This window comes from Pelobates fuscus, chromosome 6, assembly GCF_036172605.1.
Source record: "Pelobates fuscus isolate aPelFus1 chromosome 6, aPelFus1.pri, whole genome shotgun sequence".
Taxonomy (NCBI): Eukaryota; Metazoa; Chordata; class Amphibia; order Anura; family Pelobatidae; genus Pelobates; species Pelobates fuscus.
This window is the reverse complement of record NC_086322.1, coordinates 275,433,973-275,506,061: the sequence shown is the minus strand read 5'-3', so window position 1 is coordinate 275,506,061 and position 72,089 is coordinate 275,433,973. Positions and strand designations below refer to the sequence as shown.

The window sequence follows — 72,089 nt, the reverse complement described above, 5'->3', positions numbered from 1 at the left end:
CCATCATGCTTAAAGCCCGGGAACGAGCTTTTTGGCCCTTCAGAGGAGCCCAAGTTGCGCTATTTAACGACCTGTCTCCTATCACCCTGGAGGCCCGGCGAGCACTCCGGCCTATTACATCGACACTGCGGGAGCACAACGTGACTTACAAATGGGGCTTCCCCTTCGCCCTGATGGCACGACATCAGAACCGGTGGGTCACTTTGAGATGGCCTGAGGAAGTCCCGCACTTTCTGGGGGAATTGGGCCTTCCGCCTCAGCCAGTCACCAACTGGATTTTGGGTCCGCTGGGGCCGCCACCGAGACCACAGAGAGAACCCAGACAACCCAGACAGCGATCGGCCGGAGCTTCCTATGCCCCCCGGACTGACAGACATAGAGATCCACAGACATAGAGGCTTGCGGCCCCTACCCTGCTCCTTTCCCCCCCGCCCCCCCGCCCCCCCCCCTTCCCCCCTCCCCCCCCCTTCCTCCCCCCCCCCCCTCCTTCCCCTCCTTCCCCTTTCCGCCTGCCCTTTCCCCCCCCCCCCCCGCTCCCCCGGCTCCCTATCCGGGTGCGTGCGGCGGCCCCCCCCCAGTACCCCCCCCCCGCCCGGACACGCACATGGTTCTGCAGGTATTTCGGACCCATTTGTTCACCCCAGTTGGCCCCTATCCGTTGGCCCCTATCCGGGAGCGCCCATTCTCATGCATGTGCACTCCCACCCCCCCGCTTGCCCCCCCTCTCTCTTTGACGCGGGGCGAGCTGGGGGAGGGGAACCGTGGTGAGGAAGCGTACTTAAAAATGTTAACACTGTTTTAAGGTTTGTTAGAATTATTTTGCTGTATTAAGTGTTACGTGGGTCACTACATGAGCACGTGGTTATTTTTTGGTGTTGCCTTCCATAGACTCATCCCTCCTCAGAGCCCGGGGATCTGACATATGTAAAATGTTTATCAGCCCACAATCTGATCGTTAGCAGTCCCGCAAGGGGCGGACCAATGGGATAGGTGGGGGGACCAGAAGGAGGGCCTCTATGCTGGGGCTGTACTTGGGGATACGGGATAGCTTTGGAACTTCCTGATTAGCCTGGACTCTTGTATTTATTGCCTAACCTGGTTAACGATTACTGTCCATGGGCTCCTTCATCGCTCGCCCAACTGGCCATTCACACTGCCCACTAACTCTCCATACGGGGGATAGGTTGAGGCGGGTGCTGACTATCCTCTCGTGGGTACTCCTTTGAGCGGAGCCTGAACCGTGCTTCCACATAAATACACTCGTGCTAAAGGTGGTGTGACCGCGCAACGGGTACTTTAACCTCCTGGGCTGGTACCGGGGTGAAGACCCATTGACGTCGGTTGCTGCACGAGACTACCCTCCTCCACCTTGGTGGGGGGTATAGATTTGGGATAGATCCCAGATTCTGTGAGGGTATCGACAATAGGGATACTTACCTCCTTTTAATTTCCTTATAGACGACTGTACCTGTACCTCAGGCCCCTGAACGAACCTGCTCCTACGATCACTTTACCTGTCTCTGCTCTTCTCTCTCCCTCCTCTTCGTCCCTCATACCTCCCCCTTCTCTCCTTTCTCCCTCTTTCCTCTCCTCTTCCCCCTCCCCCTCCCCTCCTGCATTGGATTGCCTGGCGTGTGGACTGGTTGCTTCTCACTGACCCACATCTCCGTCGACGCTGGGCACTATGACCTATCGCACAGCACCCCTGAAGGTTGTCACGCAAAACTGTAGGGGACTGAACATCCCCGAACGCAGGACACACTTGCTGAGGGAACTACAACGAAAGCGGGTGTCCATCGCCTTGTTACAAGAAACACATTTTAAGGAAGGGTCACAACCCAGATTACGCAACCGACACTATGCTACCAACTACTTTTGCAATCATCCCGCATCGCACAAGACCGGTGTAGCCATTCTACTGGCGACCAACCTGGGATTTGAAGAACTCGACCGTGTACAGGACTCAATGGGGAGATACCTCTTCCTTAAAGGGGTCATCGCGGACAAAATTTATACCATAGCCTCCATTTACGTACCTAATAAGAGACAAGCTCCTTTCCTCCGCAACGCTCTCCACCAGCTGGAGGACTTCTCCGATGGCATCCTAATAGTGGGAGGCGATTTTAACGCCCCACTGGACCCAACGTTGGATTCCTCCACAGGTCACAGTTGCATATCGCAGCGCCATATTAGGTCCATTAGACAATCACTAGAGGCACTCAGATTAGTGGACTGCTGGAGGACACTGCACCCCTCGACGAAGGATTATACCTACTTCTCGGCACTTCATAACCGATACTCACGTATCGATTATCTTTTCCTTACCCAAGAGGGATTATCCTGCTTGCTTGGAACTGACATCACCCCTGCCACCTGGTCGGACCATGGATCTGTTACCATGGAATTGGCCTCCCCACTCTACAAACCAACAAGATGGACCTGGAGACTCAATGAGGCCCTCTTACTGGATATGGATACGAAGGACCAACTACACCAAGCACTAGAGCAGTATTTTAGGGAAAATGACACAACGGATGTCTCCCCGATCTCGCTCTGGGAGGCACACAAGAGCGTGATCCGCGGGACCCTCATACGTATTGCCTCGCAAAAACGGAAGGCATTCCTGTCCGAGCTGACTGAGCTACACCGCAACATCTCGGTATTGGAGCGCAGTCATAAGAGATCCCAATTGAATGCGGTCTATGGAGAGCTGATGGAACATCGACGACAGCTTAAAGCCCTCCTCTTGAAGAGACACCTCAGGTCTGTACAACGCTCTAAGGGCTTCTACTACGCCCATGCCAACAAGGGTGGCAAGTACCTTGCACGACTCCTAAAAGGCCCTATGCCCCTTAGACAAATTCGACAAGTCCGCTTGACCTCCGGGGAGATATCTCCCTTCCCGGAAAAGATTGCGGAGGAATTCAGGCGGTTTTATGAAAAACTATATAACCTATATCCACCTAAAGGGGTAGCGGAGACTGAGATGCACCGCTCAATGATCCAGGAATACCTGTCTGAAATGGGCATTCGCAGACTGGAGCAGGACTCTGCAGCACTCTTGGGAGCTCCAATTGATGTCGCAGAAATAGCTGCGGCCTTGAAATCCTCTAAAACCGGTAAGGCTCCAGGACCAGACGGCTTCTCTGTGGGGTACTATAAAAACTTCTCCGACATACTTTTACCACGACTCACTGATGCCCTCAACGCAGTTGGAGAGGGGGGACACTTGGGGAGGGAATCCGTAGCTGCCACCATCTCCGTACTCCTGAAGCCTGGGAAGGATCCGTTACACTGCGGCAGTTACCGCCCAATCTCATTACTTAATGTGGATTCCAAACTGTTCACAAAAGTTCTGGCTACCCGTCTCAAATGCCTCCTACCCGAGCTGATTCACGAGGACCAGACAGGGTTCATTCCGGGTAGGGAAGCCAGAGACAGCACCATGAGAGTATTCGCCATCCAGCGTCATGCCAGGAGACATGGGACCCGTCTGATGCTTCTCTCCACGGACGCGGAGAAGGCGTTTGATCGGGTCAACTGGTCATACCTTATGGAGATGCTGAGATGGCAGGGGTGCGATGAAAGGCTCCTCTCCTGGATCTCTGCACTATATCTGGACCCTCGAGCAACTGTGAGAATCAATGGGGCTACGACGACAGACTTCGCGATCCGTAATGGAACCAGGCAGGGATGCCCGCTCTCCCCACTATTGTTCGCACTATACCTGGAACCCCTCCTACAGGCTATCAGGCAGAGCCCGGACATCAAGGGCTATGAGTGGGAAGGAGTGCACCATAAGGTGGCAGCCTACGCCGATGACCTCCTCTTTTTTGTCCGCAACCCCCGAACGACGTTACCTTGCCTCCTCACAGAACTAGACAGATTCGGACTCCTATCTGGATTTAAACTCAACATCCCTAAATGTGAAGCACTAAACATCTCACTCCCCACAGAGGAGGCCCGTTCTCTGGAATCGCAATTTGAGTTCCGCTGGTGCTCCAACAAAATGAAGTACCTAGGCGTTTGGGTGACTACAGACCCGGAGGATATGTTTAACTGCAACTTCACACCCCTCCTCAGGAAAGTCTTGATGGACCTCTCCAACTGGTCCTACCCGCATATTACGTGGCACGGCAGAGTTGCCGTACTCAAAATGAATGTCCTACCGAGGATCCTCTATCTCCTGCAAACAACACCTGTTGCCATCCCGGAGTCTTTCTTCTCGACCCTGAAATCGGGAGTGCTTAAATATGTCTGGCGAGGCGGCCGACCCCGACTTCGGCATGATATCCTGTGCCGACCCAGGGCTCAAGGTGGTCTAGCGCTCCCTGATTTTAAAAAATATTATCAGGCTGCGATAATGCAACGTGTTTCAGACTGGCATGTAACTTCGGCACCCAAACAATGGGTTACACTGGATAGGGGACTTATAGGCCCGACACTGGAAGCTCAGGTGTGGGGGAACCCCGGAAGACTTATCACCCCGACTCGCACGGAGGGTCTGGTATCTCAGACCTTGATTGGTTGGCGAACACTGAGAAAACTAGAACACATCTCCCCTACGCCTAGCCCAATGCTACCGATCACACATAATGCAGAGGTAGGAGGTGGACTCCCAGCGAGAGCATGGCCCTTCGTGAGTGAACGTACGTATATACCCATACATACAATCCTCGCTGATGGGAAACTTCGGGATCTCCCATCGCTGCTTGGAGACAGACCCTGGACCCTTCTCTCCCAGTTCCGTTACATGCAGTTGAAACACTTCATTGCCTCCATACCACACAACGTACGATTGCATAGGGACCTCACATGGTTCGAAAGAATCTGCGACCAAGGACTAGACCTGGCCCACGCAATCTCGACACTATATCAAAACCTATTAGTAGGAGGCACCCCCGCACCGTTGGCGTTTAAGAGGCAATGGGAAGGACAACTGGGGAAGGAACTTACCACCCAACATTGGGAATCCGCGTTGCTCTGGCAACATAAGAGCTCGATGAGCTCTTATTACCAAGAAATGAATTACAAGCTGATATCTTTGTGGTACCGGACACCGGCACTACTTCACCGTATCTTCCCATCTATCCCACCTGTGTGCTGGAGATGCCAGGTGGAACGCGGCACTGTACTGCACATCTGGTGGGAATGCAAATTCATTACCCCATATTGGACCATGGTCAGGGCCGAGGTGACGCTCATCCTGAGAGACATACCCGAATGGACGGCAGAACTGGCCCTGCTACACGCCTCTACACAGCCCATACCAGTATATAAAAAGTCGTTACTGCGGCACTTGCTCAACGCTGCTAAGGCCAACATCCCAGCACATTGGAAAACAACTACGGTACCGACTAAACACGAATGGATTCACCGGGTCGAAGATATTCAGGGGGCGGAGGAGGCACACGCCACCATCACTGGTCGGAGAGCCAGACACACAGACATGTGGATGCCCTGGTTTTACTATATTGCTCAGTATCGACATGTTGGAGACAATCAGAGTCGCACGGCACAGGCACCAATGCTCCCCCCCTCCTAATTCCCTTTCCTCTCTTCTTCTCCTTCCGATCGCAGGGTCTCAAGGGACCTGAGACAGACAATGGACAGACTATACTTATGCAGATAGGTAATGCCTCATGACAACGGACAGGATAGGAAACCATTGACTAGAAACCTACGAGTTAGGACTTGACATTGGACAGAAGACTCTAGGGGCAGACATCGCCCTCAATGACATTTAATGTACTGGACACTCCAGAATCTGACTACGCTATGACTCAATTCCCTAACATTCTGACATATGGACCGACAGGACTCCTACACGTGCACACACACCAATGAACACCGCCCATTACGGGAGGGATCAGGGACCCTTCGAACCATCCGGTGACTCCACACTATTGAGGCGGAGGTGCCCGGTGAACATGTTTTAGGCTCCGCCAGAGACGGGTATCGTGCGGGAGGGATCAGCACTCGCATCTTAGTTTTCTACCTTTTATTTTGAGCATTAGGCCACTTTAGATGGGGGTACTGGGTCATGGAGATTCATTGGGATGGGTCCCTCACATACCTCACCCAACAAGAGGTACTTCACCATCACTGATCAGATTATACCTCTCCCCCGGAGGTACCCCGGATTGCACCTGGGACCCTATCACCAATGATCCCACGTATGTGGAAGGCCTGCTGGTCTCATTGCCCACACGCTATCTCTCGGCCTTTACGGTCTCGACCCTGGATGGCACTAAACTCGAGACTCACTGATCTCTCCGCCCTAACACTGTTATATACCCTGAACTAACCTCGACTATCTGAGGTAATAACTGCCTATGTGACATATTTATCTCCTGTCCACCACAGGCTAGCGTCATCTGTGACCCATGTCTAGCCAGAAGTGCATCGGGACATGGGTAAATACTCCTGTACACACAAATGCTACATGTAGACACTTAATACTGGTCCCTGCCCCCTGCTTCCACAAATAAAGGGAAATAATCACGGAATTTGTCAGACGAGGTCCATAATTTGTCTATCTGATTTTGTGATGTTTAGCTGTACTTTAATTGTTTTACTCAAACTGCTCTGATACTAAAATAATCTATGCTGGCTTTATCTGATTTTGGAAATTTTACGTTTTTGGTCCGGCCTGCGAGCCAACTATGTTGATTATACCATTTCAATAAACAGATTTACAAAAAAAAAATATTCCCCATAGGGAAGCATTGAAATTCATTTTCAATGCTTTCCTATGGGGTGCGCCAATGCGTATGCGCGGCATTGCCGCGCATGCGCATTGGGACTCCTCGGCCAGTGGGCAGGATCAGTCTCGCCCACCGGCCGACGGAGGAAGAAGGAGGAGCAGCGGGGGAGGAGCAGGCAGCGACGTGGGACATGTCGCTGCCTGAGGTAAGTGACTGAAGGGGTTTTCACCCCTTCAGTAACCGGGGATTGGGGGTTGGGAGGGAGAGGGACCCTCCAGTGCCAGGAAAACGGATCGTTTTCCTGGCACTGGAGTTTCCCTTTAATTCCTTGCAACTTTGCCATAATTGCTGGGTGATTGTGGCAGTATATTGGGTGCCTTAATCTAGGCACTATCTCTCGGGAAAATCCTAGTCGGGTAAATATCTTGACCACGGCATCCTCCACTGTTTCGGCATAGTCTGAGTCAGAGAAGCGGGTCTTGTCTGCTGTTCCTTGGAGTGTAAAGGGCCCATGGTCTGGGCCTGGATGGGTGGTCACAGGAAAAACGGTCTCAGTAGCAGGGGTTGCAAATCCCGAGGAGCACCTCTGCAGGTAAATCTTTCATTATGCTGACCTACGGATACTTGGCTCCAGTGCCCCAATCAAGGTGTACCTGGGCAGTCAGGAGTCTGTGGATAGCCCCTCTGGCTGCTGTAGAACCATGCTCGGGTTAATGTAGTTGGGGGTCTGCCGGGTAGCGCTTATCGGGGTGTTGATGTTGGGTCGAGGGGGAAAACGAGTTCCACTCGGTTCGGTTCTCCAGCAGTGGTGGAACTCATCAGCCAGCCAGGAGGCTTCCTCCACTGTGAGGGGCTTTTGATCTTGGACCTCCAGAGCCGTGTGATCGAAGAACAGTATCAGCTGCAGGGTGTCCTCTATTGTCACCACTTGGCATCCTTGAATCGAGTTCTGGGCTGCCTGCTGCATTCGAAAAACCCACTACTTTTCGTAACTGAATTTCCTTCGGTACGCTTCAGGAGTTACTGCATACCTCGCTAAAAGTTTTTCTTTTACTTTTTCATAGTTCTGTATTTCACAGTCAGTTATTGCTCTGTATGCCTCTGCTGCTCTTTTCTGAACAACTTGCTGCTGAGGATAGTCCTTCCAGAGCACAGTCTTTTGAAGTCTTGGAGGTAACTACTGATGTCCTCCTCTCTGTCCAGAAACGTGTTAAAAGTCACATAATTCAGTTTCTTTGGGTCTCCTCCGGTTGATCCTGGTAGCGAGGCTGAGTCTCCGACCGTAGATCCATTTTGCTGCTCTCTAGCTTTCAGCACCTCAGTTGCAAGTGCCATCACCAGGATTACCACTTCCTGCAATGAGTTGGGACCCAATATGTTCAGCCTCCACCGCACATTCTTTTGGAATTCCTTTTCCTCTGACCTCCCTGTCGACGAGGGGCTGTATATCACTCGGCGATGAGAGTGGCTTTTGGTTTGTTGCTCGCTGCTTGCCCTGTGGCTTTCAACTGATCCTTCAATGCTTTTCTCTTTAGTACGGAGTACCGCTTGTCCATTCACTCTTTCTCTGTCCAGGACATCTGTTCAGTCGGGAGAGCATCCCATCGCTGCCACCGGTTATAGTGGAGCTCCAATACAAGTAGTATCTCCCCTGAAAAGTCTCTCCTGAGTCCCGCAAAGTATATAGTGATTATAGATTGCACCCAAACATCAGCCAAGACTTGATGAAGGGTGAAAATAGTGAACAAAACACAGGCGTACATACATAGACTCCCAGCATGTCTTCAGCGAAAACATAGGTCTGTGTCTGGGAGAGAATTGACACACACACCACTTTATTCAATTAACTCCCAGGCACACAGGCGCTAATACAATTATCACATGAAAAAACGGCATTGCAACACACACTGCTCAATTGAATTACCTCCCAGACACACAGGCGCTAATACAATTGTGGCTGTTTCTTCACAATCACGCCATCCCTTCATTTTAGGATTATATTTTACACTTTGAGAATGTAATGTAAATTGCATCCACTGATATTTGTTGATTTTAGTTTTTTATCTACTTACGAACCTGGCAACTTTGAATTTAAAGGTGCAATTTTAAAAGGGGCATTTTTAAATTCTATTCTAGAAATATGGATGGTCTGTTTTTATAAAGATAAGAAAGCATTTTCTACCAAATGTGGCTCTTAGATACAATTTAATATATATAGAATGGGGGGGAAATGTTACTTTATATATATATATATAACAAATACATTAATCTACACAAGCACATTGTATCCGTTTTGTTCTGTAGTGTGACAGCATGGTCCACAGCTGGTCCTGGGCAATTACTCATTCTGGAAGTAGGGCCCTCATTGAACCATTTGTGCAGCTGGCAGTACAATTCATTGGCCTCAAAGTGCCATCTACAATGAGAAATAGAATCTGGTCTCATGAAAGGCTTAATCACTTGGTATTCTGTAGGTGATTTAAAGGGCTAGTGTTACTTCTTTGTAAAATAGCCCTGCAACTGAACTACCACTACTCTTGAGTGGCAGCAATGGCTATAGTAATTATCAGCCCAATAAATAGAAATAAAGGGGGGAAAATATTTTGGGATAGTGCACAGGTAGCCTTTTTATTTTTTTTTCCAATGTATTTGGGATGATGCTATATCCATTGCTGCCGCCCAGGACGGTGGGAGTTTGAGCACAGGCTTAAAGGAACACTACTAGGATCATGCAGAAGGTGCCTCAGAAGACGCCTTTTGCATCACTGGTGATGCCTCAAGCAGGCCTGGCGCATCTATAAGGCGGAACAGGCGCCCGCCAGAGCAGGATGGCGCCAAAATCTGATCCCCTGCCTCTGGCTGGGGACTGAGATTTTTCAACTCACCTGTCTCCCTGCAGCCAGCACAGCAGGAGCATGGCAGTAAAGTCAGCCGGCATCCTCTGATGATGACAGAAGGAGGGTGCGTGACTTCCACTGCTCCCAGACTCCTCAGCGGTCCTGAATAAGTCTGCAGCCTCCAGAACCAACATCTGTCTGGGCTGTCCCACCCTACCAACAGGGGTAAAGATTCCACCATCCCTGGCCCAAAGTAAGTATCAGGGAGGGGGTAAGACCTTTTAGTATGTTTTTTTTAAATAAAAATGTTTGTTTGTTTTATAAATTAGCAGCCTATGCCCCCCTCTACAATCCCTAACTCCCCTACTTCACATCCTTCCACTGCAGCCTCTATTGCCCTACGTGCAACCCCTATCCCCCTTTACTCCCCATAACTGCACTGCAGCCCCTATTCCCTTACTACGGTTCTTACCCCCGACTACATCCTCTCTTCCCCAATTGCTGCCCATATCGTCCACACTACAGCCCCTGTCCCCAAATGCAGCCATCAACCTAGTACAGCTCCTGTCCCCCCACTACAGCCCCTAGCCCCCTACTACAGCCGCTATCACCCTACTACAACTCACTTCCAGTCCCCCTCCCAAGATTAGGTTCTGGATCTGCCCCTGTTCTGTATGCCTGTATCTGTATGTCTCTGTATGACTATTTGTCTGTGTATGACTGTGTATGTATGCCTCTGTAGGCCTTGTTCTATATTTCTCTGTATGACAGTGTCCGTATGTCTCTGTATGCCTTGTTCTGTATGACAGTGTCCGTATGTCTCTGTATGCCTTGTTCTGTATGACAGTGTCCATATGTCTCTGTATGCCTTGTTCTGTATGACTGTATCCGTATCTCTCTGTATGCCTTGCTCTGTATATATTTGTGTGACTATGATGAAGATGCATTTTATTGAGGGGAGGAGGGAGGCACAAAATTCATCTTCGCCTGTGTAGCCAAAAATCCTTGCACTTGCCCTGGCCTCAGGACTCCGCCCACCTCAGTTGCAGAGCCAATATGTTGGGGGGTGTGACAGATCCATCTATACAGACTAATATTGCTGGTTAGTCTGTTTGCCTTTATTTCATTGGTTTCACTGTCCGTATGCCCCTGTTCGTGTGGTTCTGGAATACCGATTGAAACTACGGAACAGACGGCCACCCAGGAGAGGAGTGTGCTGCTGGTTAACCTCTTGGCCCCAATTAGAACGTTGTGGTTAACCGCAGACACCTCTCCATTCCATTCGTACGGGTGGTCGTCATTCGTATGCCTACCACGAGGTGGCGGCCATATTGGGACACGAGGAAGATCAGCGGTGTTTGGTGACGATCCTATGGAACTAAAAACTGACACTTTATCTACCGAACACCGCTGGAAGCTGCCGCCCGCCTTCTATTTCGTCGAGGCATACGAACGCCGGTCAGTTCGGGAGTTTTATAACGTACATGTGGACTTCGCCCAGATAGCCGTGTCATGCCTTAATTATAATATCCTCTTACTTCCTGGTTCCACGGAGCTTAGCCACACCTCTTTATGACACGGTCTCCCTATTTAATCTGACCGCACCAGCTGATCGACGCTGGATTATTGAACTACGTTCCGTACTCACGAACCGGCTGCAACATCGTTGTGAAAGCCCTCTATTACCGGACCGGACTGGAAGACTTCAAGTTCCCTTCACCTTTCCTCATCCACGACTAAAGCTGAACCCTCTCCATTCAGGATAAACCGCCTCTGAGGAGATCTCGGGAACCAGTGTTCTATGTGCCGGAAGCTAAGTAAAACCTCTGTGATAAGCGTTGCATCTCAAAGCTGTTATTTCCTGTCTCCAAAGTCCTTCGTTAAAACAAACCCGTTACAGCTAACTTCAACTCATACTTTGTCTCAGTTAGCTGCATCTGTCTTACTTCAGTTAAAGTCTATGGAACAGCTATTGTAACTTCTTATCACCTAATTAATTAATACTACTAAAGGACTCTTTCTGATTCAGTTATCGTTTACTACTTAAAGCTACAGTGCTTATATTTGTGGACTTCAGTTACCGTTTACTACTTAAAGCTACAGTGCATATAATTGTGGACTTCAGTTATCGTTTACTACTTAAAGCTACAGTGCATATAATTGTGGACTTCAGTTATCGTTTACTACTTAAAGCTACAGTACCTGTAAATTGGAATTAAAGTCAATACCTTTTACTTTTTATAATAAATATTCAAACTATAAGAAATCTGCAGTTGTGTTCCTTCATAACAAATGTTTAGACGTGACAAGCCGTCCCATGCAGTCATTCGTATACCGAAGGACTTGTGAGAGACTTTGGCTCCATGGCGATTGAACTATGTACATCGGATCTGAGCGCTATTCGGTAGGAATATGCCCTCAGATCCAGGCTATCTGGGGATACGTTATACGAACCATATTTATTCGCTATTTCATCATTTATGTATTTTAATGTATTTTTCTTAATGTATTTAAAATGGCGATTTGCCTCTATCCTTGGAGATAATTAGGTTTCTTCCCGATTATCTCCGGGATAGAGAAGAAGGATTTATGGGTAAGATGGGAAGGGCTTATATTGAAGCCACTGCAATTGGCTACTGTCCAATATGTGTTACAGTCTTCCACAAGGTCCCCTAGGGGAGTGTCCACCTTGTGGGAGACCTGCATAAATACCAGGCAGGTATCCCCCATTAAAGACATTCCTGTTTGACCCTCAAGACGGAGCTTGGTCTCGTTTGTGGGGGGAATTATTAATGGGACAGCGCTTTCGTTATTTCTAGCTGTGGAAGGAGTTCGGCTGATTTGATGATCGGGAGTTGCCGCATTCGTATCCTCCGTTCGGGAGTTTGACGGTCGGCTGTACAGAATCTGCATTTCTGGAAAAGGGGATTATTTACTAAACGGCAGCTTCATCTATCTGGCGGTGAGTGTCGTAACAGGGGGTATGCAGTTCTACTAATTTGGCACCTTAAGTTACCACTTTCATTCCCATTTCACACTTTATTGTTTGTTCTTGTTTGAAGGAGCGCTCCAAGCACCATAACAACTACAGCTATATCCCTTCTATCAAGACGTTGATGGGAGTGGGGGTAGAGAGAACTGCCCGTGACCAATCACATCTCTGTCTCTGAACCAAAAGGGGAGGACTCCCCTGGAAAAGGTGGTCGGGTCTGTCCCTTTACTGGCAGATCAGGCTGGCGTGAATACACACAGCTGGACACCAAGGATCTAAGTTGGGACCTAAAAATCAGAACTGTCTCGCCAGAATCAGGACGGTTGGGAGGCGTGCCGCAGCGCCCGTCATGTAAGGAGTCAAAGCGTTTCGGTTTGACATTTTACCTGGAGTCTGCCAGGTGTTATTCCCTGCCTCTACTGCAGCCTCCCTTTCTGCTTTTAACTAAGCTCTGGAGGCTCTACCAGCATGGGACCCAAAACAGGACCTGGTGGACTCTAGTTAAGAAGATAAACCAAGTGGATGGACTACGTACTTTTGGGGTGCTTAAGTGGTTATGGTCCTTGGAGTGTTCCCTTTAAATTGTATGCTTGGGAGACTTTATTAATAAAATGGAGATGGTTATTCTTAATTAAAGTATTAATTACCAGGATTCCCTAGGGCATTTCATATTTTAGGACAATATTAGGCAAACTGGAAACAAATTCCAAGTCAGCTTTGGGTACATTCTATATATGTAGTGCAAGCCATTGGCACTCCAGATGTTGTGGACTACATCTCCCATAATGCTCTGACAGTCACAATGCTGGCAAAGCATCATGGGAGGTGTAGTTTACACCATCTGTAAGGGTAGCTTGGTCCAGAGAATAACCCTGAATGTGCAGTCATTGTTTCCAATCTAGGCCATCACATCATTGCCAGCCAATGACGTCACAGCGACGTCAACTTCCGCATCTTGGGCCCGCCCAGGACTTTGAGGTAACTGTGTTGTTTTTTTTCTTTGTTTTTTTTTCACCGTACCACGTGACCGACGCCTGGAATGCTCTGAGCAGCTGACGGAGAGAGGGGAGGGGGGGGGTTGGTGGGCGGAGCTCGGAAATCATCACATCACTGACGTCACGCGGCTGCTGTTTGACGCCTGCGCGGCTTCGAGTCACCGCCGGTGTGTCGGTCAGCCGGTGCCCAGAGAGACCGAAACGTTGGCAGAGCGGACACGGAGCGGAGAATCTGCAAGGTGAGAGCGGGAGGGAGCTCTACCGGGATAGCAAGGATTGGCCTCCCCGGGTCACCCGCAGCCCGACGGATCGGGGAAGCTGGATTACAACTCCCATGATGCTCTGTCAGCCTTACAGCTGTGAAGCATCAGGGACTTGTAGTTATAAAAACAGCTAGGTATCCACCTATTGGCCTCCCCTGGGTTTTTGTGTGTGTGTGGTGGTAGTGTTGTGTGTGTGTGTATGTGTATGTGTATGTGTGTTTTCTCTCCAGTATTTTTGTGTATTTCCTGTTATATAGATATTGTGTTTTTGTTTGTGTTTGTTGTTGTGTGTTTTCTCTCCAGTTTTTTTGTGTATTTCCTGTTATACAGATATTGTGTGTTTGTTTGTGTTGTTGTGTGTGTGTTTTTTCTCTCCAGTATTTTTGTGTATTTCCTGTTATATAGATATTGTGTGTTTTTAGGTGGTCCTTAATGTAAATTACATGAATATAAAGGGGGGGTGTATTTAGGTTGTATGTATGTATGTATGTATGTATGTATGTATGTATGTATGTATGTTGGTAAAATTACATTTTATTTTGCGCGTGGGAGGCTACAGTATTCTAAACGGAATAAAGGGTCAAATCCCCTTTCAAGGTAAGACTATGCCCTGGATCTCCAGGGACCATAACCACTACATTTAGAGGAAGGCATTGTAGTGCCCAGAGTGTATCTTTAATTTGTAGCTGCCGGCATAACTATAAATAGCTAAAATTATAAAAAGCCATTTCAGTTTAACCTTTAATACAAAACCAGTAAAATATACTCTTCATGGGGTATAAAGAGTGTGTTTTGTCATCCAGAATTCCTAACCCCAACCACCGCTATATCCACATGTCATATATATATATATATATATATATAATCTCTTGAGTGAAGAGATTTCTTCTTGAAATAGATTCCAGCTTTCAAAATGACTTGCTACTAACCAAACATAAAGTTTAAATGCCAAACATCTGAAATAATAATTTACGCTTTACATGTATATTTTGTGTAGTAACTATGATAGTGAGAATGATGTCAAACATTTTGTGAACAAAGTTATTGTTTACCATGTTACTGCGATGCTAATTAAGCCATTTATGTGGCTGAGTGTCGTAGAAAAAATTGTAGGTCTCAACAAGTGACACACCAGTTCTTCCAGAAACTGTGTGTATAATATATATATATATATATATATATATATATATATATATATATGTGTATATGTGTGTGTGTTTTAATGTTAATGTTGTGTGAGTCGTTTGGGGTGTTTTTTTTTTTTTTTTTGTGTTCGTGATGTAAGCATTTATATAATCACTTCCGTATCAGTCCAACGAGTTATAATTTATGTAGAAATATATTTTATACTTTTAAATATCAATAGACTGGGTGATTATATTTGGTGATAGTGAAGGTGCATGCAGTTCTTTTTACTTTTTATTGTGTGTGTGTGTGTGTGTGTGCGCGCTGTTTGCCAGTGCTACTCACATCATCTTTTCTGTCCCAATTCTTATTATTCTATTGCCTACCATGGGTAATCACTTGTCTTTAAGGTATCAAATGTTAAGATAAATAGTTGATATAACTTTTAACTAAGTATTGTAAATGGTGGCTTATATAGGAAATTTGTTGTAAAAGTTCTGCTTCAGAACGCATTGATATGTTAAAGTTTTCTCTGTCTCATAAGGAATTCTTACCAGGATGCAGATATGGTTGGGTATAAAGTATAGGGGGTCCAAATTGTGTTTTAGTTTTTCATTCTTTTCTTAACATACTTTGATATTTTGAGCTTTCAAAAAAAAAAAAAGGACAGCATTGGGCAAATACTTAGTGCCAAGTTGTCACTGAAACACCAAAGTCAGACCTAGTTCTAATAATTAGTTTATCTGATATTAGCAATATGAATAGATCTCTCCTAACTAGACCACCATAGATTTTCTCCCAATGAGACTCCTCCCCCCCCCTTTGGCATCACTAGAGCAGACCTTTCCTGACCAAGTCACCTCATGAACTGCAATGGAGCAAGCCTCTTCCTGTCACCTCCACAGGTTACACCAAAACCGGCTTTTCCTGGACCAAACGTCTCCTTACCAGGCTCTCCGTAGGCTGCTCTAGACCAGGAGTTCAATAGACTAAGCTGTATGAGACATGTTCTAACCGGCTCCCAGATTCCCTTGGCGAAGACTGCCTGTATGCCCTAGCCACAGAAACTCCTGTGGGACAAACTGACGCATATAGAAAGTTATGGAATACATCACATCCTTCCAGTACTCTAAATTGGGATGCTGTGCAAGGTGAGCCCTGAAGCTATCACTGCTACAGGAGCACGCAAGAGAAAGGACCTTTGGAACCAGACACCAGGAACATTGTGGGTTAGTACGGCTAGTTTGGAAACTGTGCATGTGGTTGGCGGATTGTCTGCGCTTAATTAGGTATGTGCTTGTGAGAGAATGGCACTTCTTTCAGGGCAGGCAAAGTTAGAGTGTCTTATTTATTAAATAAACAATTGCATGACTCCTAAATTCTATAGAAAATGTTCAATCCTCGACATAAAACACAACCTAGCACAAAGGATGATCTTTACAGCTGGTTAATTCAGCTTGAGGAATACAATACAAACATATTTAGATCAGTATTCGACTTTATCAGTGTGAGAGGGCTAAAGGAAGACTTGTGATATTTGGTTGTGTTTAGCGATACTGTATTGAGATGGTTGAAGACACGGCAACATTTTTGTAGATCAATTCTTCAATATCCGAGCAAGTCTAAATTCGTCTGATTGGCTTCCTTGGCATTTAGAGAAATGTCTGTTGATGAGGCTATATGCAATGGAAGTTCGAGAACACTTATTTTTTGAGCCCGATTGACCGGATTACAACCTTTGACATAGATCAGGAATGATTTTTACGCCTGTCCCCAGTCAGTCATTATTTTAGGTGATGTAACCTTTTTAACTTACATTTATATCCTACATGGATAAATCCAAAACATTTGGGTTTTTTTTCCCACCGAACCCTGTTTATGTATAAAGTTCCTTCATAGAATATTTTGACTGTAGGCTCAGTCATTTCTTATATCCATATGCCTAAGTGTGTTTGTCATCCTTTTACTTTTGTTTTATTTTCTCATGGTAGAATATTGCTATTTGTTGACTATTCCAATTAGCACAAGGCTTAAAAACCAAGACTTTGTTTACTGTAGCCTTTTTACTGTCGTCTATGTTTTAAATAAATTAAAGGCAAAACTGTCACTGTTTAAGAACTTATTACGGTTCTCACAAAACTTAACGCACATGGAAGCTACTAATTTCCTGTTCAAATCTAGCAAAGTAAAATTTTAGGGAACCTGTCCTTTCTTTGGAAAAGTTCCTCTGTTTAATATTTATTCTTGTATAACAAATTCGGCGAACTGGTCATGTTTTGTATTTACTGTTCTAAATTAAAACATATAAGTTCATTCTGCCTATTGAATATCTTGTTGGGTCAGATGCTAAATACATTATACCGTAGTTCCATGTAAGGTCATTTTAGGACTTGAAAGGTGTTGACTACGTTTACCTTATGATTTTGGGTTCAGCGACCGGTTTGTTCTAGATAATGAGATAATTGGCGCACTTCTCTCTACTGCAGATCCAAATACTTGGCAAAGTCACTTTTTTCGTGGCACAGTGCCAATTTTCCTGAGTCCTCACAAACTCTGTTTTCATTTAGGGTTTCAATCAGCGCTGAAGCTAAACTTGAATATACCACAGATGAACTGGCAGCAATGTTTCTTAACATTTCTGAATATATCAGCTACTTTTTAAAGGATTTTATTTTAAACGCCTTGCAATTCTAGGATTCATTTTTTTTGGTTTAGCCCAAGACCGTTTCAGTAAACGTCCTGAAATGACCGTACAGTTTATTTTTTTTTTTTTAATTTTTTATTTATTAAGGATCTTTTAGGGTTGTTATGGTGCCTTCTCATTGAAGTGGTTGTGGTACCTGGAGTCGCCAGTTGTTAAATATTACAGAATTTTTTTAACAGTTAATCAGGGATTCTGGGCACCTGCAGCCTGGCACCGTTTGACAAAAGGGGAGTTCCATTTTACCCTATGCCCATTCTTTCCAAAGATAGGGCAGTGATACACTAAAGGCATCAGCTGATAATTAAACAGGGATGTGCTAGGGCCTCCATGGACTCTAGCCAATTCAGTAAGCCAAGGTTGTTTTGGTGCCTAGAGTATCACTTTAAGAAGGAAGTTCCTCTAGTGGTTGTCTGTTTGTAAAAGTGTAAACATTTTTCAGGAATCGCAATGTTACATTAAGGTGCAGTGGTTTTGGTGGCTAGAGAGGCCCTTTAAGAGGGCATAAACCAGTAGTTGGCACAGTCTTTTAAAGAGATACCTGCTGTCATAGTTAGGCAATAAAGACACAAGATGAGCGCAGATCCAAGGTTTAAACCTGGGAATGAGGGTCCTGTATATCTGCATCACAAATTCATCCAAATTTGCACACAAATGGGGTTATTCATGAATGTAGCAAAGTGACAAGCAAATTCTAGGACAAAATAGGAAAATATAGTGTTCTTGGAGGATTTTCCTGTGTTAGTCTTTTTTTTTTTTATTTATTTTTTTAAACATAAACCTGTATTTTCAGTTTAGAGCATAAACTATGCAGAAAAAGTCTTTATTTCATGCCTGAAAAATAAGGCATGCCTTCTACACTTGTGGAAAACACACCTTCTTTATATTTATAATAATAATATAAAGTGTACAGGCTCTTATCTTTCCTGTACAGCTTGGTTGTTTGCTAAGGAGCTAAGCAGTTTCCTTTAAAATCTCACAAAAATCCTATCACTTTGTAAAGAAGACTGTTTATGGATAATTGTGGGCCGGTGTGTTTGATAGCATTACAGCTGCTTTGTGTGTGCTTTGGGCTTAGCTTTGTGATAAGGACTAAAATTTAAAATCCATAAACGTGTACTAAAATATTGATTACCTGGCTGTTGAATTTCCCATTTATCTGGAAAGTAGACAGTTCACATGTTTTGGAAGCCTGGCCTTGCTAACAAAATAGATTTGGAAACAAAGTTTATGGTGAAAGCCCAATGTCCCCATCTGTCCTTATTCTGTTGATTTTAGTTACACAGCTGTTTGCAAAACTACTGCAACTACATGTTCATATCAGGCAGCTATAGGTTGTGCTTGTCTTGCCGTTACAAGATCTTGCGTTTTGCGTGGATAATACCGTTTAGATTTACTTGTAAACATTTTGAAAAACAAGGTTAAATAGAGGCTTTATTTTATTGGTTTAAGGATTCATCCATTTACTAGTTTGTGCCGTGTTAACTACACAAACTGCAGACTTAGAAACCTCAAAACTATGTCTGTATATACAATGTTCAGCCACAACATTTAAAACCTCTGACAGGTGAAGTGAATAACACTTGTTGTATTGTTACACTTGCACCTGTCAAGGGGTGAGCTATATTAGGCAGGATGTAAACAGTCAGTTCTTGAATTCCATGTGTTAAAAAGCTGGAAAAAAGGTCAATCAAAAAGATTTGGGTGACTCTCTGACAAGGGCTAAATAGTGATGACTAGACGACTGGGTCCGAACATCTTCAAAACAGCAAGTCTGGGGCGGAGCCTGAACTAGGAGCTGAGCGGACGTGTGCTGCATGAGCTCCCGACCGACGGACCGTTTTTTGGGGGAAACAACCCAGATAAAGCACAGCGATCGATGCCACACTGGGCTACATCACCTGGACACACGGCGACAAAACGGTAGTTACCCTCCCCAAGGACCTACGGTACCGTAAACCGCGGCAGCAAGTTGAGGCCTGCAGACGGCTGGGAGGGGGAAGTGCGGCCGACTTCCACGCCGACTGGTACGTCCAGCAGACCCACTTTACTCCTACCCCCCCCCCGGACCGGTGGGGGTCATCCCGGTCCCCGCTGGCCGGCACCCCGGAGTCTCTCTGGACACCTAAGATGGCGGCCAAGCGGCAAACCTCAGCTATGGACACAAGCAATAAGCCAGGCACAGGGCCCCTGGAGGTTTTCGATCAGCAGTGCAAAAGCTTCTGGACTATACTCTGCAGCCAGGGCCTGACCCGCAGACGAGCGGTGAAAATGGTGGCACCCTGGATCCGTCCGGTAACCCGGCGCCACTACTATGGGCCCCTACCGCGAATCCCCAAAACGGCCACCCAGCAAGGCAGGCGACAGCGACCGACAAAGATGGCAGGGGAGTCGCATGGCACTACTGCCGACACTCGCTCCCACGATCACGGGAGCTGGAACGTCAGGCTGGCCCAACCAACGAGTACCTCCCATGCCGCCAGAAACTGGGACCAGCGTGGTGCAACCCCACACTCTACAGCCCCAGCGACATATAGGGGCCCAACCTGGAGGTCCAGCCCCGGGTCTAGCTGCAGAGCTGAATTCCAACTGAGGGACACCCTTACAGAAACGCAACTGGAAGCCCTGCAGGAGAGCTGGGAGAAGCGTAGTCCCAACAAACCAGGACGGAAGGCTCGCCGCACCACAGCACGCGACAGGCAGACAAGGCCACGACTGCACCAACGGCTCACTACTCCCCGGCGGAGAGGGGAAGCGAACACTTCACCAGGCACTCAGAACCGCAAGGTAGTGCGCAAAGCACTCATTGGACACTGGCAACCAAGCTACGACGGCCTCACACAGAGGGGCATCGGCTGAGTAGCCCACTGGGACTATATATACCCTGGCAGGAATTACGGCACCTGAAACCTGACAAAACCCTACTCACCTCTATTTTTAATTTGTCACAATGGACGCAATCCAGCCCTTTCTGCAACCTTCCAGGCCTGTTACCAGCAAGAACCTCACATCTGACCGATATGCATATGTTATTTCACCTGCTCTTCACATGCCAATAATGATCTATTTAACCAAGTCTTTTTTTTTTTTTTTTCCTTTCCTGTTTTTTTTTCATTTTATTTTCTGTCTGCAACGATATGCTTTTAACTATGCATTGTACTTCTAGAACTCTCGCTAATAGCTAGGTCTAACAGAACAGCCTGCAACTCTAGAGTAACTTACTTCCTATTAATGTATACTCAGTTTACCTAGCGGCATATGTCTAAACTATCGTGAAACTGCACAGAACCATCAACTTGTTTTATCATATTAATTCCCCCCTGAGGTTCATCACTATACCTAATAAATAACTTATACTTAAAAAAAAAAAAAAAAAAAAAAAAAAAAAACAGCAAGTCTTGTATGCATTGGTTAGTACCTACCAAGACTGGTTAAATAAAATGTATATTTTGATCACGTGAATCAATACTCCCCTCCTCGTTTTAAATTTATTTTAAAAAAATGTATGCGCAAAATCAATTTACTAGCTTCTGCAAAGGCAGATTGGGAATGCATACTGTTGCCTAGTTTGTGATCTATAATTGTTCCCAAGACCATTTCACTTAAAGGAACACTATAGTCACCTAAATTACTGTAGCTAAATAAAGCAGTTTTAGTGTATAGATCATTCCCCTGCAATTTCACTGCTCAATTCACTGTCATTTAGGAGTTAAATCACTTTGTTTCTGTTTATGCAGCCCTAGCCACACCTCCCCTGGCTATGATTGACAAAGCCTGCATGAAAAAAACAACTGGTTACACTTTCAAACAGATGTAATTTACCTTAAATAATTGTATCTCAATCTCTAAATTGAGCTTTAATCACATACAGGAGGCTCTTGCAGGGTCTAGCAAGCTATTAACATAGCAGGGGATAAGAAACTCTTAATTAAAAAGAACTTGCCATAAGGAAAGCATAAATAGGGCTCTCTTTACAGGAAGTGTTTATTGAAGGCTGTGCAAGTCACATGCAGAGAGGTGTGACTAGGGTTCATAAACAAAGGGATTTAACTCCTAAATGGCAGAGGATTGAGCAGTGAGGCTGCAGGGGTATGTTGTATACACCAAAACTGCTTCATTAAGCTAAAGTTGTTCAGGTGACTATAGTGTCCCTTTAACCCCTTAAGGACCAAACTTCTGTAATAAAAGGGAATTATGACGTGTCAGACATGTCATGTGTCCTTAAGGGGTTAAGGTAAACCTTAATTCAACCCAATTTACTTTATAACTGGCTTGTGGGCTCTTTTATACCAAAGTGCATGATTTTCATTCACAAAAGCATGACGTGTATAGGGGGGCAGGAGCTCTAAACAGTGCCTATAAAGAGGAACAGCATGCACAAGTATTCGTAGGACCACATTTACCGCTATGTATTTCTTTATTTAAAGTCCAGTATGCTGCTTGGCAAATATGTTTGAATCTGGCAATCTTCAGACTTTAAAAGTCAGTTTGCCAGCTTTCTAGATCATGAGGGTACATATGCTGTTTATTAGGGACCGCTGTATACTTTGATGCCGACTGCAGATTTGTTTCCCTGATGATCGCGATCATGTTTTAAACACCTAAAGCTACCCTGTATAGCAAATCGGTAAACTTAAAGGACCACTCTAGGCACCCAAACCACTTCAGCTTAATGAAGTGGTCTGGGTGCCAGGTCCCTCTAGGATTAACCATTTTTATTATAAACATAGCAGTTTCAGCGAAACTGCTATGTTTATATTAGGGTTAATCCGTCCTCCAAATCCTCTAGTGGCTGTCTCACTGACAGCTGCTAGAGGCGCTTGCGTGATTCTCACTGTGAAAATCACAGTGAGAGCACGCAAGCGTCCATAGGAAAGCATTGTAAATGCTTTCCTATGAGACCGGCTGAATGCGCGCGCAGCTCTTGGCGCGCATGCACATTCAGCCGAAAGGGAGGATCGGAGGCGGAGAGGAGGAGGAGGAGAGCTCCCCACCCGGCGATGGAGAAAGAGGTAAGTTTAACCCCTTCCTCACACCAGAGCCCGGCGGGAGGGGGACCCTGAGGGTGGGGGCACCCTCAGGGCACTATAGTGCCCGGAAAACGGGTATGTTTTCCGGGCACTATAGTGGTCCTTTAAGAGCCTGTAATGGACAGGCTTAGTGCATAGTTTAAATTCTTGTTTTATATCACAGTCAGAGTTGCTATCCTGTAATCTGTATGAGTAAAGTGTTTATATTCACTTTAACATTCATATATGTTTTTTCTTCCATACCGGACTATGATTTTATAAACTGTATGTCTCATAGTTACTGCTTTTTGTCTCTTTTCAGATGAGTTACACAAAGCCCCCCTGTGCCTGCGCATAGCCCATGACAATCTGCATTCTTCTGTTGGGTAAGCCATGCAGAGCTTTGAGTTTATATTGTGTGGGTGTTCCAATAGCTGGATCTACATGAATGCTTCACATACCTTCCATTACATGGGCCCCAATCCTGCAAACTACCTTATCTGTCAACCAGTAATATTACTCTCCAGATGCAACAACATGTACTACTTATCCCACATTCGTTGTAAAAGCCTGATGGAAGCAGTCATTCCTGCTCTTTGTCTCCACATGTATAATTTGAACAGTTTGTGCAGCAATTTCAAATGCTATACCAAACTGGTATTGTACGGGGGCGATCATTAGATGAATAATACACTGTAAATTCCTGGGTTTATATTAATAGGCGCAGAATTCTTTAATTGAAATCTGTCCCAAAGAAACACTTTGAGTGTACCGGATTCAGAAGCATTTCGTATCCGAGAGACCGAACAGATCCCATTTTGTGTAGTATAAAAAAAAAAAAAAGATTGACAATATTTTATAGTAATGAAATATGTAGGATTTAACCATTTAAGGGCTAATGATGATGTTGTCATTCTTATTATTTTATTAATTATATAGCGCCAACAAATTTCGCAGCGCTTTACAATGGGTGGACGAACAGACATGTAGTTGTAACCAGACAAGTTGGACACACAGGAACAGAGGGGTTGAGGGCCCTGCTCAATGAGCTTACATGCTAGAGGGAGTGGGGTATAAGTCATAATTTGTTCTTTAAGGAAAAAACACTTAAATACTTACTGCAGGACTTTATGTAATTGACAAAGCTAAATAAGTCCTTGTTGACATTGACAATGTGTACCATTGGCTCTTTAAGGGGTTAATGAATGACCTAAAAAAAAAAAGCCACTAGCGTTTAGGAATGCAGACCTATATTCCCAATGCTATATTGTCAGTAGCTATACACATTTGCCCCTTCCCTCCTCTGTGCAAAAAAGATTACTAAAATGGTTTTATTCACCTGTTTACATTGCTGAGACTCCCTCTGTGCTGCTCACATCTCTGCTCCCAGTGAAATAGTCGAGGAGGCATGGCCTCCAACGGGTAATGTCTATTCCAGCATCCAATGTTTCTCATAGAAAAGCAATGAACCCCGTGTTTCTAGTGATTGTCCGTAGGACAGACCCTAGAGCAGTGATGGCGACCCTTTTTGAGCCCGAGTGTCCAAACCGCAATACATGCCAACTTTTTTTTCCTCAAAGTGCCAACACGGCAATTAAAAACCTGAACTGAGGTTTAAGTTTGGAAAAAACAACTTATGAATACACACACATGTACTGCATGGAGTGCATGCCATAGGTTCACCATCACTGCCCTAGTGGCATGTTTAACCCTTCAAGGCAAACATTGCCCTTTCTGCAAATTGGCAGTGTTTTACCTTTTAAATAACCAAACCACTGCACCCAGACAACTTTTGAAGAGCGGAATTGGTCTGGTTGACTTTAATGGTTCCTTAAAGGAACGCTTTAGTGTAAGAAATACAAAGCTGTAGTGGGTATGATGCCAAGAGTGGTTTGCCTCCCTCTTGTCGTAAGTACTCAGTTTGGTTTAACAACTTACCTGGGGTTCGCTTGATGCTGGTCACCACCTCCTCTAGTGCTGGAAGGAGCTTCCGCTAGCTCCACTGGTATAAACCCTGTCCTGCAGAGTCCACTGATTGGCTCAGAGTGACAGCTGTGTTCTCTCAGCCAATGCGGTAAGCCCTGCAATGCCAGGCTTGGCACAGTTCAAGAGCTTGTGGCTAGAGTGCATGCAGCTGCAGGCACCCAGCGGACCCCAGGTAAGTTGTCAAACCTTCCTCAAGTTGTTTGACTACTTATCCCGGGAGGGTGCCAGCCCTAACCACAACATAATATTGTAATGTTAGATGTGCAGATAAACTTGAAATGCTCATTTATAGAATCCTCTGCTCTTGACGGTATGTTTTAGACCTGGAAAACTCTGACCTATTTTCATTCATCCATTCCTGATCTTGGTCCCTTACCAGGGCTTTCAAGAGCTGACAGTGCTTACAAAATAAAAAAAACAGGACATTTTATGCTAGCACAGACACTCTAGCAACCAGATCGTCATGACCACAGTGGTAACATCTGATCCATAATGAGTTTAATAATCCCGTGAATCAGGTCCACACATCCTGTCTTGTGAGGATTTCTTTTGCCAAGGTTCCAGCCATTCCCTCTGTTTCACACAGACTGTAAAGGAATGATCCATCCCTTCCACGCTGTGTACAAGTCTAGAAACTATATGCAACCTGCAATTTAAATGAAATGTAGATTCCTTGGTTTCTATAATGCCCACATAAAAGCAATGTTTACATGCTGTCATTTTGAGTATCTACCCTGCCTAAAATGCCAATCGATCCTTTGCAAACATTCGTAAAACAAAACTTTTATATATTTAAGCCACTATAATTTTAAAAATAAAAAAAACCCTTCATGTAGTAGAAAGTCTTTATGTTAAAGATTGTATACCCCCAGTAATTCTGTTGAGGATGAACGTAACAAAGAAAAGCCTTTAAATGCAATGCTTTGTCCCCACGTCATGCACTAGCAGTGTGTCCCTTGTATCAAATACATTTGCCAATTAATCCTTGCAGAACTATTGAGTAACTTTTGGACCCCAACGACCCTTTAGAATTTAAAACCATTAACTCTTTAAGGGCAAGCGCTTTGTGTAAATGTAGGATCCTTCGTTTGGTTTCTCAGTTGTATTTTGTGTTACTAGTACAATTCTAGACTCTGACCCATGGATGCTTTGCTAAACCCCCTTTGAATTTCTCTGTTTGAGAATTATTTGTTTTTAAGATTTCTATGAGTCATTGGTCCCTGCATGATGTATATGAACGTACTGCTTGTGTGATGATCACTAGCTTTTTTTATACCATCTGTTAAAACGGTTGCAGCTGTCCTGCATGGATCTTATTGATAACTGTGTCTACAGTATTTTAACTACCATAAATCTTCCGCAGCCCCTCCTCCTCTAGTTAAAGGATTACATTGCTCTACTTTAACACACGGAAATATTGCAAGGATCTGGTTGTGTAACCCCTTTGTGGCTTAAGCTTCAAGCTGTACATATTGTTTCACATTCTTGAATAATTGCAATGCAGCCATTAAACCAAAGTTTTAACTAATTTTGTCAACAAGGTATCAACATCGCCATTTATTTAAGTCTGATAATTCCTGCAAATTGGAATATGTAGCGGTTTACCAATTTATACATTTGTCATGTCATCAACAGTTTACCTCTCCAATTCCTGAGTTAGAGCATTTTTATCAATAAGTAATATTTGTGTATGCCTTGGCCCAAGACTACTAGCCAGTAATTTGCTGTCTAAATGTGGGCGAAATTAATACTTCTGATGTAAAAGTAGAACTTCTGGATTAGCAAGACTCAAACAAGGCCCGACCCGAGGGTGCTTCAGGTACACCCTTAGGTCAAAGAGCTCAAACAGTTTGTCCTAGAGTCCATGAATGGCACTCACACTTTGCTAGAAGCATACCCTCTGCACTGGCATCTATTGGTCCCACATTCTTAGTGTGTGTGCCCTCTGTACGCATATATTAAGACATTCCTTTTCCCCAATAATGATTTCCCTACATGTCATATTAAAATTAAACAAAATGTTTTTTTTTTTTTTTTAGTTCATAACCTTTTGTTTTATTTATTTCATTTTTGTTTTGTTTTTTATAACTTCAGTAAAAAATGTTTACAAAATCTAGGGACGGAAATGTTGACCAAAATCTGAGAGTGGCTGTTTATTTAATAATGACATTTATATTGCTCCTGATTTTGTGCTGACGGATTATGTACCTACTGTTACCTCCATGATTTCATGCTTCGGTGAGCAGTAAATTGCTTTATAAAATATTACACACACATCATAGTTTGGAAAGAACACTCATCCCAATGTGGTTTTTAATGCAATATGTCGGTTAGGTTACAGTTTATTATTGAACTACAACTCCCAGAAACCAGCCTAGAATGTCCCTTTAAACATTTTGGCCACTTTCCATAGCATGTCAAGCTTTTCTTTAACACGCATTTTAATCCTCTTTTTTCTCTTGTTTCTAGGTTTTAGGTTTGTAAAGAACCAGAAGTCGTAGCCACCATGGTGCAAAAATACCAGTCACCCGTCCGGGTGTACAAGCAGAGCTTTGAGTTGATTATGGCTGTGAGTATTAAATATTATAATAAAAATTATCGTATTTGCATTTATGAAGTAGTATCTGGTAGTAGGGTAGGTGATCTGCACATCTTAGATTAGACTAGAGCAGGCATAGGCAACCTTCGGCACTCCAGATGTTTTGGACTACACCTCCCATGATGCTTTGCCAGCATTACGGGGGTAAGAGCATTATGGGGGATGTTATCCAGAACATCTGGAGTGCCGAAGGTTGCCTACCCCTGGACTAGAGTGTATCGTGGAATACATTTAATACATAGGTTAAAAATGTTTCCATCTCTGAGTTTGATAGTAGTTTGGTGATGAAAGAATATTTCACTATTCATTAAATACCAAACTACCTACCCACCTAGTCCGGAAAGATTTGCTCTCCTGGCTTCTCTGTTTAGTGTATTGAACAAATTGGAGTCCAACATCCATTGTAGTGATATGTGATAATCAGATGTTGCACACTGGTGTGTTTTCTCCACCCATGCTGCACACTCGGGAAAGAAACCGTTCTTTGTTCTTGTCATGTAAAGATTTTTTTTTTTATGTGAATACCCCTTGATCTTGGAACAAATGTTCAAACAAGTGGTGGGGAGAAATTGTGCAGCATTATGGTGAAGTTCAATAAAACCATTTAGATACCGTGTTTGTCACTGTTCTAAAATGGGAAAATCTTTAATATGTTCATTTTTGATTGGGTTTTATGGCGGCTGTACAGTTGCTTTTCGTTGGTGCTGTTTGCGTTATTTTCTTATAGGCTGATTGTGAGCCATCACTTGTGATTTTTAGGTTACAGATTGCTTACAGGTGGTGAGATGAGGTCAAATGAATAAACCCTATATATTTTTGATGCCAATATCTTCTTACCGCATCTCCTAATAATTGCAAGGAACTGTCACTCTCTTCAAGGCTAATCTAATCTGTTGTTTAGGAAGATGCTCTTCATATCTGCTTCAGCGATTGACAAGATATGGATAGGAGGCCATACATGTCTCCAGCCGGTTAACCCCTTAATGGGACACTCTAAGCATTAGAACTACTTTACCTTTTATGAAGTGGTTTTGGTGCATTGCTACTGGACTTTTTATCCAGCAATGGGGATCGGAAAACCCTACTTTTTCCAGAAAACATTGCAGATGCTGACTTCCAGCATCTGCAATGCAATTATTATATCACACCTATTGCAAAAAAACTATTTGCACTGTGTGTAAACTATATTACTACATTTACATTTAATAGGTATAGTTTAAAAAGGTAAAGAACCTACAAACACGGGAAAACAAGGGCGAGTGAAGTACAGAAGATTTTGCTCTATATTATAAGTACATTTACTAAGAAAATTTTTTATTAGTGTGAAAAAGAAGGGAAAATGACCAACGGTAGATTCTAGAAATGTAAAGTTAAGCCATTAATTTTCCTTAGCAGAAGATAATAACAAGAAATAGTTACATTTCAGTAATGTCCATAACTGGAAACAAGTAACGAACTAGAGACATGTAGCTGTCTGTAACAACTATAAGAAAAGTAAATGTATCTTGTGAGGCAAAAAGCACACTTGGAAGAGAAAAAGGAGATATCGCCTAAATGTCTAGTTTGGATGAGTCCAAACTGGCTGATAAATACCTATCTACCACCACAGCTTAGCAATCAGATAACAACAAAATATTAATAATAGTGCATGAGAATAATGAAATATAGTATAGATTTAGGTACCTTAGCTAAACGTTAGGCTAACAGAATATAGGTTGTACTTATAGATAAATATAGCACGTAGAAGCCCCAAATCTGTAACAAAAGGGTGTTTAAGGTGTCAACTCAGTCAATGTCTAGTAATGGAACGATACCAATATCTATCAATGATATATAACCCGAAGTCGGTGCCTTTTGTGTGTGGAACCTTCGGCCCTCCAGATGTTTTGGACTACATCTCCCATAATGCTCTTTGAGCCATAATGCTAGCAAAGCATCATGGGAGATGTAGGTAATAACATTTAGAGGGACGAAGGTTCCACACCCGTGCCCTGTAGGGCTCCGGTGCAGTCCGGGGTGATTCATCTCAGAAGGGCTATCAGACCTCTCTAGTGGGGGGCAACTGGGGGCAATACCTTGTGCAGCCACCAACAAAACGCTTGTTGTGTTCTTCATTCTGGATTCTTCACGTTGCCTCAACCGCTCCCAAAAGGCAGCACAGATGTTATCAAATGTTGCCAGAAAGTTGGGGTCAGGCCTCGCATATTGTGTGTCACGGGGCAGTCCACTGTGAGCACTCCTGGGTTATCCTGTAAGGTTGCTTCCGAGGATCGTTCTGCAACAGCGATAGTGTCAACTTTCAGGAATGCTGACTAGGATCCCCAGCTTTGAGGCAAGTCGGCTGGGTTATGTAGAGCCAGATTTGTAAGCAAAGAACTCGCAAAAAGGGCTAGAATGTTGGCAAAATTGCTGGAGTTCATGCAGTGTGTGACCGCTCGCCATGCTGGTCAAGCCCCACCCCCTTTTTCTGTTGTATTTAATGTTTCTTTTTGCATGTTTTCATTTTCCTTTTTTCTTTTTCTTTTTTACTTTTTGCACCATTTGTTATCTGTTCTCTGTTTTGCTCCCTTTTTTTGTGTATATTAGAGATGGGATTTGGCACTAGAGATTAAAAACTATATTGCGTTGCTTATCACTTACCTGTGCTTACTGAACTTTTCAGAGTTCATGGTTAATGTTTAGTACACTTGTTGCAATGCGATCTTGTTCTATCACTTATTTATTTATTTTTGCAAAGTGAAAAATATTAATAAAAATTCGTTTTTTGCATATTAAATATTTCTAATTGAGGGCGGTATCTTCTATTATTATTATTATTTAAAAAAAAAAAAATTACCCAGACCACTTAATTGAGTTGAAAGAGTCTAGTTGACGATAGTATTTTTTTTTTTTTTTTTAAGGGTTTAACACAAACAAAATACAAGTCTTCTCAGTGCATCTTGGCAAGAACCGATTAACTTGAGTCCCTGGCACTGGTCGAGTCAGCAGATCTGTTTGCTATACATTTTCATTTCTTTGTTATACAAGTCATGGAAAAGCCCAATATTTCATATTATGTAAACCTTTTTTATTGTCCTATTTACTAATCCGTTTTGAGCATAGAGATTCAATTCAGCAGTATCTCGTGGTAGCGCTGTGATGTTCAAATAGAGAACAGCATGTACCAAGTAACACATTGCATTGCTGCATGGTTCATGAGAGATTTCACACACTCCATAAATCTCAGTCTAGTGTATTAGCAATAATCTAATGCCTTATATATTTAGTGCGTATTACCATTCGGTCCTAGATTTGGACTGAGCTCTTTAAGGGACTATCGTCTATTTGGCTGAATTTACAATTCCTGTGTGTCGACACTGTCAATAAAGCATTCTGTGAGCTTAAACTTTATTGTGCTCCCAAAACCACAGTTAACATTTTTATAAATTAACTGTGTGCTTTAAGGTTTTAATCCATTGATCTCTAGAGCTTGGAAAATAACTGTTGTGTAGTAGAACAATTATGTTTTATTTAAAAAGAGTGTGTTGTGTTGTTTGCATTTATTTTATTTGTTATCTTAGTTTCTGTTGAATCGTTTACAGTCTTTTATTCTGTATATATTTGCTATAGGCTGAGCAGCAGCTATATGGTTTTTAGAACAATACAGCAAATTCATCTAGTTTGTGTGGACTTCACTTCTTGCCAAGGCTTCTTACAGGCCAGCCAAGTAAAGTCTCTATTGATTCTTTTGAATTGTTACGTCATGAGCTGAGAGGTGTGCTAAATACAAATCAACAACACAAGCCGAAAACCCTTTTTTATATAAACATATAATGTTTAAGTAAGCACCATTTAAAATGTTGCCAAGTGTGTGTAAGAATGAATCTTCAGACTATTTAAAGGAACACTATATTATCCGGAATCTAAACATGTGTTCACTATAGTATTAAACTATTTAGTTTTCCGGCCCCCTTAGATCGCAGTAAAAAAGTGATTAAACTATTTATTTTTTCTCCCACGCCATGCCAGTCTTGCCACTGCTGGTTTCATCAATCTTGATTATCTCAGCCAATCCAATGCATTTCTACAGGAAAGAATTGGGAGGCTATTGCGCATTAGCGGCAAAACGCCAATCAGCATCTCCTCGTAGAGATGCAGGGACATGCTATAGACACTAGAACAACTACATTAAGCTGTAGTTGTTCTGCTGACTATAGTGTTCATTTAAGGGGGTGCTAGTAAGACTGCACCCAGCCTTTGGTGTGCTTAGGTTAAATTTGTGACCGTGATACTCGCCAAATATATTTTTTTCATTTGTATCACCGTTTCTAGTCAGGCTCACAGTGACTTAAAGGGACACTATAGTCACCTGAATAACTTTAGCTTAATTAAGCAGTTTTGGTATATAGAACATGCCCCTGCAGCCTCACTGCTCAATCGTCTGCCATTTAGGAGTTAAATCCCTTTGTTTATGAACCCTAGTCACACCTCCCTGCATGTGACTTGCACAGCCTTCCATAAACACTTCCTGTAAAGAGAGCCCTATTTAGGCTTTCTTTATTGCAAGTTCTGTTTTATTAAGATTTTCTTATCCCCTGCTATGTTAATAGCTTGCTAGACCCTGCAAGAGCCTCCTGTATGTGATTAAAGCTCAATTTAGAGATTGAGATACAATTATTTAAGGTAAATTACATCTGTTTGAAAGTGTAACCAGTTGTTTTTTTCATGCAGGCTTTGTCAATCATAGCCAGGGGAGGTGTGGCTAGGGCTGCATAAACAGAAACAAAGTGATTTAACTCCTAAATGACAGTGAATTGAGCAGTGAAATTGCAGGGGAATGATCTATACACTAAAACTGCTTTATTTAGCTAAAGTAATTTAGGTGACTATAGTATTCCTTTAACTCTGAAGATCAGTTCTATTTATTTTAATCATTTTCCCCACACATCCTGTTAATTTATAGTCTCTGCAAACCAAAATTTGCCAAGATTTAGCTTTAGAAATGTAATTTAAGCATTACAATATTTATCCTAGATTTTCCAAAAATTAATGGAAGTTTGTTTGGTGTTTAATATTGTATTGTATTGTATTGTACTGTGCTATGCCTACTTATAGAAGGTATCCAAGGAAAGTCTAATCTTTGAAAACTATTTATAATCTGTATTGGTGCACTTTCTAGCAAAGCAGGTAATGTACGTTGGGCGAAACGCATAGCAAAACTGCCCCAAAGATTGGACATGAATGCACAGAAATGGCCTGGTCACTAAGGGGTTAACACCACGCGTGACTGACGGTTATTAATTGGAACGACTTCCCACCGCACTCAATCATTCCTTGAGATTAAATTTGAAAATCATTTGTCAAGATAACCCGCCCGCCTTTGGATCTCCTCAATAGTTTACTCCTTAAACTCCTCACACATGAGTGAATGTGAGGGGTTAACAGCTTGAGAGTATGGGGGCAGCTCTAATTCTTATCCTTCGCGTTGGTAGGACACGCAGTATATGCAGTCCCCTTGATTGGAACTCTGCGTGCTAATCCAGTTTACAGGCATCTAAATGAAGTCTTTTGCAGCATAAACACTACTGTTGTAAAAAAATGTATTGTGTATACACCTCGTTCTGTGCAATGTTACATGCTTTACTGTACATTGTTCACATTCACTTTACTGCGAAACATCCGAGGTTTATTCGATTTCAGTCTTGTTTTTAGTGGCTAACAGTCAATAATGGGGGGGGGGGGAAATGCTCTCCGAACATATAACTCGACAGCCAATAACCATCAATTGACCCACTTAAAACTTGTGACCATTGAGTATCTGAGCATGTCTGAACTCGAAAGCTTGTGACTTGACTGCTTTTTTGAACTTAAACCGTTATGTCAAGACGCCAAACGTTTTATTTCATTTTTTATCTTCTTTAGGCACAGTGCTGTGCAAGCCATCATTGCAGAATTAACGTGTCTGCTATATGCATTGCTGGTGGTTGTTTTGAAGTAGAGCTTTTTTGGAAAGATTAGTGGGAGTTTCAGGAAGTGAGAGAGGTTGTGTTTTTGTCGGAGGGCTCTGAGCTATTCAGCTGCTATGCGGAATTGATCGCGAACATTATGTTCTGATGGTAGTTTTTTTTGTTTTTTCAGAATCTGTGTTTCCGTATTGTAGAACAGGACAAACCTAGTGCATGTGAATTGAAACCACATGACCATGCAAGTGGCCAGGTGCTTTCTGAACCACAAGATACTGCAGGTTTCTTTTTTGGATTTTATGTTTTATTTTTCCCTTCCTTTTTTTCCTTTTGTTCAACATTTACTTTTTTTATTTGATATCTCCCTCCTCCCATCCCCCCCCCCCCCCTTTTTTAATTTTTTTTTTTTTTTTATTAAATGCTTTTAGGTTGTCAGTAAAGGCAAAACGGTGGTATCATGGGAAATGCAGGTTGCAAATGCCTGAACGGCCAAAGTTGGCATTTTTACAGGGTTGTGATGCCAGAAGCAGCCTGTCTCCATTGCCCACTAAGCGGCCGAACTGTTTTGTCATTGGCCAGTTCAGAACTCTTGTTTTAGGCTGGTTAATTAAAGCTGCCAGGCATCAAGTTTCCCTTCCGGCGGCTATACTAAATATCTGTGTGTGTGTGGCATTTCTTACTAAAACTCTGCACATATAGGGTTTTTCCACCATGACCACTTAAAAATGCAGAAGTCGTCATGGTGGTTGAAGTAACCTTTTATTCGCTAAACTTGAATCGCAAGCTTTTCAGTTCAAAAGTGATCATTAACACACACTGTAAGCCAAGCATTAGCTACCCATTGATTAAAAAAATCGAAATGTACCTTTTAAAAAATAAAAATAAAAAAATGTTCTCAATGGGGAGCTGCTGCTTGGCTTAGTGCAGAGGTGCCCAAACGGTAGATCCCCGGATGTTTTAAAACTACACATTCCATGATGCTTTGTCATTCTAAAAGCATTCTGAAGGCATTGGGCACCCCTGGCTTGGAGTGACTTCTCTAAGCCAATTCCTGACAGAGATTCAAAAAACTTTTTAACCCCTTAAGGATTCAAAAAACGGAGAGAATGTGGGGGTCTCCTAGCTCCATAACTATCTAATTTGAATGATGTCATTATGGTGACTGGTGCGTCTCTTCAAGCTCTGTTTATTCTAAAATGTGCCATTCTCTCCAGTTCCTAGTTATTTTTATTATTATTATCGCCATTTATATAGCACCAACAGATTCCTTAGTGCTTTACAATATTAGAGGGGGAATTTAACTATAAATAGGACAATTACAAGAAAACTTACAGGAATGATAGGTTGCTGAGTTTTAAAGCACTTCTTAAACGATTGAACACTAGGGGAGAGTCTGATGGCGGTAGACAGGCTATTCCATAGGAAGGGAGCCACCCGCAAGAATTGCTGTATAAAGAGAAAATAGAAGAGGACCAAGGACAGTGTCTTGGGGGACTCCAACCGAGACAGGACAAGAGGAGGAGGTGTTATTAGAAAAGGAGACAATGAATGAGCATTAGGAGAGAGAAGAGGAAAACCACAAGAGGACAGTCACAGAGACAGAGTGTTTGAAGAAGGAGCGCTTGACCAACAGTGTCAAAGGCAGCAGAGAGGTCAAGAAGAACTCGTATGGGTTAGTGGCCTTTGGATTTAGCTGCGGTTAGGTTGTTCGTAATTTTGATAAGAGCAGTCTCAGTAGAGTGGAGAGGACGGAAGACAGATTGAAGAGGGTCGAGGAGAGATTTGGAATTGAGGAAGTGAGACATATGGGTAAAGACAAGTCTTTCCAGACGCTTTGAGGAAAAAGGGAGCAGGGGTATGGGACGATGGATGGGGAGGACCGGTCAAGAGATCGTGTTTTCAGGATAGGTACTACAGTGGCATGTTTAAGGTCAGCAGGGACAACGCCAGAAGAGAGAGAGAGCAGTTGAAGATGTGTATTAAGGAAGGCACAAGACAGGGGGAGAGACATCTGATAAGGTGAGATGGGACAGGATCGAGCGGGCAAGTGGTAGGGTGAGAAGAAAGGAGAAGCGCAGCCACCTCTTGTTCAGTAGCCGGGGAGAAAGTCTAAAGGGTAGAAAAGGCAAGATCTACGTGTGGTTGAGAAAGAGAACGGCAAGGTGGGGAGATTCTTTCCTTAGCTGTTCAATCTTGTCGGTAAAGTAGCATGCAAAGCTATCGGCTGTAAGGTTATTTTGGGCGGTGGGCACAGCAGGGCAAAGAAGAGAGTTAAAGGTGTCAAAGAGACGCCAGGAATTGCGGGAACATGAACTAATGAGAGAGGAAAGGTATGACTGTTAGGCAAGGGCTGCGCTGTATGAACACAATATGAATCTATAATGGAGAAAGTCTGCCTGGGTGCGAGATTTCTCCAGGAGCGTTTAGCACAACGGGACCAACTTTGCAGGTAGCGTGTTGATTTAGTATGCCACAGCTGGGGGCATGTCCTCCTCGAGGTGCATGTTTGGAGTGGGGCTGTAGCTTTCAAGGCTGAGGTGAGGGTAGTGTTATATGTGGAGATGGCCAGTGAGGGACAGGAGAGGGAAGGGATGGATAGCAGTTGTGGATCAATATCAGCTGACAGCTGCTGAAGGTCAATAGAATTAAGGTTCCTTCTGAGTTGAGGGGGTTAGGCTGAGGTTGTTGGGTGAGGGGTAAACGAGAGCAAGCGATAAGAGATGGTGATCAGAGAGAGGAAATGTAGTGTTGCAGATATTACAGTGTATATATATACTCGACTATAAGCAGAGTTTTTCAGCACACTTTTAATGCTGAAAAAGCCCCCCTCGGCTTATGCTCTAGTGAGGGTTCCAATTGCATTGCCAATAATACAAACCCAGCGGTCCTGGGGAGGCCCGCAGAAGCACTTAGTTACCTTCCCAGCAGTTCCCTTCAGCTCACCTGTCTAAGTCCCGCGGCCGTCAGTGTTGCCACTGGTTACCATGGCAATGCTCCGCGCGGCACGCAGGCTGTGAGAGTTACACAGCGGAGCTGCTGGGAAGGTAAGCAAGAGCTTCTGCGGGCCCCCACTGCACAGCCCATGCCACCGGACCACCAGGGATTGACTTATCCCCCATCCCTGGCCAAGTATGAAGCAGGGAGGGGGGACTAAAAAAAAAAAAGTTAACAAATAAATATTTTAAAAATTAATAAAAATGCCCTTTCTGCATTCATTATGCGCACACGCACTTTCTGCATTCATTATGCGCACACGCACTTTCTGCATTCATTATGCGCACACGCACTTTCTGCATTCATTATGCGCACACGCACTTTCTGCATTCATTAAGCGCACACGCACTTTCTGCATTCATTATGCGCACACGCACTTTCTGCATTCATTATGCGCACACGCACTTTCTGCATTCATTAAAATACACCAGCGGTTCCCAAAGTGTGGGTCGCGACCCACTGGTGGGTCACAGGGCGATGCCCAGTGGGTCGCGCTGACCCACACATCCAGGGCCGCCGGGGAGTCAGGCAAGCAGACTGATCAGGAGGGGGCACGGCGGCAGAGCTGCAGACCGTGTGATAGAAGTCTCGCGAGCACCCAGAGTGTCACCATGGCAACACTCTGGGAGCTCGCAAGACTTTTTTATTACACTGTGCAGTTCTGCACCCGGCGGAGCTCAGACCAGAGCGTTACCCCACTGGACCACTAGGGACACTGGACCACCAGGGATGTTTAAAGAAGTTAGGGCACAGAGACCAAACAATGCGCCCCCCCCCCTCCCCACTGTAACCCCTTCTCTGCCTCCCCACTGTAACCCCTTCTCTGCCTCCCCACTGTAACCCCTTCTCTGCCTCCCCACTGTAACCCCTTCTCTGCCTCCCCACTGTAACCCCTTCTCTGCCTCCCCACTGTAACCCCCTTCTCTGCCTCCCCTCCCCACTGTAACCCCCTTCTCTGCCTGCCCTCCTCCCCCCACTGTAACCCCTTCTCTGCCTCCCCTCCCCACTGTAACCCCTTCTCTGCCTCCCCTCCCCACTGTAACCCCTTCTCTGCCTCCCCTCCCCACTGTAACCCCTTCTCTGCCTCCCCTCCCCACTGTAACCCCTTCTCTGCCTCCCCTCCCCACTGTAACCCCTTCTCTGCCTCCCCTCCCCACTGTAACCCCTTCTCTGCCTCCCCTCCCCACTGTAACCCCTTCTCTGCCTCCCCTCCCCACTGTAACCCCTTCTCTGCCTCCCCTCCCCACTGTAACCCCTTCTCTGCCTCCCCTCCCCACTGTAACCCCTTCTCTGCCTCCCCTCCCCACTGTAACCCCTTCTCTGCCTCCCCTCCCCACTGTAACCCCTTCTCTGCCTCCCCTCCCCACTGTAACCCCTTCTCTGCCTCCCCTCCCCACTGTAACCCCTTCTCTGCCTCCCCTCCCCACTGTAACCCCTTCTCTGCCTCCCCTCCCCACTGTAACCCCTTCTCTGCCTCCCCTCCCCACTGTAACCCCTTCTCTGCCTCCCCTCCCCACTGTAACCCCTTCTCTGCCTCCCCTCCCCACTGTAACCCCTTCTCTGCCTCCCCTCCCCACTGTAACCCCTTCTCTGCCTCCCCTCCCCACTGTAACCCCTTCTCTGCCTCCCCTCCCCACTGTAACCCCTTCTCTGCCTCCCCTCCCCACTGTAACCCCTTCTCTGCCTCCCCTCCCCACTGTAACCCCTTCTCTGCCTCCCCTCCCCACTGTAACCCCTTCTCTGCCTCCCCTCCCCACTGTAACCCCTTCTCTGCCTCCCCTCCCCACTGTAACCCCTTCTCTGCCTCCCCTCCCCACTGTAACCCCGTCTCTGCCTCCCCTCCCCACTGTAACCCCGTCTCTGCCTCCCCTCCCCACTGTAACCCCGTCTCTGCCTCCCCTCCCCACTGTAACCCCGTCTCTGCCTCCCCTCCCCACTGTAACCCCGTCTCTGCCTCCCCTCCCCACTGTAACCCCGTCTCCGCCTCCCCTCCCCACTGTAACCCCTTCACCGCCTCCCCTCCCCACTGTAACCCCTTCACCGCCTCCCCTCCCCACTGTAACCCCTTCACCGCCTCCCCTCCCCACTGTAACCCCTTCACCGCCTCCCCTCCCCACTGTAACCCCTTCACCGCCTCCCCTCCCCACTGTAACCCCTTCACCGCCTCCCCTCCCCACTGTAGTCCTTTCTCCCCCTGCCCCCCCACACTGTAGTCCTTTCTCCCCCTGCCCCCCCACACTGTAGTCCTTTCTCCCCCTGCCCCCCCACACTGTAGTCCTTTCTCCCCCTGCCCCCCCACACTGTAGTCCTTTCTCCCCCTGCCCCCCCACACTGTAGTCCTTTCTCCCCCTGCCCCCCCACACTGTAGTCCTTTCTCCCCCTGCCCCCCCACACTGTAGTCCTTTCTCCCCCTGCCCCCCACACTGTAGTCCTTTCTCCCCCTGCCCCCCCACACTGTAACCCTTTCTCCCCCTGCCCGCCTACTGTAACCCTTTCTCACACACTCCCTCCCACACTGTCACCCTCACCTCCTGTCTCTGTGTGTCCTTTTGTGTATTTGTGTGTCTGTATTTGTGTGTCTGTGTGTGGGAAACTAAGTGTCATTGTGTGTATCGCTGTGTCAATGTCAAGTGTCATACATAAAAAACATGCTTACATTGCAACACACATTGTGTATATGTATATTTTCTAAACACACTATACACACACTGAATCCACTACACACACACTGCAATCAAACACAAACATTACATACAAACACACCCCTGCATTAAAACACTGAAATTATCTATAAACACCCCTTCATTCAAACACCAACACTAGACACTACACACAAAAAGCACACCTGCATTTAAAGTCCTACACTACATATACATACACCCCTGCATTCAGATGCAAACATTACAAACAAGTACACCACTACATTCCAATAGCAACAGTACATACAAATACACCCATACACATATACGTAATACAAAAACATGCTTACATTCAAACACTGCTCACAAATATAACCCTGCAATGATGTGCAAATGGTACATCCCCATCTGGCATATTATTGTTAAAGTTCTCCGACCGATCTACCTTTTGGCCACACTTTCACTAGATAGGGGCCCAGAAAATATACTTGCACCAGGGTCCTCTCTTTATTAGTTCCACCACTGGGATAATCAATGTGAGGTGCCTGGATGAAACAGCAGGACAACAGCATTTCTGATTCCGAGTCTGTGAGTAAGCAGTTGTATGTCTCTAAAACTGATTGCCATGATGTGTAACGTTTCTGCCTCTAAAACTGCCATGATATATCAACATTATGCATCTAAAACTGCCATGTTATGCCAATTTTATGCATCTGAAGCTGATTGCCATGTTATGCCAATTTTATGCATCTGAAGCTGATTGCCATGGTGTGCCAAGTTTATGCATCTGACTGTTTGCCATGGTGTGCCAATTTTATGCCTCTAAAGCTGATTGCCATGGTGTGCCAATTGTATGCTTCTGAAGCTGATTGCCATGATGTGCCAAGTTTATGCATCTAAAAGTGATTGCCATGATATGCCAAGTTTATGCATCTAAAGCTGATTGCCAAGGTGTGCCAAGTTTATGTATTTAAAGCTGCCATGATGTTCCAATTGTATGCCTCTAAAACTGATTGCCATGATGTACCAATTTTATGCATCTAAAGCTGATTGCCATGGTATGCCAATTGGATGCATCTAAAGCGGATTGTCATGGTGTGCCAATTGGATGCATCTAAAGCGGATTGTCATGGTGTGCCAATTGGATGCATCTAAAGCGGATTGTCATGGTGTGCCAATTGGATGCATCTAAAGCGGATTGTCATGGTGTGCCAATTGGATGCATCTAAAGCGGATTGTCATGGTGTGCCAATTGGATGCATCTAAAGCAGATTGTCATGGTGTGCCAATTGTATGCATCTAAAGCAGATTGTCATGGTGTGCCAATTGTATGTCTCTAAAGCGGATTGCTATAGTTTGCCAATTGTATGCCTCTAAAGCGGATTGCTATAGTTTGACAATTGTATGCCTCTAAAGCGGTTTGTCATGGTGTGCCAATTGTATGCCTCTGAAGCTGATTGCCATGGTGTTTTTTTTTAAAAGTGGGTCTCGGCCCATAAAAGTTTGGGAAGCCCTGATATACAGACACCACACAAACACAGACACTGCATTCATTATATAAACACTCTGTATTTACTATACACACGCTACACGCTACACACACACACACACACACACACACGCACACACATATTCTGGCATGCATATTTTGTGAATTTACCTTAATAAATGGTAAATGTACAAAATATTGGTAATTTTATTGTTATCTATTTTTATTTAGAAATTTACCAGTAGCTGCTGCATTTCCCACCCTAGGCTTATACTCGAGTCAATACGTTTTCCCATTTTTTTGTGGTAAAATAAGGTACCTCTGCTTACATTCGGGTCCCCTTATACTTGTGGATATGCGGTAGATAGAGAGGTAAGGGGGGGGGGGGCAGAATTTTAAAGGAGTAGTGGGGTGAAAGCAGAAATCCACCGCCGCCACCTTTACTCTCCGCTTGTCTTGGGTTGTGGGTAAAGTGAAGACCATCAAAGAATAGTGAGGCAGGGGTAGCAGTATCAGAGGGAGAGAGCCGTGTTTCCATTTGTGCAAGTAGGTTTAGGGAGTGTGAGATAAAAAGGCCATGGATTAAAGTTGATTTAGCAGTGTGAATCCTGTTTTAGGCACTAGACGTTCAGAACCCAGTAATTTTGATTGCAGGAAGTGTAAGGGGAAAGCTGAGCTACATTTCTGATAATAGAAGTGGAACATTTTGGTTTCCTGAGTTGGACCGTTTCTAGGAGAGAAGGCATTGTCAAGCTCCTGGCAAGAAGCTGGGTAATAGTGTCGGGAAACTTGCTGATAACTATTACCGCATGATTTGGATTGGTCCATGATCGGAAGAAGTAAAGGCTTGCCAGCAATATGTTATGGAATGTGTTTTTGAAGCCAGCCAGTTCAGTTATAAAAGTATTTGGCTGCGCTGATTTATTTTGTTGGCAGGTATACAGTGCAGTGCAGATGTACAAAATCAGCCTGATGGATACACCTTACCGCTTCTGACCCTTCTTTTCTTCCCGATCATTTCAGATTTTGCATCTATGCACATACATTGCAGCCTTTTTTTATCGAGAGCTGTACAGAATTCAGTGTTGCATAAGTGCATTAAATGGTTGCAGTGAGAGTGAGTTTATTAAATTGCTTGTTTTTAGTACATGCCTGCTTAGGAGTGTGCCAAAATCAGGTGTATACAGATTAATAAAAGTTACTTGCACACTATCCCAAATATATATGCACATTTTAATAATTGTAGGTTTTTAGTATTACTCCAATGGCAATTTAAGTGTAAGCTCAACAGCCACGTCAAGACAAACCGATGAATTTTACGGTAACTATTCACCTTGCTTCAGGTAAAATAAAAATCTGAGACAGAGGGGGATGTTTTTCTAAAACGTTACACACTGATTAACCATTATTAGGGAACGCATGGGGTGGGCAGCAACATTGTAACTATTTTTGTATACAAATATATACAAAAATAAGTCCTGCGCTCAAACTCCTTACTCCTGGACAGCAGTAATGACTGTTAAAGTACCGTATTTATTCGAGTATAACGCTCAATTTTTTTTACCGATTTTTAATTTAAAATTAATGGGAATGGGAGTTTGAGTACAGGACTTATTTTTGTATATTTGGGCTCTCCTTGGCTGTCCAATTACAGATTGCTACGCCCCTAGATAAGAGATAGGTAACCTTCAGCTCTGCAGATGTGGACTACTTGCTTTGCCAGAATTATGGTTGTACGAATATTATGGGAGATGTAGTCTGAAGTGCTAAAGGTTTCGATAAGTCTTGATTTGTAGTTCTGCCTGTTTACCCCAGTTTTTACATTGCATTAATTCAAACAGGTGGCTCCAAGCATAGTCAAGTCTGTGGACACATGGCCATCACACCTTCAAATTAACTTGTTGGACTTCCCATTCCAAAATAATGGACAGGAATATGTAGTTGGCTTCCCCCCTTTAATGGCTATAACAGTAGACACTCTTCTGGAAAGCCTTACCACACGAATTTGGATTGTGTGTAGGAATTTGGACCATTTAGCCAAAAGCGCACTGGTGGATGTTGGACGAAGAAGATCTGGCTCTCAGTCGGTGTTCTAATGAGCCTATCGGCTTCCGATTTAATTTATTTTGATTCATTCATTCCTATTTGTTTCTTCAAGGATTAACCAAAATTTGGCAATTTGTTTTCCATGATCATTTTTAATAATATGAGAAAAATAAGATCTTGATATCACAATATCTTGAAGGGTGTGTGTGTTGTTTACCATTCTAAACACTAGCAAAGCATTGTGGGAATTGTACCTCTACAACACCTGGGGGCTATATTTTGCACACCCCTGCCCTAAACTAAACTGTGACAAAATTTGGAGTATAAATATATTTAGTTACAAAGACTGGAAGCATGTTTAGTGAATTGTGTTATTCATATCCAAAGGGAAGGTTTCCTAAACACCAACAGAAGGGAAAATCATGGTAAATTTGTAATTTCAGTAGAACGGTAAAATCGTGCCTTGTACATATAATAATTTGAAGATTTCTGCATGACCTACATTTCTCTGGTTGAAGTTTCTTTTGCAGTCCAGGCTTTATCCTTATCCAGCACATTACATATCCTGCTGTGCTATGTGAAATCCCTAAGTAGGCAGTCTTTTTCCTACTTTTTTTCCCCCTCCTCTCTTTCCATAGTTTCCACTTTGTTGACATTATTGTGAGATCACGTAGTGTGCTTTATAGGCGTTAGCGGTTTTAATTTTCCACTAGTAGTACTGCTGTTGCATATTTGGAATTTTATTAAAACGACATCCAACCTGTTTTGTAATGAAATGGCTGCATAACAGGTATCCTTTAATTTACAGTGAGCATATTTAGAAATTAGATTGCTTCCATAAAATACTCTGAGTAAGTTATTTAGAACACGATCAGTTATATAAATGGTTCTAAGTAGAATATAAATCTAAAAATATACAGAATACGTCTTCCCTGTGGCACCACACCCTATTGGTATCAGGAGCATTATCAAATTAAGAAATCTACATTTACAAAACAATTGTGCGATCAGTCAATATTAAAGGGCATTTTAAGACTAAATATTATTGTGTTTATTTTTAACCATAGTATACTCTTCAGGGTAAGTTTAGTCCCAGTATCTGTTCATGCTTTTCACCCCACGCCATCTCTTGTGGCTTGATTATTCAGCCCCTGGTTTAGGCCGAGAAAGGGCCTAAGCAGGGTGTCGCCTAGCCGTGCCGCAGCATTTTGTGGGTGGGGGTTTGCCGCTGTGGTATTATTGCCATTCTAGTGCTTTCCACTGACCTCTCTCGCTCCCCCCACTCAGATGCTGCACAGATCTGATCCAGGCGTGTTGGCACCCTGCCACCGTAGTGTGTGGGTCAGCGTAGTTTGTAGGAGCCGTCTTGGTCTTGGCAGCCGCCACCTTAGGTAAGCAGAGTTTCACTGCTTTCTCCTGCCTGTGCTCATCCAGCAGGGTTTGTGTGTATGTAGGTCCAGGCTTGTAGAGATGCCGTGGTGGACTGGGATGACCCCCACTGGTCCAAAGGGGGGGAAGGATCTGGGCTGGGAGACTGGGCGCGTCTCCCGCTCCGCATCAACTGCTAGGCCGCAAGATGGACCTGCCTCGGCAAGTGCGTCTGAAGAGTACATGATGCCCCAACCCCGAGCGTCGTGGGGTGGGTAAGTGAGGTACCCATTTAGCTCCGCTGTATTGCATCAAATAAGGCTTAAAGTCAGCCACTCGTTCAGAGCTTCGGGTGCATGCGGCTTCTCTGCATGGCGGTCAAGCTCCGCCCCTGCTTCATGTCCCTTTTAAACACCAAGAAATATATTTAATATTTTATTTATCAACTCTTGTTACCAACTTCCTACCATTACTCCCTGCTCAGCATACACATCTTAAATTATAGTGGCCTTCATTGAAACATGGAATTGAAAATGGAAGGCCCATAGTCCAGATCTAGAAGGTGCCTCTGTACATGAAACTGAGGAGCAACTGGCTAATGCAGTTTACCACTGCTTTTATATACATGCCAGATACGGATCAAAGAGAAATCCTGCCCAGCACTTTGTTCGTGCTCCTGCACGCATTAGACTAAAGCCGATAAGCTGGATTCTCTACTCTTGATTTTTGATGATTTTTTTTTTCTCTTGTTTCTTTGCTTTTATCCTTTGATATACCTATCCTTTGTCTTCTCCATGTGCATCCCTACATTACCTGAAGAGATTTAATTGAGGACATTTGAAACAAAGTCCCTTCCTCTATGAAACGAGGTCCCTTCCTCTTTGAATTCATAATGAAAAATAATTACAAGGATTTACTGGTATTATCTTTCTTGTATGTTCTGTACAGGATTTTTTGTTTTGTGAAAGGGACACCCTAAGCACAGTAACCACATTATTTCTTTGCAATGGTTATGGTTCCTGGAGTCCTCTTGTGCCACTTCACTGTTTTTGATTGATGTAACAGTGAATTGCAGCCCACCATTACCCACAGCCTCCCATTCCCCCGACAGGAAGGCCAAGGTGGTGGAGTTGCACCCCACTTTACGCCATACCAAATCATGCTATCAATAGTGGACCGTGATTGTCTGACTGTGTTAGCAAAAAGCAGTCTGCCACTGCCCTACTGGCATACCTCCCAATGTACAAAATACAATTAAAGTGAGTGTGCACAGTAAAACGTTGCACTGCACTAATCAGACGGTGTCTCTAGACCATCTAATTGACATAGCCATGTTTAACTCTATTTCTGTGGCAGCACCTCTAGTGGCCGCCAGTATGAGCAATATTTTAACTTGCAGGTTTAAACAAGGGGAACATGGCTCCCTTTATTAATTAGACCTCCTTCTTTATTCAATGTTACTGGTCAAGTTCTGTTTTCGGTGCTCGTATTTGCAGAGATTATTTCAGTTTTTGGACAGTTTATCCCCCACCAGCTTTAAAAAAAATCTAAAAAAATCACTGGATACATTTTGTTAGTAGAATCTAATGTTTATTAGTTGTTAACAGATGTCCTTTTCCAAGCAACTGTTTTTGTGAAGACAATTTTGAAGCTTAATCTAAATAGACTTTCTTTCTAGAATATCTCCATAAATTCTGTCTACGCTTACCCACCAAACGTAGCATTAGTGCTTTATCGGTCTGTTTTGACCCAATTCAGTCAAGTAGAACAAGGCCCTCCGATGACTTGCAGTGTTCTCGGACTGAACCAATGGAGAGCTGTGAGAAAGGGAGGGGAATTAGTCGGGCAGAGGGACAGACCTCAAATGACGGATTAAGCACAACATTAACACTGAGTGCTCGTAATTTCTGCAGCGATCCTTTATTACCATCTATTGGTGAAATTAAAAGGTATAATAATCAGAAACATTCCCTCTTTATTTACTGCATTTAAAACCTTCTGAAAAAAATGCTGCATTCAGCAGATATTTCTAATGTATGCTACGGTTCCTTGTAAAATCTGTATCTGTAATGCATCACATAAATCGTTTGTGCCCACATATAATGCGTCTGTTCCTTCCTTTTTTAGTTGTCTTTGATCGCAACATTTTTTCAGTATCCTGCAAAATGAGAATGAAATGCACATCTTTTTCACATATTTTATGGCCTTTCTATACTGTTTGAAAATGTAAATGTGTTTTTATACAGATCAACGTGAAAACAAGATTGCTTGCTTGATTTATTTATTTTGCCATTTGTAAACCAAATTAATCTTTACCTGTGGTCTACCTTCTTTCCATATTCGTTCAATAAATGTATATTGAAGAAAAACCGTATGTACAGAAGTAAAATGAAAATACAGTAGTAAAACATGAAACGTACATTGGCGTATTGTCCCATTACAATAGGAGGAAATTAATGCAAGTGGTGCATAGATTACTGCCTCCTTGTAGTTCATCAACACTATACATCCGTCTATGCCCACCACCGCCTGAATCTGCCCATAGACTTCAAAACTCCTAGTGCTTTATAGGTATAAAGGGTGTTAAATTCAGAGTCCTAAAGATGCTCCACCAATAAGGTACAGAGGTGCAAGGAGAGGGAGAAAGAGAAACTCCTTACCACCAAACAGAAGCCACCAGACTAGCGTGTCATATGCAACCACGCACTGGATGATCTATCCTGCCCCTCCAACCCCATTAGCTGCTGATTGTGCATATGTAGAAAAGTCTGCAGAAGACAAAAATTCCATCCAGTAAAACCACTGACCTCCGAAGGGCTCCTGTCTTTTAGTAGTGTTGGCACTCAATGAATCCACTCTCACCTCCTTAACTTGCGCCACCCACAAAGATATGGGTGGTGATGTACCCTGCTTCCAAAACATCGGGATCAACACCTTTTGCCTAGTCCAGGAGACAGCGGATAATAGAATTTTAGTAAGCTTGCTGGGACATTGCAGTATGATGAAAGCTTCACTACCTCATACATGTTTCACCAGAAATCTTGGATCTCTGAGCAGTGCCTACAAATGTCAGGTCAACACCTCTACCCCCGCAGCGCCAGCAGGCATCCAAGGGCGACGCGTTCCATCGCTGTAATACATATGTGGTGTAGTACTACTGTGTTAGGAGCTTGTAAAGAAAGCTTCTGTGTCTTTGCATCTTGGAACCATATATGGATTATATATGGATCCGTTCCCATTCACTCTCAGTAAGTGTCCATCCCAGGGTTTTCTCCCACTTTCCTTTTTATTTCTATTAAAGGTAACCAGAACAATTACAGCTTATTGTATTTGTTCTAGTGAGTATAATAATGCCCTTCGGGCTTTTTGCAGTAAACTATGTGTTTTCAGAGAAAATGCAGTGTCTACATTACAGCCTAGTGATACCTCCAGTGGCCACTCCTCATATGGCTACTAGAGGTGCTTCCTGGGGCAGTGCTGCACACTGTGTTCTTTTAAAGATTATTTTGCTTAATCCTATGGTGCACTACGTAGTATTATATCTTCAGAAACTTTACTTCTTAGTAAAGTACTCTAGTTTGTAAAATAAACCAAGCAAGTTTACAATATACAATATTAAATTTGTCCTCCTCCTAGCATGAACACTGTTTCAGTCTACACCAAATTTACTTAATTTACAGATTTCTGTAATTGTTTGGTTTTGAGGAGTTAGTGGAACAGGATATTGTATATATTGCTATTTGAATTGTTACACTTTGTATTTTGAGTTGTACCTTGCAGAGCAATCCTATTGATACTGCTTTGCAATTTTCCAACGTAAATTTTATTTGTGGGCAGCAAATAAAGGTTGAGAGAACTGGGATAACTTGTTTCTTCCTGCAGTTAGTATGGTTAAAAATAGTACAAGAGCCCTAGTATATAGATTAGCGAGAGCAGAGTCCTTGTTTATGATGCACTGTTTTTATATATGTCTTCTAATCTTTTTCAAAGATAGGGCATGGCCTTTCACTTATATTAGCAGAACTACCATAGTGGATTCCTTTTGCAGAGATAAGTACCAGAGGACATGACTGACACACTGGAGAGGGTGATATACTTTCTTCAGTAGGCCTGGATAGTTTGAACAGACTAGTCCTGTCAGAAGTCCTGCAACTTCTGTGTTGGTAAACGGAGACTGTGATGCCTCACGCACAACCATGCTGGCCGGTCAAATGTAGCTTCAGACAGCTTAATTTCCCTTATTGTTATGACTTTTTTTTTTTTTTTTTTTTTTTATTTAGAAGTTTTGCAAGTGCTCATGATTTAGTCTGTTCGCCAATTCCATAGCTATAAAAAAATAAAGTGTGTGTGTGTGTGTGTGTGTGTATATATATATATATATATATATATATTATTATGATGGATGGATGGATGGAAGGAAAGTTTGTTCCTATGAAAGAATTTATGAGACTAGGGGGCCTCACGCTGTTTGTGACTGGTGATTAAAAGTCAAGCAGATCAGTTTTTCCCTTAAAGGGAAACTGTATATGTATCCATAAGGTTACGGCGATGCTTTCAACATTAAGATTCAGCGATCATTGGGGACACAGCCCTTTTATCCAACCCTGTATTGTTTTCATCAAGAGATTGTGTATACATACCGTTCATGCGTGTCAAGTACCTCCAGTCTGAAGCATTAACCGTGTTCAGTGTGATTATGCTATGTGTAATCATGCTTTTTTTGTTTGTTTGTTTTTTTAAGGTTTTAATAAGAAAATGCCTCTAGTGGCTGTCGGCCTCTTAAAGTGTTTTCTCTGCCTCTACTGAGAAGTCAATTTTTACATATTTCAATGTTTAGTTATCGGTCTGCTGGGAAAGGGTGTGTGTTGGTTTTTCTGAACCATTAAAATCAAATTTACTTTACTCTACAAATAAGGAAGGTCAACTTATTTCTGAATTTAGAGAGATCAAGAATTTACTAAATGTAACATTTTTTTTTCCTATATATCCTTTTTAAGCTGATGTTGTCCACCCCCTCCTGTCAAAGTTTTATGATGTATATATTTTTTTTAATGTATTTTTCCCAGCAAAGTAACATACCTTCTAATAATTGGGATCCTTGTTCATTTGTTCTTTGTACGTTTCTCCATCTATAAATCTGGTAGAAGTCCATATCGTTAAAGTCCATAAGACTTTGATCTGTTTTTATGTATTTGAGATGTGCAAGCATTTGATACATATGTTGATTCACATTTTTAGCCTCACCGTGACATAATTTATGACATTGAAACTTTATTTGCTCCTTGTCTTGATACCAAATTCCAGACCAGAAAACACAGCTACACCTTTTTCGTAGCTCTGTAGTGTGTGTGTGTGTGTGTGTCTGTCTGTCTGTCTGTCTGTCTATGAAGTACCCACCCATACCTAGTCAAGAATCAGCTGAGTAGCCAGTAGTGAGACACTTCATAGGTGTTCGTACTCTCAAAAAAAGTGTACAGTCTTTATCATTGTTTAATTAAATATCCACTGTTCTGCTGTACTGAGCCAAAAGTGTCACTGACCTTACAAGACTGTACTTCATCACCAACTTATTTTCTTTTTTATTTTGTAAGTAGAAGTTTTAATTCTAAAGATCGTATTGCACCTTTTAAGTGGGAGATTCATATCCAATTAAATCTGAATCCTGCTTGGTAGATGCAGAATTGATGTGCATTATTATAGACGACCTTTTGAAATTAAAAGAATGTTCAACTGACTATAGATAAAAAACAGATTAAGGTACAGCACGCTCGCAAAATATACAGTTTAACCTTTTAAAAGGCTACTTAGCAGCGGACTAGCCTTGTAAAATGTAACTGTGAATTTTATTTAATTTCTTTGTGTGCGTGCGCTATTATTTAATCTGTATTATATATATATTCTCACTGCTGAGAAAAGCATGTTCTGGGTGTGCCCTTAACACCCCCTTTTTTTTCTCTTCTGTATAGATAAAAAGCAGTGAAGCAAAAAAAAAAAAAAAAGATTGTGAATTTACTAAACAGGCAAACTGGCGCATTGCAGTACATATGGTCTCCCGTGACATGTGATCTAGATAATATAGCCGTGTAAATCCCTACACACACACACACACACACACACACCCCTTACAATCCCTGCTCCTTCTTCAGGCTTCGCACGCCATTAAATTGCATTATGTTTAGCATTGTGCTGAAAAGCAATCATCAAGGCTTCTATTTCTCTCTCTAATCAGAAGTGCATTGAATTCTGTATTCTCCAAATACAAAGCAGTTCTTTTAATAATACACTTTCTATGTGATGTTATAAAACAGGACTCTTCCGTTGCAGTGTGATATGAAGGAGCTTCTGCTGAGCGTACATTTATTTTTAGTGCCATTGTACTGCCAGGAAACTTTTTTTTTTGTTTTTTTTCTCTCTCTCCGCAGCATAGGAAACCCTTCACGTCACCTTCCCAAACACCAGCCTGTTCTTATAGGGGGGTGGGGGTGGGGAGAAAAGACTGAGTGCATGATTCACAGCCGTTCGTTGTAGTATTCAATCTCACAAAGTCTATGCAGTGGAAATGATATTGTATGTGGTGACAGTACTTTTAGTCTTTTAATATTGTAATTATATGGTTCATTCAACCCAGACGTTCAACATGCCCAGGTTCACGCTGCACCCTCCTCCACATTAAACTCACATGTCCTCTGTTTATAGGAAACATTAATAAGGGGTAAAGGATGTGCGAGGTTAAAGGGACACTATAGGCAACCTTACTTAAACAACCTTGGCTTAATGAAGTAGTTTTGGTTTGTATATCATGTTTCTGAAGTTTCACTGCTCAATTATCTGCCATTTAGGAGTTAAATCCCTTTTGTTTCTGAGTATGCAGCCCTAGCCACACACCCCCTGGCTGTGACTGACACAGCCTGCATGCAAACAAAATATTTTTTCGTTTTCAATCAAATGTCGAAGGAACACTATTGTGTCAGAAATGCAATCCTGTATTCCTGAATGGTTTTACTCACCACACCGATCTTGCTGCCAGCTGGCTCCGCCTCCATAGCTGAGATCATCAATCTTGATGATCGCCACCAATCCAGTGCTTTGCCATAGGAAATTGAGAATTAAACAGCGAGACTGCAAGGGCATGATCTATACGTCAAAACTGCTTTATAAAGCTAAATTGGTTTTAGTGCTTAAAGTGTCTCCCTTGAAATCTATTATTTTTGTGCATCACCTTGTCGCACATATAGAATGCATATGCTCCCAAGCACTGCAAGGGTCAAACGGGTCTACACCAACATTTTGAGGCAGTTAGATTCACGTGAAATAATAATAATAAAAAAAAAACAACAACAATGTGCACAGCTGTAAAATTAAACCTAGCTGATCCCAGTATTTGGTTTTAAACAGGTGTCATGTCTGGGGGGGGGGAGGAGTTAAACTGGTAAAGCCGAGGTCACATCTCACTCAATCTGTATAATGTATTCTTACATTCTGTTATATAGTTAATTATTGTAACTGTGTATAATTTATATTAAATGAGTGTAAACATATAGGTTTTAGAATTAGGGTTGTATACGTGTACACAAACAGATCCTTGCCGAATGGTAAAAAAAAAAAAATTACCTTTAATGCAAATATTTGTTATTGCTGTGCAAGACATTTAGCCTGTCTGAAGAGACCATAATCTGTGACCGCTCCAAAATCTCTCCTATAGAGGATATCAAGGGGATTCTCTGGTATAATGGAAGCGTGAAAAAACAAGTTTAGTCTAGCCATTTAAAAAAAAAAAATTATTATTATTTTCTTTGAGAAAGCATATTAAATGTAAGGGGTGCTGGGCATGTCTTAGTAATTTGCTTGTAAGTCAATGCAACTGTATCTCTCCCAACTTCCAATGATATCCAAGTAACCATGACTCTCCATAACCCATCAAAGATATTTGTGTCCATGCATTTTGGAACGCCTTCCTGCAAAACATTTGGACACCATAATATAATGAGAGCGAGCGGTGCTGCTGATGTCCGATGTGCTCTGGAAAGCCGTAAAAGGCACATTTATATAAACCGCCCAATGGCAGCCCTCACCAAGTAGTTTTTATGAGTTCTACTAGGTTGTTCTTTATGGTTAATTGTAGAGGGAGAAAAATGGATGTAGATAAAAAAAACTTAATTTATCAATAAGAGGGGTTGTCGGATGGGCTTACTTGGAAGAGAATTGTTAGAGAATTTTTGTGAGATGCTCCTAATTGTCACGTTACTATTGTTACAGTAAACTCCGTATTAGAACAGGTGGATATAAGTTCAAGGACTGTTTTATTCTTGTCACCCTGCAGGCATATGAGCGTCGGTTCCCAACGTGTCACCTGATCCCCATGTTTGTTGGCAGTGACGTAATGAGCGAGTTTAAGAGCGAGGATGGATCCGTGCATGTGATGGAAAGACGCTGCAAGCTGGACGTGGATGCTCCGCGGCTGCTAAAGAAGGTCAGTCTGCAAGGCTAACAAAACCACATGATGGTACTTCTCCAGTGTATAATGAATTTCGCAACATTGTACAATGAGCTGGATGTATAGTAATCGGACCAAAGTACATAATTACCTGGATTAGATTTTACTACCTATTTAATGGGTCCTAGAGTTACGCATCTTTGATTGTCCACTTTTAAACAAATCCCTCAGGTCTGCAGTGACATCCACCGGAACCAGAAAATGGCTGAGATATCGCAGCCATTTTAAGCCTCCATTCATTAAGAGTGTGTATGTTTCCCATAATTCCAAGACCTTCATTCATTGGAAGAGTGTGTATGTTTCCCATAATTCCAAGACCTCCATTCATTGGAAGAGTGTGTATGTTTCCCATAATTCCAAGACCTTCATTTATTAGAAGAATGTGTTTCCCATAATTCCAAGACCTTCATTTATTAGAAGAATGTGTTTCCCATAATTCCAAGACCTCCGTTCATTGGAAGAGTGTGTGTTTCCCATAATTCCAAGATCTCCATTCATTGGAAGAGTGTGTATGTTTCCCATAATTCCAAGACCTTCATTTATTAGAAGAATGTGTTTCCCATAATTCCAAGACCTTCATTTATTAGAAGAATGTGTTTCCCATAATTCCAAGACCTCCGTTCATTGGAAGAGTGTGTGTTTCCCATAATTCCAAGATCTCCATTCATTGGAAGAGTGTGTATGTTTCCCATAATTCCAAGACCTTCATTTATTAGAAGAATGTGTTTCCCATAATTCCAAGACCTCCATTCATTGGAAGAGTGTGTATGTTTCCCATAATTCCAAGACCTCTATTCATTGGAAGAGTGTGTATGTTTCCCATAATTCCAAGACCTCCATTCATTGGAAGAGTGTGTATGTTTCCCATAATTCCAAGACCTCCATTCATTGGAAGAGTGTGTATGTTTCCCATAATTCCAAGGCCTCCATTCATCGGAAGAGTGTGTATGGTTCCCATAATTCCAAGGCCTCTATTTTTTTAGAAAATTGGACTGTTCGCTCCTTCGCATTTTAGTTCTTTAGCTGCCTGTTGAGTGCTTTAATACTATCATCAATCGCATATAAAGCTATTGACGAATGTTTTGGACTTATTTCTGAGTTATTGTCTCGTCCAGTTTAAAGTCAGTTCATTGCTTTTCACATTTGTTGAAGGCTCCCCCTGCTGGGACTATTCCTGTGCAGTTTATTTTTTTTTCTTTAAATGCATAGGTTATATTTATGCGTGGTTTAATCTATCCTGGAATGTTCTATTTACATCGAGGGCTGTCACATGGAGCGCAAATACTTTTTTCTGATTACTTACCTACCCCCTTTCTCTCCCCCCCCCCTCAAAAAAACAATTTTGTATGGCATATACAGTACAACAAATAATAATAAAAGATTTCAAGTGAGAGATTTGGCATGTCGATTCCAGTAAAGTGAGAGATTTGACATAATGACAAGTACGGCTGGTACATTTTGTATTAACCGTTCTAATTTATTCAAATAAAACATGATCCACACTGCTTCTCATTTATCACTTTCCCTCTTGCAAAACATAAGGAGTATAAATCTATTTTTATTGTTTGTGTCCAAATTTATTTTAGAATTACTTCCAACAGCCCCTTTATTTTGTGGTTTGTTGTTTTTGTTTTTTTTATTTGGGTGGGGGGTTCTCCCAGCACTGAGGCCGTCTCTCTGCTCAGTATTGACAATATATTTTGAAAGATGGTTTAAAACAAGTGTGAAAGGCAATCCCCCTAATTGTCTCATTGACAGCTGGGAGGCATTACAAAGGTCATTTATAAAAGGGTCAATTTCTTTTGAAATCAGCACTTTTCTAAAATAAGCCTGAGGGAACATGTAGTTAACCCCTCAGCACTTTAGTTAGCTCACAGAATTGCTTTAGGGGACTGGAGTTATCTTCGTCCTCTTTAGTCCTTAACTCGGCTTATCTGACCAAATTTCATGTAGTTAATTAAGAGCTAGTGCACATTCACAAACATTTTTTTTTTTTGCACAAGCATAAGAGATCTAAAAAAAACTATGCATCATGTCTGTATGAGATGCCAATTTACCAAGACTTTCAGTTACATAAGTAAGCAATGCTTCTGACAAAAGATGTATTAAAGGAACATTCTAAGCACCATAGCCACTACAACTCAATGTAGTGGCTATTGTATCAGGATTTGTCTGGAACCCTGCCCACCGTAACCAATGACAGTTTTTAGAATGGGTTTTTACAATTTACCTGGTTCCCACCAGGCACCTGTGGAGGCATCCAGTTTTTGTTATAAACCAGCCTATTGACTGGTGAGAGTCAACACAAGTGACGGGGGCATTGACGGAGAAACACATGCCATGTGTCATATGGTCCATATGCAATCTTGGGGTATCCTGATTTGCTTATAATTTAGGGGGTTTATGACGCATGTATTTTTCCCAGTGAACTAAAGCAATGTCCTGTTTTTATATTTTTAGATTGCAGGGGTAGACTATGTGTACTTCATCCAGAAGAACGCTCTGAACAGACAGGAACGCACTCTGCACATCGAAGCCCACAATGAGACTTTTGCTAGCCGCATAGTAGTTCACGAGTATTGCTCCTACACTGTAAGTACCACTGGGAGAGAGGAATGTTTTATACTGTTCATAGATTGTGGGAACCTAGTTAGTTTTTTTTTAACAAATTTTGATTTTTAATTGTTGCTTGCTACCATTTGAGTATTCATTAACCTTAAACCTGTTTCACCATCATCCCCCTGATCACTGATTTGTAGACTTCACTGCTATGTGTGTTAACCATTTTCTATGACCCGCACACTTTGGGTTTTACATCATGTGCCTTTGTTCTCCAGGTACACCCTGACAATGAGGAGTGGACTTGCTTTGAGCAATCTGCTAGCCTGGACATCAAGTCGTTCTTTGGTTTTGAGAGCACAGTGGAAAAAATTGCCATGAAACAGTACACAAGCAATATCAAAAAGGTTTGTGCATCTCCACCAAAATTCAACACAAGTAATTTTACCACTTCAACCGAATTATCTAGTGGTTTGTGTGCAGTAACTGCTCGTTGTCTCCTTTCCAACATTTCCACTGTGTGATCTCCTCTTTTTTCCTTGTTAGGGTAAAGAGATTATAGAGTATTACTTGAAACAAATGGAGCAGGAAGGGATCAACTACCTGCCTCGCTGGACTCCTTGTACCATACAGAAACAAGAAAGCAAAACATCTACCTCAAGCCGGTCTGTGTCTCTGCCCCAGGCCATACCGACCACCGCCAATGACGGGCATGCTTGTAGGGAGGCACGCTGTCCAACATCCAGTCCCTCTGAGCCACTTAGCAGCACACCAGATGGTATGTCCTAAGTAGCTTGCCATCTTCTGTTGTGTTATTGCTTCTGGGCTTTGCAGATGACCTGGTGGTCTCCAGGATTATTGGAGTACATTGGGTATTTACTTCTCTAGCCATTAATGGGAGACAGTGGGGACAAACATTTTTTAATTCAAAATGCAAAATACAGCCATATTTAATACCTTGTTGAAGCTGTTGCAGATCATTGCTGTTTAAGGACCTTGCATTACTAATAAGCATTTTATTTCCTGTTAAAACTTCTACAATCTTACAAATATTGGAGAAAGCAATCTTCACAGGGAAACATTTGAAGTACTAACAAGCATTTTTTAAGCGTTTATAACTTATCTTACATTTTTGTAGACAAACTGGATGCAGATTATATCAAGCGTTATTTGGGAGACCTCACACCTCTACAAGAGAGTTGCTTAATCAGGCTTCGACAGTGGCTACAGGAAACCCACAAGGGCAAAGTAGGCATCTTCCTTTTTTAATTATTTTTTTGTTCTTTCCTCAGTTGCTTCTTTTATTGCCGTTTTTAAAATTACAGATGTACCAATATGCACAATCATCAGAGTGCATAAGAATCCGCACATAAGGAGAACATAATCGTGTACACAAAACAATGAATATGAACACCACGATACTCATAGCCCAAGTAATCTGATGAGATATGATTGCATCTAGTGACATACTGGCACGCTTATGTAAATAAATTAATAAATAGATAACTCTTTGTTTTTTGTACCAATTTGCAAAAGGAGAACGTCATAGCAATACTCCAAGCACCGTAACCACTACAGAGTTTTAGAATTGATGGTGTTTGGAGTAAAGAATTATTGGAAAATACAAAAGAGATGTAGGTAGGGAGAAAAAGAAAATACCAGATTAGACTGACAGGTACTCAGAGAGGCTTAGGAAAGATGCCTAAAATTTGACAACATGCGTTATTAATGTTGGAGGTCCAGGTCTTTTTAATAATAACACATTAATATTTGTGGGGTTTAGACCTTGAATTGTGTCCAAAAATCAATGTCCAAAAGAAAATGGGTCACACTGGTTCTTGGTTTGAAGCAAACTTGGGTGATTGAGAGATTGTTACTACTGAAAAGTCCCCACAATTTTATAGAAAGGTGGTGGATGACCAATGATTTTCATCCTGTTTCAGATTCCCAAAGATGAGCACATTCTTCGTTTCTTGCGAGCGCGGGACTTCAATATTGATAAAGCCAGAGAACTCCTATGCCAGTCACTCACATGGCGTAAGCAGCATCAAGTAGACTACCTACTGAGTACATGGGATCCACCACAGGTACTACACAACTTTTACGCTGGAGGTTGGCATCATCATGACAAAGGTGAGTTTTTATTGCTTTGTAACCAGTTTTGCAAAGGGAATTCACAGACGAGAAGTTATACTGCAAGTAGTATGTGTTGTTCTCGAGTAATATCTGGGAAAGTTTAGTATTAAACTGTTTGAGGGTTTTATAGCCTACAGATGAGCGGACAGGCTTAGTCAGCTAAGTGATTCTATTGATTCCAGTGTGAAAAGGGAATTGCATAAAGGTGTGTTTTCAAGGGGTTAAACGTGGTATCTCTTCCAGATGGTCGGCCACTGTACGTGCTCAGGCTTGGACAAATGGATACAAAAGGTTTGGTCAGAGCTCTTGGCGAGGAATCACTTCTCAGACATGTACGTTTCATTCAATAAAATGTGGGATTTCTCTTTCCTTTAGAATGACGAGTTCAGGACTGTCAAAATGTACCTCCTGAAGTTAGCATATAGCTATATTGATGTACATTATTTTATTTTGTGATGTTTTAAAACAAAAACCGGTGTAGAATGCCACACGTCTATCCCGGAACCAGGTGCCTCCATCTTGACTCCCTGTCAATCCCAATTATAAATGTTGTCCTTTTCTGCCGTTGAGTGTAGTTGGGAGAAATGTATAAACCAAAACAAAAGCATGTTGTTATTTGCATTGTGTGTCCTGGCTGTGCCACTTGCTAACTTTTATGAATAATACATTACATTCTAATCTTATTATAAAGACACATTCCTAGTAACATAAATGGAGAGATGGAATTTCCTAAGCCAGAAGTTCCTGTAGGGCTTAACTCCCTGGCTGAGAGGGTCAGCTGATCTGGTTTAGGAGCTTCTGACTCTCCAGCATTAATCGTGGAAGCAGGGAGTGGTGTACGGAGGACTCCGGGTAAGAAGTCATACCACTGATTAAAAAGAAAAAACTATATATATACATTGAGGAGGTGCCAGGGCCAACGAGCTGAGTGGTTACGGTGCTTAGATTGTCCCTTGAATATACATTTTAAAAGAAGCACTTGAAAAGGTTAAAAGAAGTTCTAGGTAATCTTTGTTTTATGCAGTGGTGTAATTTCCAGAGATATGACTGTTCCTTCGTTATTGATTAACCAGTCTTGGCATAGCAGTCTGTTTTTGAGTTCCTCTGAGGGTTATAATTTTTTTTTTTTCTTTTCGAAGGTTTTCTCTGCAAACAGATTGTGGAACATTTATGTAATCAGACACATTTTGTCCAACAGATGGAAAGAAAATAAACCAGATCTCTTTACATTAACAGGTGCTATCAATCAATGAGGAGGGACTGAGACGCTGTGAAGAGAACACCAATGTTTTTGGCCGCCCCATCAAGTGAGAAAACTAAGGAGGGAGAGGGTGGTTTTTAATATGTATTTTCTACATTTTTCGTAACCATTACTCAGTTGGCTCTCTTGGTTACTAACCATTCCCCAGCTCTAAACCCCTAATTTCCATTGTTCTCGTCCATATCTGTGAGGTAGTTTCCAACCTTAGAAGAATTGGGTCTCACAGTGTTTTATGTTCTGTTTTCTAAGTTCTCTCTGAGGCATATGTTCTGTTTTACCTTATTAACGACTTTTCCTATTTCTTCTTGAACGTTCTAATTCCTGTAGTAACTCAAAACTTTGATAAAGCTGTTTTGTGCTTGTAACGGATCAACTGGCACCCCGACTGGGTACCTCCGTTGAAAGATGCTCCTAGCGCTTCCAGAGGACTCCAAGCACTCCACCAGACACCATAAGCACCGCAGGCTGCAGCTATCTCCCTTCAGATGAAGCAGGAACAAGCTCTTACAAGAGCTCAGTGATTATAGCAAGGGAATATGCCTAGCATAGCAATCCCTTGTAGCAGATTCCCCCAATAAGAGACAGGACTCAAGTTGAGGGTAAAAATAGAACTCTCTGGCTGCTAGCTTGCAGCCCTTTTTATTAGGTGCTCCCATGAAGGGGAGGGACACACACAGTAACGTACATTAACCAATCACACAATAGTTACATCCCACACATAGCCCTCCCCTCTACCTGTAAACTAATTATCTGTACACACAGGAAAATACAATTATCCTAGGTAGGGAAAATACAGTTTTTACACAACATTCATAACTCCCAAAATATACATCACATTCGCATAAAAATACATATACACAATCAATCCATTCGGGGGAACAACATACTCAAAAATCATACGAATTGGACCAGGGGTTCAAAAGTTAGTACAAATGTGCATTTGACCTTCTGGAAGCATGGTTTTTAGAAGCTCAAACTAGTTCCCCAGAATCCTCTATCCTGGAGACAATGGAGAAGCTGATTTAATTATATCCAGGGACAAACACAGCCTCCATTAAGCACATGTTACCAGCAACCACCAAAAGACATAAAAATACATAACTCCTGTTATACTAAACAGAACCCCCACATTCAACCCATCCCCAGATGGCTTGGATCTGAGCGCTCAACATATCCAAACAGCGTTTAGATGCCACAAACACAGTTCAAACGCCATGGGGTTTAAGTTTCGTATGGGCTGATGAGAGGGCCCATAATCCTGGGGCAGCCCAATAACCCACAGTATGCCCAAATACCGTGCATAAAGGGCCAAATCGCCCAGGGACCGTAGTCACAGGGTAAGAGGCGGGCAAGCAGCCCCCTCCAAACCACAGTGGCGAAGTGGCTTTCGCTACATATCTTCCCATTCGGGGGTAGACTAACCAGGTACCTGACCTTCTGCCGGTCAGTACCTAGATTAGTCGGGCAGCCCACCCATAAAACAAAATTAGCAGAGTAGCCCACCCACAAAACAAATTTAGCAGTGTAGCCCCCCCACAATAAAGAATTCACAGAATAGCCCCCCAACAATAAGTCATGCTGCCCTGTAGGTCCCAAGTTGTGGGGTGAAACTGTGGCACCCTCGGCCTTGCTGGGCAAATGGCTGTGAGTACTTGGGGGCCAGATGCCCGATGTGCTCTGCTCCGGGGTCAGAGCTGGGGTAGTCTCAGGGTAAGGAAAAAAGGAAGGACAGAGGCCAGCGGCGCTCTGCCCAGTTGCCAGCTCTTCCGCTGAGGCAGCCTGTAGAAAGTCAGGCTCAGGGGAAGGGAACAAGGGAGGACAGAGGCCAGCGGCGCTCTGCCCAGTTGCCAGCTCTTCTGCTGGGGGGTCAGGGAACAAAGGAGTTGACTGGGGAGGAGAAATATCACTTACCTCCCCCTGGTACTCCGGCTGCTGCTGGGGGGGGAGGTCGATGCTCTCCACTTTCTGTAACTCCAGCTCTAGTTGGGGATCTGGGCCGGTTGCCCAGCATCCCTGTAGGGCCGGTGGAGAGATCTCGGTCCCATCTCCACCTGCCTGCAGGGGGTCCTCCCAGGACCAGTCTATGAGGTCCTCTACCTCGGGTACCTCTGGTTGCTGTTGGGGAGGGAGACCGGTTGTCTCTTCCTCCAATAACACATTCTGCCGCTGGGGAGTGAGACCGACTGTCTCCCCTCCCTGTAAAACATACTGCCGCTGGGGATCTGGGCCGGGTGCCCAGCATCCCTGTAGGGCCGGTAGAGAGACCTCGGTCCCATCTCCACCGGCCACCTCGGTTTCTTCCTCGTCCCACTCTACCAGTGGCTGGAGTTTCTCCCAACGTGCCCACTGGCCTTCCCTCAACGCCCTGTGTTGTAGGTTCCGGGTCACCATGTCCCACACGAACCGCACGTATTTCTCCTCTGGATTGGGTCCGTAAAACTTCAGGCGCAACCCTACCATCGTGCCAAACTCTAGTATGGAGTAGCTATACGCCATGCTTGCTGTAGCCACTGCTGGTTCCATTATGTTGCTGAAGATAGGGACGCTGCACAACTCCACACGTTACCGGTGTCTCTGAGCTGCTTCTCCTCGCACTAGGACGCCATCCCACCGCTGCCACCAATGTAACGGATCAACTGGCACCCCGACTGGGTACCTCCGTTGAAAGATGCTCCTAGCGCTTCCAGAGGACTCCAAGCACTCCACCAGACACCATAAGCACCGCAGGCTGCAGCTATCTCCCTTCAGATGAAGCAGGAACAAGCTCTTACAAGAGCTCAGTGATTATAGCAAGGGAATATGCCTAGCATAGCAATCCCTTGTAGCAGATTCCCCCAATAAGAGACAGGACTCAAGTTGAGGGTAAAAATAGAACTCTCTGGCTGCTAGCTTGCAGCCCTTTTTATTAGGTGCTCCCATGAAGGGGAGGGACACACACAGTAACGTACATTAACCAATCACACAATAGTTACATCCCACACATAGCCCTCCCCTCTACCTGTAAACTAATTATCTGTACACACAGGAAAATACAATTATCCTAGGTAGGGAAAATACAGTTTTTACACAACATTCATAACTCCCAAAATATACATCACATTCGCATAAAAATACATATACACAATCAATCCATTCGGGGGAACAACATACTCAAAAATCATACGAATTGGACCAGGGGTTCAAAAGTTAGTACAAATGTGCATTTGACCTTCTGGAAGCATGGTTTTTAGAAGCTCAAACTAGTTCCCCAGAATCCTCTATCCTGGAGACAATGGAGAAGCTGATTTAATTATATCCAGGGACAAACACAGCCTCCATTAAGCACATGTTACCAGCAACCACCAAAAGACATAAAAATACATAACTCCTGTTATACTAAACAGAACCCCCACATTCAACCCATCCCCAGATGGCTTGGATCTGAGCGCTCAACATATCCAAACAGCGTTTAGATGCCACAAACACAGTTCAAACGCCATGGGGTTTAAGTTTCGTATGGGCTGATGAGAGGGCCCATAATCCTGGGGCAGCCCAATAACCCACAGTATGCCCAAATACCGTGCATAAAGGGCCAAATCGCCCAGGGACCGTAGTCACAGGGTAAGAGGCGGGCAAGCAGCCCCCTCCAAACCACAGTGGCGAAGTGGCTTTCGCTACAGTGCTGCATACTGCTTATCTATTGGTTTTGTCATTGCTCATCATGTTTTGTATTGGCTTGTATGTGGAATGTAAATAAGAATAAAAAAAAAGTGTGAGGAGATAAGGCACTCTTCCATGGACAGTAGGTCTCTTCTAACACCGTGTTGAATCCATTTTTTCCTTGAAAACTAACCGAGGGATTCTTAAATATACTTTTTCCCCTTCCGTACCTGTTAGTATTTGTGAGTTGAAGGTGAGCGTTGTGGAGACTCTATACCAATGCTTTTTTTTTTTTTTTTTTTCATTCGCCCAGTTCCTGGACCTGTCTGGTAGACTTGGAAGGTTTGAACATGAGGCACTTGTGGAGGCCAGGAGTCAAAGCTTTGCTGCGTATCATTGAAGTGGTGGAAGCCAATTATCCAGAGACATTGGGACGGCTACTGATTTTGCGGGCCCCAAGAGTCTTCCCAGTGTTGTGGACATTGGTAAGTTATTTTTCCTTTATGTAGTATCCTGTATCTGTTTCAATGTGACTTTACCATATTTCGACACTATCCAATTGTTAAACCAGTAAATGCTCCATATTCATTGTTTAGCCCTTAATAAAAAGTTTTATACAAATTTATGCTGACATTGGGTTGTCAAATATGTCTATGTCTATGTTAATGTTAGTGTGAGGAAAGCTGATTTATTTAATACTGAAAACAGTTTTTCAGTCATTTTTTTTTTATGCTGCGTTTATTGTACTGCTCTTTACCTATTACCCTTTTTGAGCTTTCTGTCCAGCTGATTTAGTGCTTTGTATATAACCTTCGCCCCTGCAGGTCAGTCCATTTATAGATGAGAATACCAGGAAGAAATTTCTGATCTATGCCGGCAATGATTACCAAGGTCCCGGAGGACTGCTAGATTACATTGACAAGGAGGTTATCCCTGACTTCCTTGGTGGGGAGTGCATGGTAAGTAATAAATGGCAGATCAAGCCATGCTGGGATCATACAGAAGAGCATCCCAAGTAATTAGAACATTTTTTTCAACCATTTATTTCCAGTGTGAGGTTCCGGAGGGTGGGCTGGTTCCCAAGGCTCTCTACAGGACCCCTGAAGAGCTGGAGAGTGAGGACATCAAACTGTGGACTGAGACCATATATCAGTCAGCCAGTGTTTTTAAAGGCTCCCCGCACGAGGTATGAAGGGTCTGATATAAATATAATAGAAAATGTACACCACCATCATTACTTTTAGGAACCCTTGCGTTGCCGCAGACTAAAAGTACAAAACTTTAATTTGAAAATAGTAGTTAAATAAATCTAAAGACTCACCGGTGCGTTAAAATCACAAATGCAAGTTATAAAATCTAAATTAGATACTGACAGAAGAGAAAGTTCATTCTTAAGAAAATTATTGGAATATACTTCAGAGCAAATAGCTTTTTCTTTTTCTTATTTCTTGTAGTTTTATTTCACTCGTGTTGTTGACCTTGACCCCTATATATTTTAACTCCCAATGAGCCAATGGCTAAACAAGTTCAAGAGGCAGCCAGACATTACTGTGTAGCAGTCAGATTTTTCAGCTACTGTGTCCTAAATCTTCATGACATGGCTGCATGCCAGGTAGGTGGAGATCAGGAGACGTCAACCGTAGAACATCCATTATGAGAAACCAGAGTCTCATGTTTTTAATTTTAGTAGTTTATAGAAAACAAAAGCATACATTTGCAAGTGGGTTGTGTTAGCAATTAGATTCTAGTTAATCAAACGTCCTACAAATAGAAGCAGATTGTCATAGAAAATGGGCTGAATTTGGGTTTTTCAAATCTGTAAAGCAAGGTTCCTTAGAAGCATGGAGAGGCACTAGTGTTTTCATAATTTTTTTTTCTAATAATAAGATTCTGGTATTTACAGTATGCATGCATGCAGTGATTAAGCAAGGTCAGAATAAAGTATATCACAATGATCCTGATTGTGTCAGACTGGCTAAGAAGAACTTACAGGCAGTGTCAGTATCTCCCTTGTGGCGCTTATCACAAAGACCAGATCTAATAATACAAGACCTCTTTCTGTGTCACATTCTGATGAGTACACAATTGCCCTTGAATCCAAAATTGAAATCCTAAAACTGCCAGCCTTTCATTCTGTACCCTGAAAAGACAATAGAAGACTGAATTACTTTTTGTTTTAGCCGTGCTTTGTATTTAATTCCTTTTTGTATGTATATTTATTGGCAAATGTAATTTTAAAGCTTAATAAATAGTAATTTGAGAGGAAAATCAAAGCTCCCTTGACTGTAACATCATTTACTAAGCAAGTGGTTTCATTAGGCTTCACAAATTAAATGTGGCAATGTAGAAAAATGGGCACACCTCTTGTAGAGATTTTCCTGTATAGAACTGGGATCCTACACCTTTCAAACATTGCTCAACTTTCTTCCCAATTACACATATGATACACATGCAATGCATGCCCCATAAGTTCCTATATAGCAGTGGTGCCCAAAAGGTATATCCTCAGATGTTGTAAAACTACAGATTCTGTGATGGTTTGTCAGTCTCAAGGCATGCAAAGCATTGTGGGGGATTGTAGTTCAACAACATCTGGGGATCTACCTTTTGGACACCCGTGCCATATAGTGTTACAAATTGCAAATAAATTGTATTCATTTGAGATTGTGATAACTGATTCACACTTTGAAGGTGAAAAGTTTGTAGATCTAATCTTTGAAGGGACACTCTAGGCACCGTAACTGCTTCATCTCATTGAAGTGGTGAGAGTCTAAATACCCCTTGTGCTGTGCTTCCATTCATCATTAAGCCGTTTTAATGTTCTACAAGGGTTCCCAGGAACCAGCCCCCGACCCCCTAATGCTGCTTGGGCTAATGAGGAATTAAAAAAAAAACACCTTTTTAATCAACCACTTTTAATTTGGTATGTCTGTATATGTTTGAAATAAAATGTTTTGTTTGACTCTTTGATACATTAAAAATGAACTGGGAGTTCCAATGGGCAAAACAAAATCTCTACATCATGATGATTAAGTATTCTGTGCAATACGAAAAGCGTGAAGGGAGATGGCTGTAAATTCACCTTGTCTTTCTGCACGATGGAATCATTTTTTATTTTTAATAATATTGGAGCAACAATTTCTGAATCTCCTGATGTGACCATTACAATTTAAAAAAAATAAAATAAATGTGTATATTTTTTTTCTACCTCCGTCAATACACTTGGGTTTATGAAGTGTCTCTCTCTTTTGAAGGACATTGATGCGAAGATGGAGAGGTGGAATACATTACTAAATGTTTGTTTTTGAGTTTTTAAAAGGTTCTGTTGAATGTGCAGTTCTTGTGGCTATGTTCATTTTGGGTTTCTACACTTAACTCTGCAGATAATGATTCAGATTGTGGACGCATCCTCTGTTATCACCTGGGACTTTGATGTGTGCAAAGGAGACATTGTATTCAACATCTACCACTCCAAGAGGGCTCCCCAGGTGCCCAAAAAAGACACTCTTGGAGCTCATGGCATAACTTCTCCTGTGGGAAACAATGTACAGTTAATTGATAAGGCTTGGCAGCTGGGACGAGACTACAGCATGGTGGAGTCCCCACTGACTTGTAAAGAGGGGGAAAGTGTGCAGGTAATGTCCATCCCAGAACCACCATCTATATGAAATCGTGAGTTTGTATAATATTGAACAGTCAATCACATCACATATATAAAACATCAAATGGAAGTTACAACCAAAATTGTCTGTTACCAGAAGTAACAGAATATATTCCAATAAAAAATGTCCCCCATTTGCAGACAATATTCTGAGCAATTCTTCTTTGGTTAAAAAAAAGCGTTCAGTTTGTTAGAATAGCTCAGAAAATAAATGACATCCTATTTCTCTGCAATTATTGTGAAAAATGTCATGAAATTACTAAGCATTGTAGAGTTGTTTTTTTTTAAAGTAATTCAATCTGTGTATTATAGAAATTATTCTATATAGCAGATGCCAAATTTGTCAGGACTGAAATCGGGAGAGGAAGGTGCATCACAGTCAACCTGCTCACTGGTAAAGGAAGTGTCTGCCTGGTGCAAGTGTGTTCATAAGGCTGGAGAACAACCTGACACCGCAGCCAATCAGGCTTAACCATAGACCAAACGCTACTCAAGCAGTGCATTTGGGTTTAAATACACTAAAACCTCTCCCAAGTGCATCACGGATGATAAAGCTGGTCTCTCGTGTGATTGGGAGGTCTAAGGGAAATCTTGCCACACTGTATGTCTGCATTAAGGTCTAATATATAACAAGTAAATACATTGTGCTGGCTCAATCAGTTGACTTAAACTGCAAGGGTCACTTAATTAAGCGTCTGCTTGGAGAACGCACTTTAAAATGACGGTGCTTTTAAAGCACAAGGTAAGCTAACGTACATTACTTAATATAAATGGTCCTAGTTGTCTATTTTAAAAACCTAAATGAAAGACCTGCATCCATTTTCAGCAGGAATATGTCAAGCACCAGTTACTGTTATGAGTGAATAAAAAAAAAATAAAAAAATTAGGCAATGCGTTTTTGAGTACGACATAGGACTAGGACTGTGTGTTCAAACACTTTTGTCTTGAGTTGACCTTTTATCATTTATGTGCAGGTGTAAACATGCCTTTCTAATAAACATTTGTTTTGGTTTTTACTCAGGGCTCTCACGTGACCCGCTGGCCGGGTTTTTACATTTTGCAGTGGAAGTTTCACAGTATGCCAGCCTGTGCCACCAGTAGTCTCCCGCGTGTGGATGACGTTCTCGCTACCTTGCAAGTGTCCTCACACAAGTGCAAGGTCATGTATTACACAGAAATCATTGGCTCTGAAGATTTCAGGTTAGATTCAACCCCCTTCCTTCTTCTGCCTATACCAATATTCTAGAATACATACCAACATACGTGTTTCATTCTTTATGGGGTTTATATTTGCTCTATACCATTATTATCCACACGCAGCACATCATACCTCTAGAAACACAAAGCAGCCGGCCTCTCTTACACGTTCATAATAAACATAAACAGTACTCTGCTTGATTCACCAAAATACATATAATGGGGTTTAATTCCTGGTGTCTACGTTTCTCTATTATAATTTTTTTCTTTTTGTTTAGGGGTTCTATGACGAGTCTGGAATCAAGCCACAGTGGCTTCTCACAGCTCAGCGCCGCTACAACATCCTCCACCCAGTCTCATTCAAGTTCCATGATGTCAAGGTAGCCGGCCCTGAAATAAACTCCCTCACCTGACAAAACCAGCTGTGTACCACCTTCCTTCCACTGACAATTTGTGTCCCCTCAATCATCTGCCATTTTTTTCTATTCACTGATGGGTTTTTAAGGGTTTTTCCTTGTATCTTGTCCCTGAGGTTAAGCTTTTAAACTGTTAAAATTACAGAGTCTCCTTTAAATTAAATCACGTTTATGGCTTTGATCCGACTTCTTTTTGTAAAGAGTACATGTACACATACGCAAATGCGCTCACACGGTGGATTTCAGCTTGTTTCTACAGAATGTTAGAATCCACAAAAAAGGGTTGAGGTTATTTGTGTTTGATTTATATGTGAAGTGAGAATTCTCAGTTTCTTCAGTAGTACACGCATTTATAGTGTCCTTTACCGCAAACCAGCCTCAACTTGGTATTCGCTCAGAGTTGTGATTAAGCGGCAAATAACATTGCACGTCTCACTGTGATTAAGAAAGGTGTAATTAAAAAACAAAACAAACAAACAAAAACATATGGCATCAGATTTCAAACTGTGATCCAGTATAGCAGAGAGGAATACCCTTTCCTTCTAGTCGGATGGTCAGGTGACTCCTGGCAAAGCCGCATCGGGTCTAGTTTTCCCAATGTCTGGCACCGTTAGCAGTTAAAGCAGTCATAACCTCCTTCTCCTCTATTTCCTGTAAGGCTGTAATTTGCTTTGAGGTGGTGGTATATTGCACTTGGTGACTTTCCTTTCCTACTTGACACCCTGTTTTTGTGTAGCCTTGTTTTCTTCTATTCCACTTTTTTGCAGCCCATCATGTTTCTTCATCCATGGTCATTTGGTCTCCTGCTTTTTCATTGTTTAATAGCAATCATTTTCTGCACTTCCCAGTCCTTTATACTTCTGAGACAATTTAACTTTTCTTCCCTCACTTTCCATTTTGGTTATTACAGAGAGCCCTTCCCTCTGTCAGAGTCTGCACTCCCCTCTCTCACTCACCCCCACGACCTGAAGTCCAACCCGGATGGGCTCCTGCGTCTCTCCCCGTCCTTCTGGGGCCAGCACTTTTCCACTATCTACTCCCTCAGACCCCCAGTCTTCCTACGTTGGCCGCTCTCATGGCGTCTCCCTTTTGTCCGGGAACCGGGGGGAACAGCTGCCATCGAGACAGATTCTTCCAGTGCTTCCTGAGGGCATGCGTGAATGTTAGGGTGTTGAGTTGGTCTCTGGCTAAATACTGAAAGACAACTGCCATTCTGGCCCAGAACGAATTTCTTGATCAAGTACAGATTGAGAAAACATCTGCTTGGAATCTACTTTGCGGGTTTGCCTCTGTGGTGGAATTGGCATATCCTGCTCACACAATCGCTTTGTCACAACCACCCAACACCCGGAGAACTGTTATTCGTTCACAATAGTAATTGACAGTTTGTAACCACTTGTTGGAGAGATTCAGAGCAGCTGCATCCTTATTCCTGCTTCTAATTCCAGTCACAACTCTGAGAGGAATCATTTCTTTGATCTGAATACATTGCCATTTTGTACTTTGATAAGGACAATCAAATTATTTTGCCACCAGCCATAGGCATTCACCCAAATGCTCCCCCGTGTTGCCACAGCTACCTTAGTTGGGCTGCTTCTTTAGCTGTGAATTCCTTGCTGTTGTCACTCTCTAAAACCTAAAAATAACTTTGTTAGAATTATGCGCTGGGCATTCAAAGAGACAAAGTGATTGGAACTATTTTAAAAAAAAATTTCTGAACTTTCATATTTAGGAGGCCAATAATATCCTTTTTTTTTCTTAAGGAAAGACTAAATCTTACCTGTTGGGAATGCTCCGATTAGGGCATCACACTATTGTCATGTTTTTGGCTATGAAAGTCGAAGATCAAGATAAATTTAAAACCAATTGGACAATGAGAATTCCCTGTTTTTTTTTTCTTTTCACATTTGAGGTGGTTTTGGTCTTCTACATCACTGTGATAAGGGAAACTAGTATATCTCCTTGTCACTTACAATATGTCTACGGGCTTGTCTTCTGCAGATGGCTTTGTTCCTGTCGATTTCCAAACGATGACCATATTTGACAACGTGTTTGTTTTAAGGGACATTTTGATCTAAATGTGTGACTAGTCCTAAAAGTTTTAAAACTTAAAGGATGTGTAAAAAAACAAAGGAAAAATAAAAAAACTGTATAACTACCACAGATCTAAAAAAAAAAAAGTCCATAGCGGGGAAAAATAATTTGCATCACACAAACTGTTCCTCTGTGTAGATCAATATAGTTGGTTATCTTTACAACAAGCTATTCTCTCCGTACGAAGGTTTTCCACTGTGATGTCTGAGCTGGGTAAGAGTCGTAGACCTTATATTACCTTAAAATGGGTGTGACTTCATGCTACCTAAATTTTATATATCTATATATACACACACACACACATTAGTTTAAGATAAGACACTTAAGTACTTTGTATGTACACTGAGCTAGTCAAATTGGTAGCCAAGGCATAGATGTACGTTTTATACTTCTGTAAATATTTTAATATATAGAGCAGGCATTAGCAACCTTCGGCACTCCAGATGTTTTGGACTACACCTCCCATGATGCTTTACCAGCATTATGGGGGGATGTAGTCCACAACATCTGGAGTGCCAAAGGTTGCCTATCCCTGATGCAGAGGTACATGCACACCATCCCAAAAAAAAAAAGCATGTGATCCACGCATTGCAGATTGGGGTTGTGACTGATTGCGTGTCCTGCATTTTGCCAAGGATGGGCCTAATAGTATGCCAGCAAATTTATAGATCTAGAGTTAAGAGAGTAAATGCAAGCTTAAGACCTGCCATCTGCGAACAGCCTGCCCCCCCCCCCCCTCCCCCCCATATTAATTGTTTTATACAGACATATGCAATTTTATGTTCATTGTGTGCTGTATTCTAGAGGTCCATAAATCCTGGCTAACCACCAGCACTTCTGGTTTCACTGATTTCCCCATTTGGGAATAATTAAGTAATTTCTCAATCTTGGACTTTTCACGGTTCTTCAGGTCTATTTTAATTGCCACGTCTAAACAAGCTTTTTATTTTGTTCCAGCAAAGCTCTAAAAGTTGGACTAGTTACTATAAGGTTCTGGTAAAGGTTGTAGTCTGTGGTAGTTTATGCTGTAATTGATTTTATTAATGCAATTACAACCTCAGCACCCCTGATATTTGTATACATGTTTCCTATAATTCTCAGACCGCTTTTAGGGATTGGGAAAAGTATGGTACAAATTTCAGGGAGGCCACGGGTATCCATCCATCCTTCAATCATGCCAATGAAGTTTTAACAAATGTTACCTACTTAAATTGTATTATGTTGAACCATGTATCTATTCTGTCCAGTATATGCTCAAATGAATAGCTGGGCTGTTCTTCTGGGGAACTTTGATTACTGTGCGGCAATGCCAAGCCCAGGCCTACAGCAAGGTAACTGTGTTACCACCTTGCCAGACAGAAGGTTGCTAATCATTTGATATTGTATTAAAACCGGCTACTGCCCATCTCAAGAATAACAAAAGTGAGATTCACTTATTTTTTTTCTCACTTCACTTTATTGCTTACTAGTGATGTTTCTTAAAGAGGAACGGCCCTCTGCTGGAATTTACACCATTGGCCAGAGGGCAGGCAGGTAACTGTGAGTTCTACTTACCTAAACCTGTCCCTTGAAGGCGCCGCCATCTTTTTCTGATTGGTCTTTTTTAGTACCAGGAGCAGATGGGGGGGGGGTCACAATTCTATACAGTGGTAGCTCCGCCCAGGATCAGACATAGAAAATATACAAACACAGTAGTCCCTACTTTGTCTCAGTACATCTCTTAGCTGGGTTGGAATTTCAGGCTAATTCCAACACAGTCAATAAGAGTATTTCATAAAGATTTCCATCTTGAAATTTCTTTTAAGGGTTGGTGAAAAAAAGAGAGCAGGTTCCCACTTAAACTGATTTGAGAAGATTAGCGGTATAAGAGAAACGATACTAATTAAGCCATCTGTACAAAGATTTCTTATTTTTCTTCTTCTTCTAGAGAAGTTGACAACGTGTGTGTGTATATGTAATGTGTGTATGTGTGTATATATATATATATATATAGCTAGCCATTGGCAAGTAGAATTTCACCCCTGGAGTGGGTGCCATGGCTTGCAGTGGCAAGTAAATTAGAAGGTCTGGCTATTAGAATAGGACTACAAATTGCAATCCCTGGTAGAGGGTATATACCAAGTAGGTAGACAACATCTTAAAATGCCATTTTGGGATGGAGCGTGATGTCATTCACAACTGTTACTCGGCAAAGGAATTCTGTAACTGTGAACCATTGAATTCCTTTGTCACTTGCTACTGCCATGAAAACTCCTAGGTCATGAGAGAACTCGGTGACCAGTGTTAGTAGATGGAAAATTCAGCATTTTCTCCCGCTACGTGTGCACGGTGATACCCAGCAGGTGTAAGTAATGCACAATTTTTCCCATATTCTTTATGCTTGCCTGGGTTTATCACAAGTTCTATTTTTCTTTATTGCTTTATACTTACGGCATGTGAATATGTATATTTTTAAATCCCACTTGCTTTGTCTGGCATTACGATGCAGGTTGTATCTGGAGATAAGGGCTTCTATATATATCCTTGCTGGCAGGGCTGTGCCCTGCTCACTTAGACTTAGTAAAATCTCCTCTCACCCCCAAAGCATGATCACCTGCATCACTGTCAGCCGCCTCCTGTCCGATAAACATTATTGCAAGCCATGATGGGGGCTAGTAGGTTAACCTCTATCTCTCTTTGTAAATGGGCGGTGAACCATTTCCGACTAGAGAGGATTCAAACCTATATAATATCAATCGGTTTTGCATTATGTGTTTAATCTCTCTCGTTTTATTTTTGTTATTATGGAAGGATCTCTTTCCTTTGCTATCCTGTTAATACATATCTAGTGTATGTGTCATTTTCAATTTAGCATTTGGTATGTGTGTTGAGGAATGAACGTAGGATGTCATAATCGCTTACCTTAACCTCTGTTAGAAGTTAATTTAACATACAGGTAGT

General features: G+C 42.7%; 1 protein-coding gene across 2 annotated transcripts; it reads left to right on the top strand.

Moving 5' to 3' along the window:
• Positions 1–13,582: 13,582 nt before the first annotated feature.
• On the top strand, positions 13,583–70,109 carry SEC14L1 (SEC14 like lipid binding 1). 2 transcript variants are annotated; one of them, XM_063459187.1, is made up of 18 exons: positions 13,583–13,770; positions 22,952–23,015; positions 27,085–27,184; positions 52,013–52,162; positions 54,647–54,778; positions 55,024–55,152; positions 55,292–55,523; positions 55,884–55,993; positions 56,689–56,878; positions 57,125–57,213; positions 58,118–58,188; positions 62,095–62,266; positions 62,606–62,740; positions 62,833–62,967; positions 65,165–65,416; positions 66,464–66,642; positions 66,918–67,019; positions 67,966–70,109. In XM_063459187.1, the coding sequence occupies exons 3-18, from the start codon at positions 27,122–27,124 to the stop codon at positions 68,201–68,203; spliced, it is 2,379 nt and encodes a 792-aa protein (XP_063315257.1). In that variant the 5' UTR covers positions 13,583–13,770; positions 22,952–23,015; positions 27,085–27,121; the 3' UTR covers positions 68,204–70,109. The 2 variants fall into 2 exon arrangements, with proteins under 2 accessions (XP_063315257.1, XP_063315258.1); XM_063459188.1 differs by lacking the exon at positions 13,583–13,770 and adding an exon at positions 16,128–16,148.
• The last annotated feature ends 1,980 nt before the right edge of the window (positions 70,110–72,089 follow it).

Excerpts from the sequence above, each read along its gene's own strand:
- SEC14L1 (XM_063459187.1), top strand. The coding sequence starts at position 27,122 with ATGGTGCAAAAATACCAGTCACCCGTCCGGGTGTACAAGCAGAGCTTT. Across the intron at positions 55,524-55,883 it reads ACTTAGCAGCACACCAGATG|ACAAACTGGATGCAGATTAT; the intron begins GTATGTCCTAAG and ends ACATTTTTGTAG. Across the intron at positions 58,189-62,094 it reads GTTTTTGGCCGCCCCATCAA|TTCCTGGACCTGTCTGGTAG; the intron begins GTGAGAAAACTA and ends TCATTCGCCCAG.